Source organism: Osmerus eperlanus, chromosome 25 (genome assembly GCF_963692335.1).
Source record: "Osmerus eperlanus chromosome 25, fOsmEpe2.1, whole genome shotgun sequence".
Taxonomy (NCBI): Eukaryota; Metazoa; Chordata; class Actinopteri; order Osmeriformes; family Osmeridae; genus Osmerus; species Osmerus eperlanus.
In genome coordinates, this window is record NC_085042.1 from 4,198,638 (window position 1) to 4,266,741 (window position 68,104).

Below are 68,104 nucleotides of genomic sequence, written 5' to 3' on the forward strand. Positions count from 1 at the left end.
TCTTCCCGCGGAGGGCACAGTCGGTATGTGGAGGTAAGGCCGTCTTACAGTAAAACGCGACTTTGATCTCCAATTAAGCTATAATTTTCATTTGTCAAACGTAACTCCGCTGCTCGTTCTGTTTAAGTTGAAATATATTTTTGGCTACAAACTATGTCTGAATTTGACACTGTTAGTTTATCCGTTTTATCTTTCATTAACCAGCACGACAGCGACGCTTCAGACAGAATACTCTCTCTTCTTAGTTTGGAGAAGAAACGAGAAACGGAGGATTTTATGTTCCGGCGACCTTTACGTGAGTAGAAGCACTGGAATCGATAGAACAAATATAACATCTGAGAAGTTCTTGTCTGTATTAATCAAATCACTGTGTGCTTGCGCAGTGTGGCATCAATTAAATAAGAATAAAATCAGATGAGGACAAGTGTACTTCATGTGGTGGGAATCAATTGCCAGGCTCTTAATAGTTTCTCTGAGTGTGCTATTGGTTAGGCTACCCCTAAAGATGTGGGTCTCTTGTGCACGTGTGTCGTGTGTGTGTGTGCGCGTGTGTGTTTGTGCGCAGGATGCCTGGACATGGTGGCCGGCGAGGGGCAGTTCAGGTTCGTGGCGTCCCGGCCCCAGCTGGCCTGCGCCGTCTTCCTCATCGCAGAGCCCTCGGAGCTCATCAGCGTGGAGCTCTCCCACACCAGCATCGACTGCAGCGCCGGAGACTTCATCAAGGTGAACGCACACTCACACGCTCATGTACACCACCCCCCCACCCCCACACACACACACACCGAGACGCACAGAATTGCAGACCATCGCTGAACACTTACTGTACAACGCAGCCATCAAAGTCAGCCCCCGGCATCCATGTTTAAGAGGCAGAGGAGATGAGACACCGACATGATCCGATTAGATCTCTGGACGCACTGCTGCTTGCGAAGTCGTCGATTTGATACAAGCTCAATTCAACTTCAATGCATCAGTTCTGCTGAGTTGGTCTGGGGCATGGTTTCTCTGTATCCATGGACATGCAGGTGTTTACAGTTGGGTTCCACCTGTGTTGGTGTGCAGGTGTTTACAGTTGGGTTCCACCTGTGTTGGTGTGCAGGTGTTTACAGTTGGGTTCCACCTGTGTTGGTGTGCAGGTGTTTACAGTTGGGTTCCACCTGTGTTGGTGTGCAGGTGTTTACAGTTGGGTTCCACCTGTGTTGGTGTGCAGGTGTTTACAGTTGGGTTCCACCTGTGTTGGTGTGCAGGTGTTTACAGTTGGGTTCCACCTGTGTTGGTGTGCAGGTGTTTGACGGCTGGGTTCTGAAGGGAGAGAAGTTCCCCAGCAGCCAGGACCACCCTCTGCCCGTCCAGCAGCGCTACTCTGATTACTGCAGCTCCGGACCTGGGGGGGGCGCCACCCTCTCCTCCCAGAACGTGGCCATGCTCTTCTTCCGCGTCCACAGTCCTGACAGCGGCTTCACGCTCAACGTCCGGAAGCTACACAACCCCTTCCGTGAGTGTCTGTGGGGGTGTGGAGGGGAGAGTGAGAGAGAGTGTGGTTCGAGAAGATTGAAGTGGTGTGTGTGTGTGTGTGTGTGTGGTCTTGTTTCACTACCCTTGCGGGGACCAAATGTGCTCACAGGTACCGTGAAACGTGAACAACTAGACCTAGAGGGACTCTTTTGCTGTGCTGCATAACTTCAAATGCCTTTTTGGGGCATTTTAAGGGATTTAGAGTACGATTAAAATCAGTGTTGGGGTTAGAATTAAAGGAAGGTTTAAGGTTAGGGTTAGAGGTTAGAACCAACTTGTGTGTGTGTGTTTCCAGCCTGCAACGTCATGTCTCAGAGTCCCGAGGGCAGCTTCACCATGGTCCTGCCCCACCTGAACAGGAACTGCAGCTTCTCCATCATCTATCCTGTGGAGGTGCAGCTCACTGAGCTGAGCCTGGGACAGGCTGCCAGCAACCAGCTCAGCCCGCTGGTTAGACACACACACACACTTTCTCTCTCTTTCCAACACACACACACAGCGCAGACAAATGCACAGACACTCTCACACACACATAAACATCACACAGACACACATATATCTGGTGTCCCAGCAGTGTGTGTGTGCCCCAGCAGTGCAAATGTGTCCTAGTGGTGTGTGTGTGTGTTCCAGAAGTGTTTGTGTGTGTATGTGTGTGTAGAAGCAGTGTGTGTGTACATGTCCTTGCAGTTTGTATGTGTGTGCCAGCAGTGTGTGTGTGTACATGTCCTTGCAGTGTGCGTGTAGCAGCTGTGTGTGTGTGTTGTGGCAGGTGCGGGGGAGGACGGGGTGTGTTGCTACGGGAGACTATGTGGAGCTGCTGGGGGGGAACGGAGTGGACACCTCTAAGATGTTCCCCCTGGCTGACCTCTGCTACTCTGTCTCTGGACTGGGTGAGTGTCTTTGACCACACACACACACACACATACACAGTAACCTACCATCTACAACACGCTGTGTGCGAAACTTTGTTGCCAACTTTGTAATTCTGGTGCGTCTCTCCTGCTTTGTTCTTCTTTGTCTGCCTGTTTCTCCGACTGTTATCCCTCCCTCCCTCCCTCCCTCCCTCCCTCCCTCCCTCCCTCTCTCTCTCTCTCTCTCTCTCTCTCTCTCTCTCCCCACCCCTCTCTCTCTCTCTCTCTCTCTCTCTCCCCACCCCTCTCTCTCTCTCTCCCCCTCCCCCCCCCCCCCCCTCCCCCCCCCCCCCTCGTCCTCAGCCCAGATGAAGATAGGCTGTGACAACTCTGTGGTGCGGCTGGTGTCCAGTGGCAGCTATGTGAACCGCGTGTCGTTCCGGTACCGGCTGCTGGAGCGGCAGGAGATGCCTCCGCCACGGGAGAACAGCGTCGAGGAGTACTGCAGCGTCGAGTAAAGATGGCCGCCCTCCTGGATCATCTGGCTGCTCCATCCTTGATGAAGGCTCCACCTATAAACCTGTATAGATTAACCACTAGTCCCTTGTAATTTGTGTTTACCTCATTACTATTGTTGGTTACGGTCTAACTACTGTTTTCCTGGTAATTATTTACTTTATGCCTGTTGTTGTTTACTTTATACCTGTTGTTTTTACCAGAGTCAACCTGTGGCCTGTTCTGTCTTTGTCAAATTTCATATTTGTGTAACAAGACTGACTTTCACTTGTGTTTCTTTAACAGGACTGGTTCATTATGTTTCTGTGACAGGATTGACTTTTAATGGTGTTTCTGTGACAATACTGGCTATTAATAGTGTTTCTGTAACAGGACTGACTATTACTGTACTGATATTTATACGTTTCTATGAAGACCACAGCCCTTGAGAATTGTAGTTTGAGTAGACATACCTGTGTTTTAAATCCCTTGCTTCTTGGATTTTTGAAAATGAATTTGATCTGCATTGCAAAATGTGTCCTCTTATCTTCAGACATACAGCCTACTTGGCTGTATATTCATTTATACACACACCATCCTCACAAACAAACAAGATGAAATGCACCATAAGTTTGAAGAAGGAAGCAGAGGTGGGTTTGGTTCGTACCACACAGCAGGAAGCAGAGGTGGTTTGGTTCGTACCACACAGCAGGAAGCAGAGGTGGTTTGGTTCGTACCACACAGCAGGAAGCAGAGGTGGGTTTGGTTCGTACCACACAGCAGGAAGCAGAGGTGGTTTGGTTCGTACCACACAGCAGGAAGCAGAGGTGGTTTGGTTCGTACCACACAGCAGGAAGCAGAGGTGGGTTTGGTTCGTACCACACAGCAGGAAGCAAATGTCTCTGTTTAGATGACATCAGTGTAGCCAGTGGTCACATCGCTGTATATTCTCATGACACACAATTAATCCAATTTGCGTGTGTGCATGTGTGGGTATGTGTGGGATGCACATGGGTGGATGTTCTCCTGTCAAGAATTACATCTGTTTGAGATCAAACCAAACCATCTGACAATGCTTGCCATAGGAGAAACATCTTATTTTTCATGCAACAACTGAACACAACTAGGATTATCTGTTTAGCGAGACTGTAAGACAATGCAAAGCAAGCAGTACACTTAGCTTGGCTACCTATAGTCATAATGTTTCACTCTGAGGTAAATAATACACAAAAGCGCTCTGGTGTTTTGCAGATAAGATTATGCTACATCTAACCAGCGTATTGGATTTCTTGCCTCGTGTTGACAAGTTGTATTTTGATCGATATTGTGAGACTACGTTGGACATTAAGTCCCATTCACGTCAGTCACTTAGTGCACTCAGACAAACATGCTGTCCAACATGACAGTGCCCCTGGCTCAGTTTGTTAGTGAGTGTAGCATCTGTAACCCTGGGGTTGGTGTTTCGACATGCACAGATTTAGAATTTTGCAGGTTGAAATGTGCTTTTACGGTTCCTTTGGCAGCAGTTAAGTCTAACCCTCTAACATGTCAATTTGACAAAATGTTGCCATTGTGAGGAGGAATCCGCCATTGCTGCTTGCAGCTATATTTTCCCTTTCCTTTCCTGTCCCATGTTCATCGGACGGGATAATCCCCAGAACGGCCTTCTCTCCTACCCTCCTTCTCTCCTCAAGCATTTGATCTTCTCTTTAGCAGAAATTAATCTCAAACCAGCTCAGCCATGATGATTCTATTAAACTAGCGGATGTTTTTCCATGTCTCCTCACCCGTCCGGATGGGACTCTGTTCTGTCTTCATTAGCCACAGCAGTGGCAGCAAAGCTAACCTCTAATAGGATAACGTCTGCTAATTAGGATTAGAGAAAACTCTAACCCTGTAACCCACACAGACTTTGGAGCCTCGTGGTTATTCAAAGCGTCTCCTAATGGAAATCAAATCTGAGGTTGAGCAGGTCTTTCACAGGCAGGGAGTCTATAGGAGCAAAACTGACAAATGCTTGGTTATTCCTTTGGTTTCTATTTACTTTCATGGGTCTCCTCTCTAAAATCAAAAGCTACTTTTGGATTTGGGGGCTATGGAAGAATTATACCAGTCGACAGAAGGAATGCAAATGTAAGGGTCATTCTTGTGCACTCTAGCTTTAAGAACGAAAGCCAACTTTTACTTATTTTTTTCTTCTCTCTATCCTTTGTCTGGACACAGACCTACATTGAATGGGATCCAGTATTATAGAATCAAAATCCTTGCCCTCAAAAAACATATGAATGTGTAATATGAAATAGCTAATTATTTAGCTGATCCTTGGGCTCCATCTGGTGCCCATCCTGGAAAGAAAAGTAGTATCCTTTTTTTAAACACACACACGTGTGCACACACAAGTGAGGCTGCCGTTTTGCTATCTCCTTTGCAACTGTCTTCTCTACTCTGGTTTAATTTGACACATGAATACACAAACAACGGAAAACCAATCCACACATCTTTCCAGATGTTCAGTTCAGTCCAGAATTTGCCAGCATTTTCACATAAACCTACTCTCTGGCCACTCATCTCTGTTCTCGGTTCATGATTCGGTACAGGTCTTCGTCAACAGAACAAGCTACATTTACGTTTATTCATTTATTAGACACTTTTATCCAAAGCGACTTACAAGAAAAAGCTTTACAAAAAGTGCATAGGTCAATGATCATAAACAACGAGCCCCAAAAACATTGCGGGTAGCCAAAACATGAAGCATACATTGTGAAAAGCAAATAAGTGCCAATGGGTAGAACCAGAATAGCATGTAGTTAAAAAAAAGTAGTTAAATTACAATTTAACAACATGATCCTCAAAAGTGCAACAAGTCCCTCAATAAGTGTCATTGTGTTCCTGAAGGAAATAAACTAACATGTGATCCAACAAATCTTTCTTATGTACCGTTGTACTCCCTGAACAAGTGCGTCTTTAGCCTTTTCTTGAAGGTGGAGAGACAGTCAGTGTCTCTGATGGAGGTGGGGAGGTGATTCAACCATTGGTGGCAATACACCAAGTTCATGTTCATGTTCATACACCAAACTAACAGACAAAGGACTGAGAAGAACATGCCCTTCACTTCTCTGTGGTCAACACACACACACACCACTCACCACTGTCTAAAGGCAGTCATAACTGTGTTGAATAATTGAAAGCTAGTGAAATTGCTGGTGTCTTGGGTTTCCAGCATGGTATTGTTCCTGTTGTGGGTCGCTGGATTAGAGGGAAAAGGGAACTTGGTGGCTGTTCGTGTCCTCCCATCTCCCTCTCTCTCTCTCTCTCTCTCTCTCTCTCTCTCTCTCTCTCTCTCTCTCTCTCTCTCTCTCTCTCTCTCTCTCTCTCTCTCTCTCTCTCTCTCTCTCTCTCCCTCACACACACAGACGTGCACGCAAACGCTCACACACAAGCATGCACGCAGGCGCACAGATACTGAAACACACACGCAAACACCCATACAAGCACACAAACGCGCATACACATACACACACACACACCCGCAGACAAACTCACACGCACTCACTGGTGCAGGTACGCCCTCTCAAAGACGAGCTGGATGAGGGTGAGGTTGCCATTGACCTCATCCTGACTTGAGGCAGAAGAGGAGCGGCTCTTTGGAGCGGCGAGGGAGGACAGAGGAAGATGCTCCAGCCCACTGGGATCACCTCTGAGAGCGACGGTAAAATCCACCTCGGGGTCTCTCTGTGGTTGTAATGATGTGGGGTGTCTGTTAGGAGTCTGTGCAGGTTTCTGGTTGAGGATGGATAATAAGTTGCTGGTTGAGGATGGATGATCGGTTTCTGGTTAAGGATGGGTGATAGGTTTCTGGTTTAGGATGGATGATAGGTTATTGGTTGAGGATGGATGATAAGTTACCGGTTTAGGATGGATGATAGGCTTCTGTAGGTGAGGTGTGAGGCTCATGTAGCTTAGACATGCGTTCAATGATCACGACAGTTTAACTGAGTTCACAAAATCCTTATTTTCATTGGTCCTTTCTCCTGATCTCCTCTTTGAGACATTGTTATTGATGTTGGCCGTTAGATCACCCTTGTGGGGATTGGTGATATCACTGATCCGAAAGAAGCTTTATGTGTTGTCTTTAGCTACAGGGGCATCCTCACTCGCCAGACACAAATACATACACACACACACAACCACCACACACACACACACACCCACCATCCCCACTCCCCAGACATAGACACACACCCACACACAACCACCCCCAATAACACACACACCCGCGCACACAACCACCACGCACACAACCACTAAACACACAATCGCACACAATCGCACACGCTCACACCACACACACCCACCCACCCACAGGGCTGTAGGTACCTCATTAGGACCCGTCTTTGTCCTCTTTGTGTCTGGCGGGCGCGTCAGTAATGACCCGTGTGTCTCGCCGTCTCGGGTTACGCCAGCGCCCCGCACGCCCCGCACGCCACCCAGCCAGCAGCCCAGCAGCACCTGCTGAAGCTGTCACTGGTCTGCTTTGTCCTGTCAGGGTACAATGAGGTCTGGGGGGACAACAGGGGACAGGTCAGATGGAGGGAAGTGTGTGTGTGTGTGTGTGTGTGTGTGTGTGTGTGTGTGTGTGTGTGTGTGCGTGGGGGGGGTCAGTCAAATCACATCAGAGAGTCACATTTTCTTTTGCACATCTTAAAACAATCAATGTTGTTGTAACCTAAATGATGTACAATAAGTACAATTATATTATTTTATATTATGTATCCATTAAAGGGGGAAATCTACAGTTCATACATAGATATTTGATATCTGTATAGATATATCCCAGTGTGTGATCTCGTTATGATATGTGATGTTTGAGGGTTTAGATTGGTTATAAGTGCTGATCTGTGGTCATCTTGCAAGCCCTGTGTGACATTTCTTGTAAAAAGGGCCAAAGGGCTATTTGATTTGAAATACCGTGCGCAGTAAAATGCAGGGAACTGTTTTTAATCTGCTTCTTTATCTCCTAACAGTAAGCATTGGGTTGGATGATGCAGGTATGTAAAAACAGTCTGTCGAGGCTATCTGGAGGACTGGAGGGATCGACAGGTGGAGGTGGCATTGCTCCTCCTCTGTTTCTCCTCCCTCCACAGTCCCTCCTCCATCCCTCCCCCACTCCTCCCCATCAGTCCGCTTCTCCTCCCCTGTTCCTGGATCCGAGCTCAGGATGCGTCTGTGTTTCTGCTCCAGGTGACCTGGAAGAGGTCTTGGAATCTGCGGAGCGACATGAGGAGGAAGACAGGGGGAAGGGAAAGGATCGAGGGAGACGGCGAGACAAAAAGAGGAAGCGAAACGCCCCAAGAACAGCCTCCAAACGGGGAGAAGCGACGTCGGAGGAGACGGCAGAATCGGAGGCGAGAAGGGGAAGGAGAAAGAGGGGGAGGGAGGGGGGAGGGCGAGGCAGAGAAGGAGAAAGGCTGGAGGGGGGGGAGGAGGAGGAGGAGGGGCAGAGCGGCGAGGTGGCCAAAACCAAGAAGAACGTCAACAACGAACGGCGGAGAGAACGGACGCAAGGGGTAGAAGGGGGAGGAGGAGACGCGCCGAGGAGAAAGACACGCGGGCGCGGCCAATCGGACGAGAGAAAGGCGGAGCCAAAGAAAGGAAAGAAACAGCCGACCTGTCCTGCAGAGAAGAAAAAGCGCAAGAAGGACGTCGAGAGCAGGTAACATCCCGCAAGTATCGACCCTCTCCCTCTTCTCTCGACCTGAGAGGTTTTCCATCCACTCCCAATGTCACACACCCAAACAGCCGTGGCCCGAAACGACGACAAATGAACCTTCCCTTCATTTCAAAGCTCACAGCAGGAGTCGAGCGAGGAGGAGGCGGAGGAGGAGGAGGAGGAGGAGGGAGGAGGAGAGGAGGAGGAGGTGAAGCCGGAGACGTTGTCACCTGAGGAGTTGGAGAAGCTGAAGGAGGCCGTGGATGACAGGAAAAAACTCATCCACACCTTGAGAGGGATACCATGGTCCATGAAGAAGAAGCTGACTAGTCTGGGGTACTGACACGCTGTCTGTGTGTGTGTGTGGGGGTGTGTGGGTGTGTGTTTGTGAGTCTAATAATAACAATGTGTGTCTTTGATCTAACAGAATTCCTCCCACTCTCGCAGGGAGTCTCAGAAGTTTGTGGAGAAGTTCGAGGGAGCTTTGGGGAAAGGCAAGGGGAGGAAGCTGTACGCCTACAAAGTCCTGATGAACAAGGTGAGAGAGAGAGAGAGAGAGAGAGAGAGAGAGAGAGAGAGAGAGAGAGAGAGAGAGAGAGAGAGAGAGAGAGAGAGAGAGAGAGAGAGAGAGAGAGAGAGAGAGATTTTATGGAGACTATTTCTGGACTGTTTTTTCTCCTGTCAGAAATGGATGAAGTTCCGGCGAGACTTTGAAAACTTCAAAACCGCTTGCATTCCGTGGGAGATGAAAATCAAAGAGATTGAGAGTGAGTACAGAACGCCTATGTACGCCTATCTAAACACCTTTCTCATCCTGAACTTTGACCTTCGCGGCCTTTTCCTTCTGAACTATGACCTTCATGGCCCTGTCCTCATCAACTTTGACCTTCAATGGTTCTGTCCCACCACCTTCATCCACATCCTCCATGATTTAAGGGTTGGTTCGATAGTCGATTTGTTCCTTGTGTCCCCCAGGTCATTTCGGCTCATCGGTGGCCTCTTATTTCATCTTCCTGAGGTGGATGTACGGCATCAACCTGATCCTGTTTGGACTGACCTTTGGCCTGGTCATGGTTCCTGAGGTAACCCAACCATCTCCTCCCAGACCATCGTACTATCCACATTTACAGAACGTTTTATTTATTTATTTATCCAGAGCGACATATAATCAGTTCCTATGGAAAGTACAGATAATCAAGGATGAGAGTAGTTGGGCAGAACACGTCTGTATTTTACCAGGCACTGTGCAGAACTAACATCTCAACTACAGTGCAACACCGTCATCTCAACCACAGCACTCCATAGCACAGTACTAACATTTTCCCCTGTCAGGGTTCCAAAGCATAATGTTCTCCCCTGTCAGGGTTCCATAGCACAGTACTAACGTTCTCCCCTGTCAGGGTTCTGTGTGTGCAGTAAGGACCAGCGACTGCTGCCTCTCTCTGTCTCTCTCGCCATTCTAGGCGCTGATGGGAAGACCTTATGGCAGCATGCCTAGAAAGACAGTACCGAGATCTGAGGAAGCCAGTGCCATGGACTTTGCAATCTTGTGGGACTTTGGGGTAAGGATCTCTGTTCTATGGCTGTTTGGTAATAAAGGATGGGCATAGCTCATTGGGTAGAGCATTCAACCGCAGATCAAGGAGTCTCGCTTTCCAATCCACCCCTGTACGTTGCGGAGTGGGCGCGGCTTCTTTACAAAACGCAACCACCATTGTCTATGTGAGGCGATGAGTCTGACAGGAATAAAAACGTATCTTCGAGGTTCTTTCCCAAGTGTTGCTTTGGAGAAAACGTTCCCGCTGAGTGAATTCACCGTGACATTTGGATATTACATTCTCATTATTCCACTCAGATAACAGTCCGTTAACACGTAGGCTCTCTGCCCGACTCAGAGCTCTAATATGTGTGATTGTGTGCGTGTGTTCGCGTGTGCGTGCGTGCATGTGTCTATGTGTCCCAGGGCTATGCACAGTACTCTGTGCTCTTCTATGGATTCTATAACAGCCAGCGTACCATTGGCTGGCTCAAGTTCCGCATGCCCCTCTCCTACTTCCTGGTTGGTGTGGGAACCGTCGCCTACAGCTACATGGTGGTCATACGGACGTGAGTAGCACGCCTGCGATTGGCTGCCGTTGAAGCCTGAGTTGTTGGGAAGCGTTTGCTCTGAGGGAATGGGTTCAGCTCAGTGGGTTCAGCTCAGTGGGTACAGCTCAGTGGGTTCAGCTCAGGGGGTTCAGCTCAGTGGGTTCAGCTCAGGGGGTTCAGCTCAGTGGGTTCAGCTCAGGGGGTTCAGCTCAGGGGGTTCAGCTCAGTGGGTACAGCAAAGTCATCACTTCTGTTCTCTGACTGTTTGGTAACAAAGGAGGGGCATAGCTTATGTTAGAGCATTCGACCGCTGATGAAGACATTTACATTTTACATTTACATTTAGTCATTTAGCAAACGCTCTTATCCAGAGCGACTTACAGTAAGTACAGGGACATTCCCCCGAGGCAAGTAGGGTGAAGTGCCTTTCCCAAGGACACAACGTCATTTGACACGGCCGGGAATCGAACTGGCAACCTTCAGATTACTAGCCCGATTCCCTAACCGCTCAGCCACCTGACTCCGAAGAGTCAGGTGTCAGCCACCTGACTCCGAACCTGACTCCGAAGAGTCAGGTGGCTGAGCGGTGGCTCAACCTCTAATCCTACCTCCCCGTACGTTGCTGTCAATGTCCGTCACCAGTCTCTCTGAAGGTGATTGACACATGGATCCCCTTGTTCTAGAATGGCCCGGAATGCCAACGAGGAGGGGGGAGGAGACGACAACAACTTCAACTTCAGCTGGAAGGTGTTCACCAGCTGGGATTACCTCATCGGGAACACGGAGACAGCCGACAACAAGTTTGCCTCCATCACCACCAGCTTTAAGGTGAAACCATGAACAGGAAGCGTGGGCCGTTCTTGGCGAGTGTGTTTGTGTGACTGTGTGTGTGTGACTGTGTGCACGTGTGTTTGTGTAGGGGATTCTTGGTGTGTGACTGCGTGTGTCTGTGATTGTGTGTGTGTGTGTGTGTGTTGTCTCTCCTTCCCAGGAAGCCATCTTGGAGGAACAGGAGAGCAGGAAGGATGACAACATCCACCTGACCCGCTTCCTGCGTGTGCTGGCCAACTTCCTGGTTCTGTGCTGCCTGGCAGGAAGTGGCTACCTCATCTACTACGTGGTGCGTCGCTCCCAGAAGTTTGCCCTGGACGGACTGGAGAGCCACAGCTGGTGGGAGAGGAACGAGGTAGGAGGGGGCGTGGGTGTGTTGTGGGGGGAGGAGGGGGTGGGGGGGGAGGGGGGGGGGTGTTGTGGGGGGAGGAGGGGGCGGGGGAGGAGGCGTGGGTGTGTTGTGGGGGAGGAGGGGGCGGGGGAGGAGGCGTGGGTGTGTTGTGGGGGGAGGAGGGGGCGGGGGAGGAGGCGTGGGTGTGTTGTGGGGGGAGGAGGGGGCGGGGGAGGAGGCGTGGGTGTGTTGTGGGGGGAAGAGGGGGTGGGGGAGGAGGCGTGGGTGTGTTGTGGGGGGAGGAGGGGGCGGGGGAGGGGGGGGGTGTTGTGGGGGGAGGAGGGGGCGGGGGAGGAGGCGTGGGTGTGTTGTGGGGGGAGGAGGGGGCGGGGGAGGAGGCGTGGGTGTGTTGTGGGGGGAGGAGGGGGCGGGGGAGGAGGCGTGGGTGTGTTGTGGGGGGAGGAGGGGGCGGGGGAGGAGGCGTGGGTGTGTTGTGGGGGGAGGAGGGGGCGGGGGAGGAGGCGTGGGTGTGTTGTGGGGGGAGGAGGGGGCGGGGGAGGAGGCGTGGGTGTGTTGTGGGGGGAGGAGGGGGCGGGGGAGGAGGCGTGGGTGTGTTGTGGGGGGAGGAGGGGGCGGGGGAGGGGGGGGGTGTTGTGGGGGGAGGAGGGGGTGGGGGAGGGGGGGGGTGAGAAAACAGAGAGAGAGAGAGATGAAGGGGATGCATTGCGTAACCTCTGATGGAGGTGAGATAACCCTCTGAATGCGTGTGTGTGTGCGCGCGAATGCCGAGAGATTTACGTTCATGCGTGTAGCTTGCTAATACTTGCACCTCACCTCGTGGATATTAAACTCATGACATTTTACATTTAGTCATTTAGCAGACGCTCTTATCCAGAGCGACTTACAGTAAGTACAGGGACATTCCCCCCAAGGCAAGTAGGGTGAAGTGCCTTGCCCAAGGACACAACGTCATCTGACACGGCCGGGAATCGAACCAGCGACCTTCTGATTACCAGCCCGATTCTCTAACCGCTCAGCCACCTGACTCCCTGCCGACTCAATGTCCTTCCAGTCAGTCGTTGCTGACTGTCCCGCAGTCGGATATGAAAGGCACCTCCAGCATTAAGTTGAAACTGTGAGCGTGGACCATGTCTGGTGTGCGTGTTGTGTCGGTGTAAGACCCCTGTCCCCGCCTGCCAGGTGAACATGGTGATGTCTCTGCTGGGCATGTTCTGCCCCATGCTGTTCGATGTCATCAGCGCCCTGGAGGACTATCACCCTCGCATCGCCCTGCAGTGGCAGCTGGGGAGGATCTTCGCTCTCTTCCTGGGGAACCTGTACACCTTCATCATCGCCCTCATGGACGAGATCAACCTCAAGGTGAGCGGACGTCCGGCGGTGTGGACGGCCGGGCGCCTTGATGTCCGGGCGTCTGCAGGTCTGCACTTTTCAAAATAAAGGTGCCGACTTAAATCATGTCAGCATCATGTTCTTCAGCTCGTCCCCACAGGTGAACTCCTTTTGATTTAACCCGAGACCCTTCCAGAGGGTTCTACTTCCAGCCCAAAATGAAGGGCTGTGTCTAGAACTGTCTTCGAAAGGTTCCACGTAGACCTCTCCTAATGAGATGTTCTACAGAGAACCCTTCTATGGTCTGATGGTTTCAAGGATCAAAAGTACACAGTTCTGACAGTTTTTGGTTGGTCAGAGTGTAGGAACAGACTGTATTTACTACACGCATCCCACGTCACGACAGCGAGTTCCGTATCCGAGCAACGTGTGTGTGTGTGTGTGTCAGAGGGAGGAGGAGGAGGTGGTGAAGCAGAACATGACCCTCTGGGAGGCGGGGCTGCTGAACGAGAGTCGGCCGGAGAACAGCACGGCTCCGCCCTTCAGCGTCCACCCCGCCGACATCCCCCGAGGACCCTGCTGGGAGACCATGGTGGGACAGGCGAGTACAGTGTGTGTGTGTGTGTGTGTGGGGGGGGGGGGTGAGAGAGAGGGAGAGGGAGAGAGAGAAAAGAAGAAGAGAAAAAGGGAGCGATGGAGAGAGAGAGAAGAAGAAGAGAGAGAGGGAGGAAGAGGTAAAGAGAGAGAGAGAGAGAGAGAGAGAGAGAGAGAGAGAGAGAGAGAGAGAGAGAGAGAGAGAGAGAGAGAGAGAGAGAGAGAGAGAGAGAGAGAGAGGGAGACTAAGTGACAGAAAGTGTATGTATGTATATCTACACAGTAAATATGCCCTCCGCCACATCTCTCACCTGCTTCTCGTCCCGTGCAGGAGTTTGTCCGCCTCATCATATCTGACACGATGACCACATACATCACTCTCCTGATCGGAGACTTCCTGAGAGCTGTGCTCGTTCGCTTCCTCAACCACTGTTGGTGCTGGGACCTGGAGGCCGGGTTTGTGAGTGCCTCTTTCAGTTTAAACTGTCTGTTCATCCACACAAGCGATAATCTGATCCCTGAAAGGGGAACTGTGTAGGGCCATGTTTGGATTTGAACTTGATGAAGGTCTGTCATCTTTCCTGCAAGCCGTCCTACTCGGAGTTCGACGTCAGCGGGAATGTTCTGGGCCTCATCTTCAACCAGGGATGATATGGTAGGGTGTGTGTGTGTGTGTCTCTACAAGTGGAGAGATGTCGTTCATGACTCCTTCAATTGTCTGCACTCGGAGGTCTGTTTGTATCCTCTGTCGACTTCTCCACCTTCCTCGAATCTTCCCCCTCTCACCTGTTCCTGTTCCCCTGTTTTCATTCCTGCCTCTCACTTTCTTTTCCTCTCATCCCCCCCTTTCTCTGTCTTAACCAATCCCTCCCTCCCCCCGTCCCCCTCTCCTGTCCTCGCCCCATCTCCCCCTACCCTGTAAAGGTGGAAATTCAAGTGGCACTGTGTAGATCTGAGTAGTCAAGAGATGTGGGTTTATTACAATTTATTTAGATTATACAATTACGTAATATTAAACAAAGCTGTGCTGATCAGTCATAACGAAGGACGTGCTAACCACAGTTCGTTCGCCAGAGTGATAAAGAACAATCATAAAGCTTGTGCTTTTATACACTTAAAACAGATCCCCTAATAAATGTTCAATTCATCAATGCAGTGGTCTCTGTGATTGGCTAACACTGGTCAGTGACAGTTAAGACAATATAACCCCCCAGGTCAAGTGACCAAAGTCTTTTGATGTCACGGCTCTTTCTCTAAATGAGGACAGTAAGGATACCCTTAATGAAACACAAACAGGACACAGGACACAATGGACACAATCTCCTCGGCCAAAAGGTCAGAGCTGCTAGATCAACTGATCCATCTACCCATCTCCCTTTAGGCCACAGAACTCAAACATCCCCCAACCTCCGTGCCCCTAGCTTCTCAATCAGGCATCATAAACCAACACCATAAATACCTTAAGACCAACTGCAACATCCATTTGTTTAAACACAACCTCAGTCTATTAAAAATACATTCTTAGTAACTATATAAAAAAATGCCATCACACCCCCCCCCCCTCCCCTCTCTCAGGATGGGGCGTTCTACGCCCCCTGCCTCCCGGCGCTCAACGTGCTGCGCCTGCACGTTGTCCATGTACCTGCAGTGCTGGGCTGTGATGTGCTGCAACGCCCCCCAGGAGCGCGTCTTCAAGGCCTCCCGCTCCAACAACTTCTACATGGCCATGCTGCTGGTCATTCTCTTCCTGTCCACCCTGCCGGCCATCTACACCGTCGTGTCCATCCCCCCCTCCTTCGACTGCGGGCCCTTCAGGTGAGGCAGGGTCTTTTCTTGTATGTTGAAGTTGTTTCGGGGGTTTTATTTGACCAACTGCCAAGTCATTCAAAGTATCACTTCTTTCATGGCATACACTATGTTGTCCTCCCCTTTACCCTTCTCGCCCTCTCTCTTTCTCCTCCTCCTCTCCTTCTCTCTCTCTCTCCCTCCTTCTCTCTTTCTCTTTCACCAGCGGGAAGAATCGCATGTACGATGTGATCCAGGAGACCCTGGACTCGGACTTCCCTCCCTGGTTCAGTAAAGGGTTCAGCTATGTCTCCAACCCTGGTTTGGTGCTGCCCTTCATCCTCCTCATGGTGTGAGTCTTCCTCCCCAGCGACGGGGAACATTAGGGTGCCCGGTGCAGAAGCACCAGCACAGATCAAAGGGCCAGTTGCATAAAAAAAGACCCAGCCTTCGACTTTAATGTACCTTTAAGTCCGACTTACACTTCAGTTTACCTGTTGCATAAAGCTTCCCTATGAGTACTTATTTGTATAATCTCAGTATATGAATATTCTCACAGTTTGGCAATCTATTACCTGCAATCGACATCCAAAACGTACAAGCAAGCCAACCTGGAACTGAAGAAAAAACTTCAAACTGTAAGGAACGCGTTGTTTCAGAATTTCTAGTTTCTCTGTGTTTGATTTCTTGTTTCAAGCAACAAGTAGGCCACTTTCACCATCTGTCCACCAGATGGCAGTATGCAACCATAGTCTCAATGTGACCCACTTCAATCCATATTAGGACTTTGTAACAAAATTCGGAACTGTCAGGTCAACTGTGTGGTTCCTGTGGCTATTGGGATCGTGTGCAAGCACAGCGCAGCGCTGACCAGACTCTTGCTCAACTTCAGCAAAACGGAAGAGAACAAGAAGAGAACAAGAAGGCGGCGCTGAAGGCGGCCATGGAGCTGGAGGAGGCGCGGAAGGGCCCGACGCCGCACCAGCCCGACATCCCCGCCTCGCAGCAGCCACGCAGGGGTAGGAACACTGGAACGCCCGGGGGAACTGGGATGCACCTGAGGGACTCAGGGAAGATGTATTTGAAGGACGTTTCTGTTTTCATTCACTCATCTACCTACCCTGTCTCTCTCTTCATCCACTGTTCTTTCCTGCTCCCTCTTTCATCTCTCTCTCTCTCTCCCTCTCCCTCTCCCTCTCCCTCTCCCTCTCTTTCTCTCTCTCTCCCTCTCCCTCTCTCTCTCTCTCTCTCTCTCTCTCTCTCTGTCTCTCTCTCTCTGTCTGTCTTTTCTCCCTCTCTCTCTCCCTCTCTCTCTCCTCTCTCTCATCTCTCTCTCTCTCTCTCTCTGCCCTGTTGTCTTTCCTCTCCTCCTTAGGAGACAAGGGGGAGGATCATGGCCGGAGTCAGAGGGCCAATCAGGGGAAGGGTGGACAACAAGCCCCGCCTCTCAGAGACTCTGGGGGGCGTGTCCCTGCCATCAGTCCCCCCGTCCCCAGGAGCCACACCCACCAGACTCCAGGGCACTTGCCTGGCAACCCACGGCAACCAGCTCCCAGAGTGCACAGAGAGTCCAGCTCACAAGGACACAGAGGAATAACCTCTGGTTTTACCACGCATGAACCAGGGACTGGAGTAGGACACACACACCAACACACACATATTAGTAGACTGGAGCACAATTTTATGTATTTCAACAAACTGCAGAGTGTATGAAAAAAGTATGGAATCCTGCCCAGCTTTGACTGAAACACCAAATACCACACACATCAACATTTCCAGTACTGACCCAATATAAAGAGTTTTCTTTTAAGTTGTAACCAGTGCTTGTATGACTGAATGATAGCATGTTACATTTGTCTCTATGCTGTACATTTGGTGCTAAACACTTGAAGTCTCACAGGGCAGGCATTTGACCACAATCACTCAGTCAAAGTCCAGGACATAGCTTTCTTGACCTTTCCTAGAAATGTGTTTATCAGCCAGTATTTTTTTATTCTCAAATCACTTTGTTCAACCAGCTTTGTCTAAATGTCATGAGACCTACCACCAGAGTGTACTAAAACGTAACACCAAAGTCATGATTATATTCATGATCATGACCATCAAGTATGGTTACTGCTCAAAGAAAATGAATTGCACTTAAACAGTATTAATGAGACCATGCTAAGTGGTTAACCCAACTAGCTGACCTTGGTGCCCCAGGGCTCATCAACGTATGCCCGCATGGGGATATGCCAGGCCTGGGCTCTGATAGCTGGATATCCAATGTCCCGACATCTGATTGTGGTTCTCTATGCACTGATTGATTGCCGAGCTCGCCTTGATTGTGGTTCTCTATGCACTGATTGATTGCCGAGCTCGCCTGTCAATCATCTGCCATTCTACTTTCTGCTCCGGAGATCAACAATGAGATACCGCCATTGATTGGCTTGGGCTAATTTAACAAACAGGCTTGTTTAATTCATGGCCAATATGCATTAAAAATTCACCAGAGTCCTCTGAGTATCATGAATCAGTGAGCCTCTTCTGTTTATTTTTTTCATCCGGCTCTCCGTGGGACGTTAGCCAGCGATTAAACATTAACGCGGGTTTGACAAAGACAGAGCCCAAACGTGATCTGGACATCCTCTCCAGACCTTTATCTGAGCCTCAGTCCAGCCAGGAGGAAGTGTCCGGTACAAGGGGGATAGTCGTATCTCCGTGCCCGCTGTCTCAACCCGGAGCTTGGCCCTCTGCCAGTCCGCCTGCCCGTTTCCTGCCAAGGACCGCGGCGGGCACTGTGTGAGACGTGAGCTGTGACCGGCTCCATCATCGATATCTGGGAGTTGAGCACTACAGACATGACTTATTCACGGCTGGTAATGACAGTCAGGAGACACATTGATTTATCAGCTTGATGAAGAAAGAGACGAACGTGACGTTCTGGAACGGACCTGTTCTCTCGGGTCGTGTCTGTCCTCTCTCTCTGTGTTCTCTGGTCACATGAAAAGAGTAGAAAAAGACCCCAAATAGGGTTTTTCTTATGCGCCCCCCTTTCTCAACGTGGCCCAACGGGCGCTGACGACACCTCAGACGAGAGAGACGAGGAGGAGGATGCGGAGGAAGTCTGGAGGAGGAGAAGGGAATGAGAGAAGGAGGTGGGAGCAGGCATGGGGCACAGGAGGACGAGGAGTAGAAGGAGGGGGGGGGGGGGGGGGGGGGGGGGGGGGCGAGGTGTGAGGCAGGAAGTTAGCGTCAGGGTTGCGTTGTATTACAGTACGGTACTGAGAAAAGTCGTTTTCACCTGTGCTCTTGACGAAATGTCCAAATTAGTGTTGCAACAGTATATCTGCAGAGGTTGGCTGAACTCTCTGTCCAGCTCTCTCAATGTTGCCCCATGGTTCACGACCATGGTCAACCAATGTTGTTCGAATTTCATTAGATACTGTAAATTTGGCCCTATTCTTCCACGGCCTCCAGGTCTACCTCTCCCTCTCCCTACCTTCCTCCACGGGCTCCCCCTCTCATCCTACCTCTCCCTCTTCCTGCAACATTGCCTTCCCATTTTTGATGAGAACAGGACCTGTTGCCTTTTTATAGTGCTTACACCTGATTGGTATGTTTACAATTATAAGCACTTTAGTGCGTGTACACCTGATGCTCGTGCTTGATCATTCGTTCATGTGTGTGGCATTTTACACGGCAGTGTCTTGAAAAAGCAATTAAGTGACATCATCTTATATCTATGTCTAATGTAGCAAAGTGTGTTCAGTGATTTGCAAAACACTGAGTCGTATTTTGCACATAGTGCTAGGCTGAGAATGTGATTAAAGTTGTCCAGATCTGGGCTGCTGTTTTGCTCCTTGAGTGTCAAGTTTCACTACTGTGTTATTTGAAAATGTTGAGTCTAAGCAATCGGAAAAAAACTGTAGCTACGAAGCTACTGCCTGACTCCTGTTCACATACATTATTTACCTGCTTGCCCTAACCACACGTGGTCACATGGTTACGACAGCCCTATAACAGTCCTACAACCTTACTCTACAACCTTACACCAAAACACACCCTGAAAACCAGATATCTTCTGTTTACGTATTGTTGTTGGGCTCTGTAGTCCTTGGATCTTTTCCTTTCAGTGTCCTCCAAACCTGTTTTCACTACCGTCACACACTTCTTTTGTGACTGTGTAAAAATAGCTACTTCACGCCCATACTGACTTCTCGACGTTTCACTTTTCCCTCAGCTTACTTAACACTTCATTGAATTTAATGGGACCTGACCTCTTTCTTTCATGTGTGCATTGGTTCAAATGTCCGGCTTACAACTCGATGGAACGTTCCAATGAGCCGACACTTTATAGGGGTTATGTGTGTTTAGAGGATTCTTTGTTTCTACACAAGTGTGTGTATGTGCGTGTGAATGTGTGTGTGTGCGTGTGAATGTGTGTGCGTGTGGTCCGAGATGGTCTGTCTTTGTGATTGGCAGTGCCTTTGCCTTTCTTTACTGAGCTGATATATTTGATATGTCTCCTGCAGGTCCGGCAGATGATCACATCTGGACAATGTCAAGCTGGTGGTTGTCAAGGAGACACTTTAAAGCAGGCCAAACATTGGTGGCGCACCTGTCAGAGTGTGTGAGCTGAGCTGTACAGGTGTGTGTGTGCGTGTGTGTGTGTGGATGTAACCCTTGCTTGAGAGCTGCATGGAGAAAGGGCCGGGGGTGAGAGACTGAGAGAGAGAGAGAGAGAAAGGGGTCGTAGAGAGAGAGAGAGAGAGAGAGAGAGAGAGAGAGAGAGAGAGAGAGAGAGAGGAGAGAGAGAGAGAGAGAGAGAGAGAGAGAGAGAGAGAGAGAGAGAGAGAGAGAGAGAGAGAGGGGAAACAAAGAGAGGAGGAGGAAGACAAAGGGGGAAACACCAGACAGAGAAGGAGCTGAGAGCAGAGAGCTGTGCCTGACCTGAGCAGGGGATCCTGCACCACCACAGAGCAGAGATGCCTCCAAAGAAGAAGAAGAGTGACGTCCGCCATTGACATCGACGATGGTGAGTCTCATCTTAGTTTCTTTATGTAGAACAGTCTGGAAGTTGACATCCCCTTCAACCAACATGTATAATGATATAATGACACAATGAGCTCAGGGGTGGACAATTTGACCGCAGATCTGAAGGTGCAGGTTCAAACCCCTCCTTGAAAGTTGTTTTGGATAAAAAAAGCGTCTGCCAACATGATTCCATAATGGTTGTGAGCGACATTAGGTTATTTCCCTCAGCTGTTACAGTGTGGTCGAGCCTGAGCACATGACAAGCGTGTATCGTGGTGAACCGTGGGGCTGGTGTTTTTGGCTCCTTTCAGTGGGGATGGACGTTGACGCAGAGATAGACAGCGGTGAGCGAGGGTGAGTTCCTCATCAGCTTGCGCCTCTGCCGTCGCGGCCTTCTCAAAGTACAGTACGTACCGTCGACAGAGTTTACCGGTGAGCGTGCGTGTGCGTGCGTGTGGGTCAGCATCTACCTCTGTGTGTCTCAGACGAGGCCAGGCGGAGGGCCAAGAGGAGAAGCCAAGGCCCCGCAGCGGAAGCCCAAGCGCGTCGCAAGCGACGACGACGAGGACGACGAGGACGAGGCCCCGAGGAAGAGAGGCCCGAAGAAGAGAGCCAAGAAGGACAGCGAGGACGAGGAGGAGGAGGAGGAGCGGAGCGCCAAGAGGAAAGGGGGGGCCAAGGGCGCCGGGCGGAAGAAGAAGAAGGCGGCCAGGGAGGAGGAGAGCGAGGAGGAGAGCGAGGAGGAGGAGGAGAAAGGGAGGAAGAAGAAAGGCGGGAAGGGGGCGGGCAAGAAGGGCAAGGAGGAGCAGAAGGAGCAGAAGGGAGACTCCAAGGGGAAAGGAGGGAAGGACAAAGGGAAGGACAAAGGGAAGGACAAAGGGAAGGACAAAGGGAAGGACAAAGGGAACGAGAAGGACAAGAAGAAGAAGACGAAAGCACAGCAGGTGCAGTATTCTCTGAGAGGGTTCTCGCTCTCTCGCTCGCTCACGTGCACGCTCCACGCACCCTCATGCACGAGGGAGGGCCCCTGACCTCACAGATTTAGGGCCACGTTCAGGGAGGTCAAACGGTCACAATCTCACAGATAGCAACATCTACACAAATTATATAGTAGGAAAAACAAACCCTGTTGACAATGCTGAATACTGGACATTTATGTCTGAATGTTCTAGAAAATGGTGTGTTTTACAAAACACACGTACAGCAGTATCATCTTACAGTCCTACGACTGTATAATGCAACATGCTCTCACTATGCGGTTGAATAGTTGACTGATTGAACCTAAACGCCAATTATTTCCAGTAAAATGACTGCTACGGTGGTATGTTGGTTGAAATGTTAAGCTATTTTGAATTTCGAGGTCGTAGAATAAGCTATCCAGTTACTCCGTTTGAGAACCGAGGGTTTTACAACTTCTATAAGTCTTCCAGAAATACAGACATGCCTTTTCACAAGGAATATCGAGTCGAGCAGGCCCCTAGACAGAGGTTTAGCGGCAATCAGTGGAAAAACGAGCAGTTGGCTGCCTTCGCCACTGGTCCACAGCGTAGCGCGTTGTCCCTCTCTCTCCTCGCAGCTCGGACTCGGACTCAGACGAGGATGACTCCTCGATGTCCGAGGGGGAGATGGAGGCGCTGAAGGAGGAGGTGGAGGAGAAGAAGAAGCTCCTGGTCACGCTGAGGAACAAACCGTGGCGTATGAAGAGGAGACTAGAGCACCTCAAGTAAACCAAGATGGCGTCCGCTCCGGAATTTTGTGCCCGCTCGCTTGTTGTGCCTTTCTCTCTCGCTTTCTCTTTCCCTCGTCCCTCTTTCTCTCTCTGTCTTTCAATGGTACCATCGCTCATGCAAAGCGACATGTGATGTCATCGTGGTTGATTTGATTAAAGCATAACTGTTTTCAGTGCTCGCTTCATTTCCCTCTGTTGATTCTGCCTCACCTTCGAGTGTAAACTACTTTGCTAAACAACAAAGTAGGTATTGTAAACTACTTTGTTCAACGACAAAGTAGGTATATTGACGCTTGAAATAGTTTTCAGCGATCTGTTGCTTTGGCCTTTCTGATGCATTACGAGAAGGGATTTGAGAGATAAGCATCTGGATGACATTTTGTGTTTTGATGCTTTGACTGATGAGGATCTCAACTGAGAACTCATCCCTCCCCATCCCAGCTAACAGATATGCCCATTTATAAGCTCCCCACATTTGAAGCTTAAAATGAAATTCAACTTTAAAATTATTCAATTTAAATTAAATTGTTAAAGACTATTTCTTTTTTTACTGAGTAAATCCATCATCAAACAAGCAACATCGGCCAATCAATTCCCCCAAAATGGAGCTTCCCTCCTTCAAAATAAAAGTCCTGAAAAAGTCTTAATCACACCGGTACAGACCGGAACAGCTGGTATTGGGTTCCACACTGGAGCGTATCCATCTGAGCCAGTGTGGAACCATGTAAACACAGCACAGCAGTGTCAAGGTCAGGGGGTAGCAGGGAGGCCACTGCCCCACACACACACAGTAAGTACGTTTGAGATCAGGACCCGGTAGCGCTTCAGGACAGATGAGATGTCTTGACTTTTTAATGAGGAGATCACTGTTTAATGCATGGCAAGTCACTGCCTGCTGAGCAACAGGTCCAATAGGTCTTTCCGTGAGGTGTTAATCAGCGTAATGGTAGTACAGCAATACTGTGTTAGTGTACAGTCCCCTCAGTCAGTTGATCAATTACGTGATGAATCCATAAGCGTCACACCAGTTTGATCTGGTGCCGTTCAGTGTTGGATTCCACTCAGTCCTGTAGAAGAGGAGACTCTTTTACAGTAATGGGTTCGGTTCAGTGGTTTGGTTATTGCATGCTGGCGTGGATGGTTGCGTTTGGACGTGTCGACGATCCGTTGTGGATTTCGCAGAGATGCTCAGGCGTTTGTGGAGAAGTTCGAGGGAGCCCTGGGGAAAGGCAAGGGGAGGAAGATGTACGCCTACAAAGTCATGATGGCTAAGGTGATGCACCCGCACAAGACACACGACCAGGGATGGGGGGGGGGGGGGCAGATATTCACAAAGTATAATGAAACCTACACGCCCGCACACAACCATACTGTAATGATCTCATCTTACGTTTCGGTTGTTGTACCCTCGACCGTTCCCCGCATAACAGGATAGAGTTTTTTTTATACTTCGATGCATCTATGGTTGTTTTCTCGCGTTCGTTTCAGAAACTCGTCAAGTTCAAACGTGACTTTGAAAACTTCAAGACAGCCTGCATTCCCTGGGAGAGGAAAATCAAAGAGGTGGAGAGTGAGTACGATCTCGTCTTCCTGTCGCCGGGTGTGACACGCTGTTATCGTCAGGAAAGGAAATGGCTTCGCAGATTGCGCATATTGCGACTCTGAGTCCGACCCGCTTCTCGACAGGTCATTTTGGATCGTCTGTGGCCTCCTACTTCATCTTCCTGCGGTGGATGTACGGTTTGAACCTGGTCCTGTTCGGCTTCATGTTCGGGCTCGTGGTCCTACCAGAGGTGCGTGCCGGATCAGACACCTTGTGTAAATGATCCCCTTCCGGTCCATCGACCTGGCTGTCCTGTGTTCATTACGCTTCCTAGCTCTATGCGCTACCACTGCCGTAAACTGACACGCGCCAACTCGCAGCACTGATTTGGAATATCTGTGTTTCAACATCCCATTTTGATCTCTACTCTTGATGCGTGACTATGTTTACAAGACCTCCGATCGCATTTCTTTCGTGTTTGAATCTCTCAAGAAATCTTTTAGGCCACGGTTTAAAACGACTCAAGTATACATCGATCCCAACACGTCACAATGTGCACGTTAACGTTTTTGAACCGTCTTCCTTTCCCTTGGTGTAGGTGATGATGGGCCTTCCGTACGGGACCATCCCCAGGAAGACCGTCCCAAGAGCGGAGCAGGCTCGAGCCATGGACTACTCTGTCCTCTTAGATTTTGGTGTGAGGATGACATCGCCCCGTCTCCCTCGATCGACACATTTGACAGATTCGGCGTTTACCGATCGCATCCATTTTTCACACTCCCCGTCTTGTATGATTTTTTTCAAACAGGGCTACTGCAAGTACTCTATCCTGTTCTACGGTTTCTATAACGACGATCGCACCATCGGCCTGCTGCAGTTCAGGCTGCCCCTGTCCTATCTGCTAGTGGGCGTCGGCATCTTTGGATACAGCCTGATGGTGGTCATAAGAACGTAGGTCATCTGGAAGGAGACCGCTAGGAGTTCTAGCATGCTAGAACTCCTGGAGTTCCATTTTGTGTTCCATTTTGTTTAGTTTGGTTCTTTTCTATTAGGGCTTGTACGCAAGTCATTCCATGTGCTGTTTTCGTTTTTTTTCCTTCGTCTGTGCATCTGAACCCTGCGTCGGCGATAAAGTTTTGTATTGAATTGAATCTTCCTTCCCAGTATGGCTCGGAACTCGAATGAAGGAGGGGATGGGGCGGAGGAGGGGGAGTTTACCTTCACCTGGAAGATGTTCACCAGCTGGGATTACCTCATCGGCAACTCGGAGACAGCCGACAACAAGTATGCTTCCATCACCACCAGCTTTAAGGTACATCATTGGTCTTAGATCACTTGCCATGGCTGGCACACATTGTTGGCAACGTTTCCATGGTTTATTTGGGTCTTACTGTATGTCTGCATCATCTGTAGGGAAGTATTGGATGAATGCGTTAGATGAGACTGCATGTTCTAGACTGTGCCTTCTGCGTCTCTACGGTTTCCCGGGTTTTCTCGTAGGAGTCCATCGTGGACGAGCAGGAGAACCAAAAGGATGAGAACATTCACCTGCGCCGGTTCCTGCGGGTTCTAGCCAACTTCATGGTCCTGTGCAGTTTAGCGGGCAGCGGGTTTCTCATCTACTTCGTGGTGAAGAGGTCCCAGGACTTTGGCAACAAGGACCCCGATGAGCTCACCTGGCTGGAGAATAACGAGGTAGGTTGGGTTTCCATGGAGGCGTTCCCAGGGAAACGATTGTTACGGTTAGACTAACCCAGGTTAGACTAACCGTAACAATCCCCTTAACTAACCTTCCCCCCCCCCCCCCGTCACCCACCCCACCAGGTGGAGCTTGTGATGTCACTCTTGGGTTTGGTGTGCCCCCCCCTGTTTGAAGTCATCGGCGAGCTGGAGGAATATCACCCCCGCGTCGCCCTCAAGTGGCAGCTGGGGCGGATCTTCGCCCTCTTCCTCGGCAACCTCTACACCTTCCTGTTCGCCTTGTTCGACGAGGTCAACGCCAAGGTAGAGAGGAGGGAGGGAGGGCGGGCCGGGTGTCTCTCTGGCCTCCCGTCGCATCCAATCGTGTTCGTACAGCCCTTTTTCCAAGCCCTCGAGGATGACGTGTATTGGATGTGATGTCTGTATGTCTGGTTCAGCTGGAGAGAGAGAAGGTCATCAGGAACGAGACCATCTGGGCATTCGAGGAGTACAAAGCCAACTACAGCTCCTTCCACAACACCAGCGACATCCCCCCGTACAACATCCCCCCTGCCGACGTCATCAGGGGGCCCTGCTGGGAGACCGCCGTGGGCATCGTGAGACTGCTGCCTCTGTGCTAGTGATGCTAGTGATGCTAGTGATGCTAGTGATGCTATTGATGCTACTGATGCTACTGATGCTAGTGATGCTAGTGATGCTAGTTATGCTGTTGGAGACCTTAATGCTAGTGATGCTAGTGATGGTATTGGAGACCTCAGTCTCTCTCTCTCTCCCTCTCTCTCTCTCTCTTTCTCTCTCTCTCTCTCTCTCTCTCTCTCTCTCTCTCTCTCTCTCTCTCTCTCTCTCTCTCTCTCTCTCTCTCTCTCTTTCTCTCTCTCTCTCTCTCTCTCTTTCCCTCTCCAGGAGTTTGTCAAGCTGACTGTGTCAGACATCCAGGTGACGTATCTGACCATCCTGATCGGAGACTTCCTGAGAGCCGTGATCGTGCGCTTCCTCAACTACTGCTGGTGCTGGGACCTGGAGGCCGGATTTGTAGGTTGATTGCTTGTGTACATGTGTGTATCTGTGTGTGTGTGTTCATGAACATGCGTGTGTGCATGTGTGTGTACATGTGGGTGTTTGGTAATCTGTGCACCTTTTTGTGTCCCCGTGTGAACGTGTGTACCTGTGTGTACCTGCATGTTTATGTATACATGTGTGTGTGTGTGTGTGTGTACGTGGGTGTATGTTCTCATGTGTGCATGTCTGTTATTGACACCACTGCCTTTACGACTTGGGTATTTGAGTTTAAGTGGTTTTTAATTCTGCATGCTAAACCCGATACTACTCAGGGACATCTGGTAGGACAGCATATCCCTCCCTTCTCAATGACTCAGAATACTTACTCTAGGAAACTAATTACTGAGGATTAGAGAGAGGGGGGTGAGAGGGTGGGGAAGGGGGAAGAGAGGAGGACGAGGGAGGGAGAGAGGGAGCTAGAGAGAGCGACCGTACGTCGGGCGTAAAAGCTGCTGTCGTGTGCCCCTCGTCCAGCCGTCGTACGGCGAGTTCGACATCAGCGGGAACGTGCTCGGACTCATCTTCAACCAAGGAATGATTTGGTGAGAGGACGTCATCCCCGACACACACACACACACACGAACACACACACGCGCACACACACACACCTCTTCACGCAGATGTTCCGGGTATACAAAGCTTATCGTACCCTTGTGTGTGTCTGCGTGTGTCTATGTGTGCGTGTGTCTATGTGTGTGTCTATGTGTGTGTGTGTATATGTGTGCGTGTGTCTATGTGTGCGTGTGTCTATGCGTGCGTGTGTGGCAGGATGGGCGCGTTCTACGCTCCGGGCCTGGTGGGGCTCAACGTGCTGCGCCTCCTGAGCTCCATGTACTACCAGTGCTGGGCGGTGATGAGCTGCAACGTGCCCCACGCCCGCGTCTTCAAGGCCTCCAAGTCCAACAACTTCTACATGGGCCTGCTGCTGCTGGTGCTGTTCCTCAGCCTGCTGCCCGTGGTCTACACCATCATGACCCTGTCGCCCTCTTTCGACTGCGGGCCCTTCAGGTGACAACCTCCCCCCCCCCACGCGCCCGTTCGTATACAGATGAGCACGTAAACACCGACATGAATGCGCGCCCAGACGCGCACACTGAGGTCGAAGGAGACATTTCACCGTTTCCTCATCTTGTCCCGCAGTGGGAGGGAGAGGATGTATGATGTCATCATGGAGACCATAGAGAAAGATCTCCCAGCATTCATAGGGAACATCTTTACCTATGCTACCAACCCTGGACTCATCATACCAGCTGTGCTACTGATGGTGTATGTCTACACACACACACACACACACACACACACACACACACACACACACCCACAGACAAACTCTCTCTCTCTCCCTCTCTCTCTCTCTCTCTCTCTCTCTCTCTCTCTCTCTCTCTCTCTCTCTCTCTCTCTCTCTCTCGCACACACACACTCATTTACTCTCTTGCACTTACACACACACATAATATTCTCTGTCTATCACACCCACAGACAAACTCTCTCTCTCTCTCTCTCTCTCTCTCTCTCTCTCTCTCTCTCTCTCACACACACACACACACACACACACTCACTCATACTCACATCATGGATCATGTTCCTTCTGTGCCAGGCTGGCCATATACTACCTGAACGCCGTGTCGGAGGGCTACCTGCAAGCCAACAACGACCTGAAGAGGAAGATGCAGATGGTCAGTCTGAGCTGCAGTCCACCAACCTTCCTGACCTGACAGCTTCAAAGCTTAACATGGAAACGTGTGTGTTTGTGCGCGAGGGTGAGCATGTCTGCATGTGTGTGTGCGCGTGTGTGTTTTTGTGTGTGTGCGTGTGTGCGCGTGTGGTGCGTTGCCGGGGCAGGCGCGGGATGAGGAGAAGAACAGGAGGAACAACAAGGACAGCACCAACCAGGTGATGAAGGACCTGGAGGACCTGCTGCCCAACAAGTCCCTGATCCCCCCCCCCAGCAAGGAGGAGCCCCCCCCACCTGGTAACCCCCCCCTCCCTGCCCCCCTGCTGCTAGACCACTGCACTATACTGTAGTATACTGGACTATACTGTAGTATACTGGACTATACTGTAGTATACTGCACTATACTGTAGTATACTGCACTATACTGTAGTATACTGGACTATACTGTAGTATACTGCACTATACTGTAGTATACTGGACTATACTGTAGTATACTGGACTATACTGTAGTATACTGGACTATCCTACTTTATTGTACTGTAATCTCACTACTAAACTCTAATTATGTAATACTCTGTTGCAGACCCAGTGGTAGAGAAGAGCAGCAAGTCTCCCAAGGTGTCTGGACGGCCCGGAGCTGCAGCCAATGGCAAAGGTGTGAATCTACAGAGGGACGTTTCATTGGCTGCCCCCAACCCCGGAGCAGCTGTGACCCGCCCCCCCGGACCCAGGGGCGCGTCCCCAGGGCCAGGGCCAAGTCCAGGGCCAGGGCGGGGCAGGGGGAGGGGCAGGGGTGGGCCTGCTCCCCGACGCTAGGAGGTACCACACACGGGAGAGAGGTCCCCGAGTCTGAGAACTCTGCATGTTGTTACCAACGTCAAGACTGTGGGACAGAGCTATCAGACTTCAAACTCTGACCAGAACTTGGAGTTTCCCGCAACTTTTCCAGTTCCATTTTGGTTGTCTACATGAATGCATTCTGTTGGTCAGTTTGAACAGAAGTCAAGCCGTGGCTCGTTGTCAGGTATTGAGTATTCTTGTATTAGCGCACTGACACTCCATGTGTCACTGTAGTAACTAAGTAAGTGCTGGGATGTAGAGCAAAATAGCTAAAATCTTAAAAAGTGTCATGTCAGCAAAGGCCCGCACATTGATGTCTGACCAAAAGGAATTGTGGGAAAGGGGAGGAAGTGAAGAAGATGGCCAAGATCCTTCTGCGCTAGTTCAGTGTTTAAAGATGACATTTCTTAATTTAATGAATACAATCGTATTATGTCTGGTTCATCAACGAGATGTTTATTTCCTCAAGAGATAAGAAAGGAAGCACTTAGAGGAGTCCAGAGAGAAACACATTTGTGGGTTTTGGTTGGAAAACAATCTGTAAATAGTTTTTAAGACGTCCATTTGTATTTCAAATTTTTGTATTGCAACAAGTAAAAGGATGAGTGATGATTAAATATCTAAATGTTTGTATCTCATGTTGTAGCTTTAAAGATTTACATAAACACACACACACACACATTTAAACATTGCAATACAAACATTTACACACACTCAACACGCACACACACACTAACAACGTCCAATAGCCTTTGACAATAATATTAGATATCATTTCTACATATACGGTAGACAGCAAACACACACTACCAGAATATCAATCCATTACATAAAATATTGCCTTTATATCAAAAGGAGAAATGGTTCAGTTGTCCAAAAAAGATTCTCAAAAAGAACAAAGATAACGATCACTCAGGACATGAAGGTGTTCTGAACTTCAAGGAGACTAACATTTCTGAATAAGAACATCGTTCTCTGAGGCAATCTGGACGAGAGAAGACAACAAGAGGTTAAAGTATGTCTGGACACCTGCCAGCTCCACCGCAGAAACAGTCATATTTACAAAACATGTTGCAGGAAGAAAGTCGTCCGTGCTTTTTTTTGTCTTCTGATTTCAGACATGAAGATGGAGGATAAGTCTCTACGTCTCAGAGTAGTTGTGGTTGAGTCTTTTTCCGGAGCCGGAGAGGTCATTCATCCAGACCCCACGGACAGGAAGTGCAGCCCACATGGGAATGCCATTTTAGGAGTTCTTCTGGGATATTTTGATGGTCACCGCTTTGACCTCAGTGTACTCATGCAAGGCGTACTCCCCTCTGAAACACACACCCCACAAGATCCATCATTATCTACAGCAACGGTAAACACCAAAGAGTATATAGATATAGTATACGAATCATTTGACAAAAGCCCTTTCGTTTAGCCGACGCTTTTATCTTGTGATCTCTTGATCTGCAGGGAAATGCTCTAACCGCCGAGCTCTACCCATCCCTCATAAACACGGCAGGATTGGAACTCACAGCTCTCGGCCGTTCCCAGACATTTTGAAGCCTCCGAAAGGACACTGGGTGCTCATGGCATTGTAGCAGTTGACCCTGCAAGACCACAGACACAGAGTGAAAAGGCTTTATGAAAAAGGAAAAGTGAACGATTACTGATCAAATATCATATCCAGTATTGAGAAAGGGATGAGGGGGAGTGGACTGAGCCTGGTATTTGTGTACGGAGGTGTGTATGTGTGTGTGTGTGTGTGAGGTGAAAATCCCCCGTGCTTGGTACAGTACGTGTGTGCGTGGCTGATCCCAGCGAGCCGTACCAGACCATGCCGGCCTGCAGAGCAGAGGACACCGTCAGGGCCTTGTCCATGTCGCTGGTGAACACCCCCGCCGCCAGGCCGTACTGGGTGGAGTTGGCCCTCTGGACGACCTCGTGGACGCCACGGAAACGCATGATCTGCTGCACTGGGCCGAAGATCTGACAGAGAGGGAGAAGGAGAGGGGGAGAGGGAGAGGGAGAGGGAGAGAGAGAGAGAGAGAGAGAGAGAGAGAGAGAGAGAGAGAGAGAGAGAGAGAGAGAGAGAGAGAGAGAGAGAGAGAGAGAGAGAGAGAGAGAGAGAGATGAAGAGAGACAGAGACAGAGAGAGAGAGAGAGAGAGAGAGAGAGAGAGAGAGAGAGAGAGAGAGAGAGAGAGAGAGAGAGAGAGAGAGAGAGAGAGAGAGAGAGAGAACACAGACAAACAGAGAGAGACCGAGAGGCAGACAGAGTGCAGACAGACAGCGTCAAAAATGTCGTCCGTAAAAAGAAAGACGCGACGTGTCTCGATGCGGGCGTGCATGCGAGCGCGCGCGTTGCGCACACCTCCTCCTGAGCGATGCGCATGCCGTCGGTGACGTCGGAGAAGACGGTGGGCTGGATGAACAGGCCTCTCTGGCCCCAGGGGGCTCCGCCGCACTCCAGCGTGGCGCCCTCCCTCCTCCCGCTCTCAATCAGCTCCAGGATCTTATCAAACTGCTGCTGGTCAATCTGGACATGATCAACAGAAACTCCTTCAGATCCCACTCTGCCCTACCCCATGCCAGTCTGGATGTCTGACACTATAACAAGGCATTATTTGAGCAGCTTTATTTGTTTTGGTATACCGAGGCATACCAGAACAATAACATTGATAAGTTGGACGGTGAAAACGATTCTTAAGGGTTTTATACCCAACCACATTTCGCTGAGCGGTTGTTTTAGCTTCCCTGTGGTAGTTTCAATCTACCGATGTCATTTTCCCTTCACAACACAAGTCTGTTTACGAGGATAAGTGGTGTTGTGGCTGTACCTGTGGCCCCTGGTCCACCCCTGGCACCAGCGGGTTCCCCAGGATCTTGGCCCGGGCCTTCTCCACACTGCGGCGGACAAACTCCTCATATATGGGCTCCTCCACGAACACCCTGGAGCCGGCCAGACAGCACTGGCCCTGGTTGAAGAACAGACCGCTGTGGGCCTGCTGCACAGCGTACTCCACTGGGGAGAGGACACACACACACACACCCATACACAAACATGCACACACACACAAATAGGCACACAGTCAAAAGCACACACAGTTACATCTCGACATATTATTTCTATACTGTATATATACGTACCTTTCTGTACAGTATAAACCCTGTGCTATAACTGCATATCCAGACTAACAGCAATTCAAAAACAAAAGCATTAAAACACACACACACACACACAGGAGAGACTTACGGTTGCAGTCTGCAAAGACGATGATGGGGTTCTTCCCCCCCAGCTCCAGAGTGACTCGCTTCAGGTTGGAGTCCCCTGCAGCTTTCTGGATGAGCTTCCCAACCTGGCAACCACAATCACAGTACATTCAACCTGATGACAAATTGTGACTGGCAATAAAGCTGATATCACCCAACCTATCAACCACAATCACAGTACATTCAACCTGATGATGAACTGTGACTGGCGGTAAAACTGGTATCACCCAACCTGGCAACCACAAGTCGTCAGAGGGCGACAAGTACAGCCCAGTACATACAGCTGTGGATCCTGTGAAAGCCACTTTGTCTATGTCCATGTGCTGGGCTATGGCATTGCCAACTGTGGGGCCATAGCCTGGCACCACATTGACCACGCCTGGGGGGAAACCAGCCTAGATGAGAGGAGGGAGAGAGAGAGAGAGAGAGAGAGAGAGAGAGAGAGAGAGAGAGAGAGAGAGAGAGAGAGAGAGAGAGAGAGAGAGAGAGAGAGAGAGAGAGAGAGAGAGAGAGAGAGAGAGGGGGAGAGAGAGACCGTCCAATAACAGGACCTTAATAATGGAGGGGGTTGTGTGTTTGTAGTGTGTTAGGTGTGTGTGTGTACGTGTATATTGTGTGATGTGTGTGTGATGTGTGTAGTTCTTGTATATCACGTGTAGCATATGGGTTGTGTGTGTTGTGTGTGTGTGTGTGTGTACCTCCTTGATGAGAGCAGCCATGTGCAGGGCTGTGAGGGGAGTCTGCTGAGCTGGTTTGATGACCACAGTGTTTCCACAGCACAGAGCAGGAGCTATCTTCCAGGCAAACATCATCACTGGGAAGTTCCACTAGACAATCAACACGCACACACACAACCAGAGGTTAGGGCAGGAGCACACACACACACTCACTCACACACATAGGTTAGGGCAGGAGCACACACACACTCGCTCACACACACAGGTTAGGGCAGGAGCACACACACACACACACACACACACACATAGGTTAGGGCAGAAACACACATTCACACTCACAGAAATATAGGCACAGATGTTTGTCTCTTTTTCTTTCCTTCTTTCTTTCTTTCTTTCTTTCTTTTTCTTCCTTACTTTGAATCTTTCTTTCTGTCTTTAGTTCTCTATATGTTCGTTCTTTCTTTCTTCATGTCTCTCTGTTTTCTACTCACCGGAATGATCTGACCACACACCCCTAGAGGTTCATGTCGAGTGTAGGTGAAATAATCTCCATCTGACAACACAGTAGAACAGGTTTTACACAGGCCAGAACTTTCAAAACCTCCTACTGTAAGAGCACAAGTGCATTATGTCGATTTTTAGGTCATATATAATGTTATGCTTCCTTAATAAAAGTCACGCGTTGTTATTCAGTTTTATACTTCCTTATAAAAATGCGATACTTTCTCAGTCGGTGTTGAACAGCACTCACCCACAGGAATGGTTCTGCCCTGGATCTTGTCAGCCCAGCCCCCAAAGTAGCGTAGCGTCTTGATGGTGGCCACCAGGTCCACAAAGTAGGCCATGAGGAACAGCTTCCCAGAATCCAGAGCCTCCAGAGTCTGACGGAGTTCACGGGTCAGAACGCACAGCAGAGTGTGTGCGGTTGTGTGTGTGTGTGCGTGAACGTCGGTGCCTCGGCGTTGGTGTATCTGTGTTTTTACATGGGTGCGAGCGTGTCGTGCGAGCGTGCCTGTGCATGTGCGTGCATCCGTGTATGTGAGTGTGCATGCATGCATGCATGTGTGTGTGAGGGTGTACGTGTGTGTGTGTGTGTTCCTCACCGCCAGCAGGAGGCGGTCTCTCTCCACCAGGTCGGCCAGTCTGCTGAGCAGCTCCCCCCGGTCGGATGCGTCCATCCGTCGCCATGGCGACCCCAGCTGGAACGCTGCCCTGGCGCTCCTGACGGCCTTGTCCACATCCTCCTGAGAGGGGGGAAGTCACAGAGCTGGTCACACACACACACACACACACAGCAAGACACATTCAGAACCACACACACACACACACACACACTGGCAAGCACACACACAGACAAATGACACACACAACATTACTGAATCAGATAAGAACATTGGCGAAGACAATGACCCACACATGCACAAACATAAACGCACACACACAGACACACAGACACACAGACACACACACACACACACAGGAACTACAAGTGTCAGTAGGAGCTCCAGGGCCACTCACCGGTCTCCCCTCCTCCACCTCACACAGGAGGTCACCAGAGGCTGGGTTGAGCACTGGCATCTTGTCTCCGCTGCTAGACTCATGCCACTCGTTATTGATGAATATCTGTATACACACACACCACACACACATGGAAAGAAACATTCCTTCACAATATATTTGATTTGTTTATAAGGAAAAAAAGGTTCTAAAACGTTTTACTTTAAATAAGTGTTTGGGTTAGTAATATTCCGAAGGAAACAAATGTCAAAAAATAGTTTTCCTGTTTGTTACTGTAGTGCATTTTAGTGTGCACGCCGAGACAAATGATTCCCAGTTTGGTCCACATACACTTGTGTTTTGATGACTGTGTGACAAGTTTTGACAATGTGACTTCTGTTTTGACCAATGAACGTTAGCGATTTAAAACAAAGATATAACGAAATGAACAAACTAGAATGACTTTTTCTGAGGTAATTCACAACGGACACCATTAGAAAGCCCAGAGTGAATCAAATAAATATGTAGAAAGCATGTTTTGTGTGTTCCTACCTTGGTGTACTGGACCTCCAGGTCGGGGATGGGCATGGGCAGGACCTGTTTGGGTGCTTCATCAGTGAGCTCTGCTCCCTGGGTCTGGGTCTGGGTCTCAAGACTGTTCCCTGTCTGGGTGCTAATGTTACCCTGCTTCCCTTCTGAAAAAGCAATCAGAGGTGTCATCCGACTGGACACACACGCCTTCGTTCATGTCATGAGATCGAAACACTGGCTCTACTGACTTGTTAACCGCCCAACCTAAATATGATATGTAAATATGTTGTCTAAAATATGACAAAATATGCAGGATAAACATCAGACCACAGTATGCGTCCATGCACGCGTGTTGGTTTGACTGGTGGTCTTTGAGGAGCGGGTACGTGTGTCCATGCAGACGACGGACAAAAAGATGGTGCGTGTTCAGAAAGGTTACGAACAGTTCTGACGAGTTTCAAAGGGGTTAGACGTGTCATTATGAGTTCACAGTAAGCCGGGTTCTAAGTTAATATCCGTTCAGGGGGGTTTAGAAATGCGTTTAGAAGGGTTTAGGAGAGCTGTTGAACGTTTCGAAATGTTTCGATGAGTTATTATGAGTTCAGGAGGGTTTGGGAGAGTCATTAAAAGGGTTTCCAGAGTAATTATGAGCCCCTACGGCTGCTGTGGAGAGCGATGGACATGACTCGGGCCAGTCTGAGAGGCCGGGAGGTGGGGGACGAGGGGAAATAGAGATGTTGGCACGGGCCACCGTCTCTCGCGCCGGGGTCGAAGGTGACAGCTGGCACTGTGAAGTCGGGACTGGCAGGGGTCCCTTGCTCATTAGGTACCAGAGGGGAGAAGGGGACAGCCAGACACCAGAGATCACGCACCTAACATGCCCACCTAACATACGCTAGGATTATACTTTATGTTTCAATTCAAATTGTGTTGTGTAAATTGTGTATTTCAATCAAATACTTTAGCATTTGATTTTGATAAGCAGCGTGTTTTAAAAAAAGTTATTTTTAGAAAGGAATCAGTAAAAAAATAAAATAACTATAACTATAACTATAACTGAAACTTGATTTTATGCCACTCTTTTAACTGTAAGTAATATTCTTATTTAATGTAGGGATATTTAATTACCACAAACACTGTCGTTTTAAAGACAGTCTCCAGCTTGGCTTTGATAGAATGTTCCTAAATAACGTTGTGTGTGAAGTATTACGTGTATAAAAAATATCAATGTAAATTCTTAAAGAGCCCACCAACAGATAGACGGTCAAATGTAAGTCTTACCTGTGCAAGCAGATGACACGGCTTGAAGGTTCTCAACTCCGATTACAGGCATGACTGCGGTGCTCTGACGGCCTACCTCACTCAGTCTCTATCGCTCTCTTCCACTCAACTCTCCAGTCAAAATATCAAGAAGTGTAGAGTAACGGAGACGGCCCTCCGCCCCCCTTATATAGCTTTAGTGAGTGGTAAAAAGTCCCCCTTGTTTGACGAGGCCATGAGAGAATCGCACAGATCTATTTGTCGCACCCACCGTTGGGGACCCACGCCCTCGAGCCCTCGCGCTAATCACCGTTCAAACAGAACCAATTCCTATTTTCCTATTGCCCCAGAGGTACGCGCGCACTGCTCAGCCACCCTGACCGTGAAACGCGGAATGTCATTTTTGACGTGTGGGCCACTTCTCGTCTTTCCCTGCCACCTCTGCATTGATCCAACCCACTTATTTCTGCCGAAAGGGAAACTTAAAAAGAAGGGAAGGTCTTTACACCACTTCGGATACGACACGCTGTGGTAAACCTAATAATTGGGAAGATGTTTGCTTTGATAAGGGGCCTCCTGCTGTTCCGCTGTCTCCCGGGAACAATACGATCGCATAATTGAGTCTGGTGCGCTCATATTTTGATCTAGGCTGTTTGAAAGGACGGAAAGTCTTTTGAGAATTACCCGTGGGCTTGAACAACATAACCTTCGTAATTAACCCTCGTTAAACACTGAAAAGAACCGCGGAGAAGGGTTCTGTTTCCGCTTGGGCCTAGAAAGCTTAGGCTAGCAGTAATAGCCAATGCCAATTTCCCCAACAATCTGCGTTCCATATCATATAGGCCTACTTCAAGTCATTTTTACCTAATTTTAACACGGGTTGGCTTCATTTAAATTATGTGGATCTCTTGCTAAAGTTTGTCAAATAAATGTGGCTTTGATAGGCTATTCAGATCATGAGCTTCCATGCGCAAACTTGTTCGTCCTGCTTTGAGGAAAACGTCAATAAATTGCACACCAAACGACATCTGCCATTCTAAGAATGATTTGAGTTCGTTTTTATTTGATGAAGTTTAAATGTCGCTTAAATAAGCTTACTTTTGTGCCAGAGGGATCACATTCAGCGGCCTGATGCCCTTTTAAAATATACTCCAACAAACAGAAACCTAAACCTACAAACACCCAAAAAGCTGCTGTCTACGTGTGAGAAGAGAAAAAGAGATGGACCGACACAAAAAAAGGAAGGAAAATGTCTGTGAGCGTATGCATGAGTGACTGAGTGTGTGCGTGTCGAAGTGTGTGTGTGTGTGTCTCTGCTCCTGATGTCTCCACAGAGTCTGGTCCAGGGTGGTTGTCGCCAGGGTTGTGTGACACGCTCGGGAGCGCTGCGCGCCCTGACAGCAGGAGGGCCAGCGAGGAGCAGCACCGCCCTGGCAGCCCTGGGACAGAGCCCAGGACCGGTGGGTCAAAGGCGGCGTCGCTGCCTGACAGAGCCGGGTGTGCCAAGACTGAGGCTGAACAGAAACGGCAGAGCGATGGAAAGAGTGAGAGAATGAAAAAAGGGGGGGGAGAGAGAGAGAGAGAGAGAGAGAGAGGGTGGAAGGTGGGGGGAAGTGGGTTAGAGCCAGAAGCAAAGGAGAGGGAGAAGAGGGCCTACGAACAGACGAAAATGTTAGACTGCACACAACGCTTTGAAAGTAAATGAAATGTTTGACGTTAGACCGATTCTCAAGTCTAACAAAGGTAAAAATCCTTTTAACTATACTGCCAGGTAAATGTATTTAAATGTATTATTTGGCAGACGCTTTTATCCAGTGCGACATATAAATAGCGCAGTCAGTTGAGAGCAGACATTTCAGAGAGGATGGAAGGATGGAAACAGGGAAGTTATTGAAGTTCACAGGTGGCGGGGGCGGGAGGGGGGGGGTGGGGGGTGGACAGAAGATGACAGGATGAGTGTGTGAAGATACCTGAGCCACTGGACATGACCTTTCCTGTCTTCACAACACCACCACAGCGACAGGACAGTGTCTAGGTTGCTGTGAAGGCCTTTGTGACATTGCAAAAAAGATATACAATATTAATGACATTTGTTTGGCTGGATATGTCCTGGTGACACGATTAGACCCTCTGGGAGTCCCTGTTAGACTGTCTACAGATGTGGAAGCTCATGCTAAGGGTTAGTAAGGTTAGTGATATCAATAGGAAACACACACTGGCAATGGGACAGCGATCCTTCCAGACAGGCCTCGGGTCGGCTCCAAGGTCCTCTGGGCGGCTGTAGTCTCACTGACAGAGGGCGCCACCTTGTGTCACATGTAAATATTGCCGTTTCTTTCAGTGAAACCAACAAAAAATTCCAATTTGGCTGTCCATTAGATCGAGAAACGTCCCTTTTCCGAACTACATCCCTATCGCACGACAGTGACATTGTACGTGTACAGTGTACATTATTCTGTAGGGTCGTGTAGGTCGCACAGATTATTTTGCTATGTCAAAATTGTAGTTTGTAAAAGAGGTAGGTCAGTGCATAGAGTGGAAGGGCATTCACGACAGGGCACTGGAGGACTCTTCGATTCTGGGCGTCGACTGTCTCGGTGTCTACGTCTACCGTTGTATTTGATGAACGATCTGTTGACGATGTCCAGTCATTCGACCCCTCGGCGGATCTTTGCTGGGGGCCAAACGCGCTCACGACAGCCCACTGCTCTCAACAACATTTCAGAAAACGTTCACTGCAGAAAACCTTTCTCGTTGGAGTATACGGTGAGTAGGCAACTTCGTTTTTTTGTGATTTTTTTGTAGATTTTATTTGCCTAGAAATATTCTTTGTGTAAAATTCACATTTAAACCATTTTCGAGTTTGTGAAATACTAGGCAAAACTTCGAACGTAAGAAATGCAAAGAAGAAGCCAGAACAGGCCTATTTGTCAAGTTTCATGTATTTTGTAATCAAGCATGCGTATTGTTATTTATGAATTGCAACCTACATTTTAAATTTGAGAAATTCCTATCAAATCAAGTTAGACCCATTGGTCGTTTCTCTATGCAAAAATTGTAAATATACTACTTTTGTAAACTGATTTTAGTTTGTTTTTGTCTGGTGATGATGGGCTGTTAACGTGTATCTTTATCAAGGTCCTATCTAACAGTGTGTGTCTCTCCTTCAGATTCTAGCTAGTGTGTTGTCACTAAGCTGTTCATTCTTTCCCGGTCCTAGCTTGTGTATGTGTGCTGTTGTCCAGCCCAGGGCACCCACAGACCACCATGAGGCTATCACTGGCATGTATGTTCCCCAAGGAGAGCGCCTACGTTAGCATACCCCTCTCTGGAGTCACCGTGGTCCTGTGTGCCCTCACCCTGCTCTTGGTGGCCCTCAAGGGCCGGAGTCGACGCTACCACCTCCTCCCCCAGCACCACCACCCTGGGGTCCCCCTCCCCCCGGGCCCCACGCCGTGGCCCCTGGTGGGCAACCTGCTCCAGATGGGCGACCAGATCCACCTGTCGCTGACCCGCATGCGGGCGCAGTACGGCGACGTCTTCCGGCTGCGCCTGGGCTCGCTGACCGTGGTGGTGCTGAGCGGCCACGCCACCCTCCGCCGGGCGCTGCTGAGGCAGGGCGAGGCGTTCGCCGGGCGGCCCGACCTCTTCGCCTTCTCAGCGGTGGCCGACGGCGCCAGCATGACCTTCAGCGAGGAGTACGGCCCCGCCTGGACACTCCACAAGAAGCTGTGCGGGAGCGCCCTGCGCTCCTTCTCCCAGGCCCGGCCCAGGGGCTCCGGCGCCACCTGCCTCCTGGAGGAGCACGTCTGCGCCGAGGCCAGCCGCATGGTGGACGCCATCCGGGCGCGTTCCGAGGTCGAGCGGGAGGGGGACGGCGCGGCGCTTTCTGGAAGCCTGGACCCGGTGGATGCCCTGGTGACGTCGGTGGCCAACGTGGTGTGCGCCCTGTGCTTCGGGAAGAGGTACGACCACGGCGACGAGGACTTCCTCGCCGTGGTGCGCGTCAACAACGAGGTGCTGCGCATCTTCGCAGCGGGGAACCTGGCGGACTTCTTCCCCGTGTTCCGCTACCTGCCCAGCCCCTCGCTGAGGAAGATGGTCCAGCACATCCGCCGGATGAACGGCTTCATGGAGAAGAACATCGAGGAACATCTGGGCACCTTCGACAAGGTAGAAGGAGCAACACCTCTTCCAAGGTTCAGTTATCTACAGGGTGGTCTCCAGATATTATTATTAGTATATTAGTATATATTATTAGTATTTTACCAAATGCTTTCATCCAAAGCGACAGACAAGGGAGGCGGGGGGGATTCAAACCTGAAACTTCTTGATCTTGATTCTTGCAGTCAGATGATCTAACCACTGAGCTATACCCTCTCCCCCTAGCACAATACAATACAACCCAATGAGACCAAATTGTATTGTGCGATGCCAATTTCTGTCCCTACATAGACAAGAGATTTTTTATATCTTGCACTTTTATGCAACATCCTGCCTGTAGGACTAGGATCAAAACTGCCAAAATCAAGATTTGTCATGATTCTGAGAAGCATTAATCTGTGGTGATAATTGGATTTTATTGATTTGCAGATACACTCAAATCCTTTATCATCCTTTAAAAGATTTGCAGCAGTTCTGGAGCGAGGGACTGAGGTGTGCAGGGAATATCCTACTCCAGGACTGATACAAAATACAGAACTCACATGAAAAGATTTTCAGCGTTCCTAGGATTAGAGAGGATGCTTGTTACTTCAATAATCTATTTAACAAATATATGTCTATCAACCCATCGTTTTTTTCATGTTTTATTATTCGCATGGATGTGACCTCATTGCCAATCCAATATTCCATTGGAGAGTGAAAACACGTTATTAAGTTGTGTGTGCAGGTTTGTAATTGATATGTACACATTAAGTGAATTGTATATTAGCAAATTACCAAGCAAACTTGAGTTTGCATTTTTGTAGGTGAATAAGCAGTATGTTGGAGACAGACACTAATAGCTGACAAATCTGGTACTCAGAGCCAGTCTGTTGTTAAATCTACCAAGCTGGCCTAAAGTGGACCATTGTTCTTGTTCAGAGTAGCTCAAATGCTCGCACGCACACTTTAATTAGGAATTAGCAATCCGCCGGAAGAGACGTGCTTGTGTTTCCCAGAAGATCCTCTGTTGTCAGTCTGGACTTCCCTTGATAACACACGGAGTCCAAGAACCCAGGAACCCAGCCTTTCTGAGAGTCTGGCGACCGGGATGGCATGTTCACCTCACTGCTTCCCCCTTCTGCCTCCTTCGATACTGCGCACGGTCACTTCCTGTATATGTGTGTGGGCGTGAGCCTGCGTCTGTGTGTGTGTGTGATTGCAGGGCTCCATCCGTGACATCACAGACGCCCTGATTGCTCTGTGCGAAGACAGACAGGAGGAGAAGGGAACGGCCACTCTCTCCAACTCCCAGATCGTACACACTGTCGTCGACATCTTCGGAGCGGGTAAGACACACACACACACACAGGCTGACGGTGAGGGCGACGATGATGACGATAAGGATGGTATGAGGATGAAGATGACAGGGATGATGTCAATGCTAATAGGGATGATGACGGTAGCTATGGTGATGAAGAGGATGAGGTTGTTGAGTAGGAGTAGAACGAAAATGAGGATGAGGATGAATGCTGTGTTTGAGTGAAACCTGCGTCACTTCATCCTGTGTGATATGCAGATGTTCTGTGACCCCAGTCTGTTACAAACCTAGCGTGTTTACAGAGACTAAAGCCCCCTAACGTCAGATGCCGTCCCTGGAGTGCTTCCAGGGTTAACAACAAGATGGATCCCACTACCAATGACTCTTTAATAAACACTATTATTTACATCACACACACGTGTACTTTGGAACTTTTCCTGAAAAAATATTTTTTTGCCATGGCAGGGTTCGACACCATCATAGCGGGTTTGCAGTGGAGCCTCTTGTACCTTATCAAGTTCCCTGAGATCCAGGCCAAGATACACCAGGAGATTGGTACGGCACCACCCGGGACTAGCTAACACCTGGGACTCATGACATCACCAGCCTCCGTGGACATAACATCTCATGTTATTGTACTGTCACTTAGTCAAGAGTTTTCTTCCAAACCTGTAGTCACTGTTTGTCTGGCCTCTCTCCTTCTCTACGTGATCACAGTGGGAGACAGTGGCAGACAGTAGGAGATAGTAGAAGACAAGTACAATACAGTAGAATCCCATCTTTCGGTGTCCAGCGCCAGCTCTGTATTGATGAACAGCACATTCTAACGAGCTGTCTTGTGTAGAGAGCAAGTCATGATCTACGTTCCGCATAATGATCTAATTTCTCCAGAAATGAGCCCTCCCCTTCCCCCACCACCGCCCACCACTTTGTCCACAATGCCTTCCCATTGGTTTGAAACCGGTTGCCAGTCAGGGTAACGGACAAAAGGTCCGTCTGATTCGCCGATGCTGGAGCCACATCTGAAGTGGACGCAGTCCGCGCCGTTGGCCCGGTGCATTTTCACACAGAAAGAAAGAAAGAAAGAAAGAAAGAGAGAGGGGGGAGAGAGAGAAAGAGAGAGCGAGCGAGAGAGCCAAAGGGGGACAGAGAGAGTTCTACGAATTAAGGAGGGCAGGAGGGAGGACGGGAGAGAGCGAGTGGGAGAATGAGAGAAAGAGAGAGGAGAGGGTTGGTCGGAGGGCCGGTCAACAACAGCAGCACAAAGAGGGTTTTTCACGGACACGGAAGGAAGCCCAAACACACGGTCTGACATCACTTCCTCAACGCACACACGGTTCTTCTTTTTTTGCGTTCGCTTGAGTTTAAACACCTGCTTATCCTTTTATTTCTATTGTTTGATTAGGAAAAACATGGTTGTGACATTTTTTATTAACTTTAAGAATTGAAACGTAGGAGACTATGATACTCAGGGTTTTCGTTACTCTGCATATGTGTCTGTGTGTTTGTTTTTAGATGAGCATATTGGCTCTGACAGGCTGCCTAGGTTTGCCGACAAACCCAAGATGGCGTTTACAGAGTCGTTCATCTACGAAGTGTTCCGCCACGCGTCCTACGTTCCCTTCACCATACCTCACTGGTGAGAGATACCCTAACACGTCAACAAACTTTCAAAATCCAAATCTTGAACATCTGGTTATTGTTTTGTGAGCAACATTTTGTACACACTGTGTAGAGCCTACAAGTATCTGAGAATCAAAGTATGTGACCTGATGTATCTTGGCAATAACTGACGTGTTTTTAACCACAAATTCCTTCAGCACCACAGTTGACATAACTCTCAATGGATACTTCATCCCTAAAGACACCTGTGTTTTCATTAACCAGTATCAAGTCAACCATGACACGTGAGTTTTATTCGTTTATTTTTCCCATTAATAATGTTTCTTGTTGTGTGTGTGTTCAAAGAAAGGTGGCAAACCTTTTTTTTTATTAAGTAATTTGCTTTTTAAATACTTATTTCTGTTGTTACAGAAAAATAAGTGATGGTTGTATTTGCCTGGTCACACCGAATTGTCTTATTGGTTGATTGACATGTCCCTCGGCCTATCCCCAGAGAGCTGTGGGGTGACCCGGATGTGTTCCGCCCCGAACGCTTCCTGGACAGGGCGGGGCTTCTCAACAAGGACCTGACAGAGAAGGTCATGATCTTTGGCATGGGGAAGAGGCGTTGCCTGGGCGACGGCTTTGCCCGGCTGGAGATGTTTGTGTTCCTGACCACGCTGCTCCACCGCCTGAGGCTCCACAAGGTCCCGGGCCAGGAGCTGGACCTCAGCACCGACTTTGGCCTCACCATGAAGCCCCGCCCCTACCGGATCGGCATCTCGTCCCGTGTTTAGGTCCGCTCCCCCCGTTCCCTCAACCCCCGCCACTCTCGGACAGTTGATCCCATATGCAATATTAAGTGTGCAATAGAAGGATGAAGCAGCCATAACCAATCATTGCTCCAAACACCATCTACTACCTACATCTGTTATCAAAGGGAACGTCAGTATCAAGAATTTTTTTATAGAAAATGATATAGAATGTGAAGAGAATAGGGTTTGTTTGTAGATAAGATATTTGTATCGAAGATGCTTGAGAATAATGTCTTCGTGTGAAGTACATTACATGTTTTGTTGTCATTTTGTGTTCGTTTTTCTGGGGGGGCATGTATGCTTTATTGGGATAGAGACAGTGTAAGGTCACCAGACCCCAGGTCAACGTGGGGAAGGACACGCAGGAGATGGCCCGGGGGAGAATCGAGCCCAGGCCCCTGCATTAGGGCCTCAGCCTGCGGGGTACGCGCTCTCGGCCGATGAGCTAACGGGGCGCCCCCCCCCCCCCCTTTTGTGATATTAGTGAGTTAACAAAAAAGTTTAGGTAGAACTTTACCCATAGAGTTCATTCCCAGTGTTATTGTGAGGATTACTGCTCAGTCACTCCATCTTCTGTTCAGTGGAACCAGTTGAAATTAATCTGAAATTAATCTGAAGTCCAATTATTAATGACGGTGTAACGCTCCAGTAGGGAGAGAGGCTGCGTCGTCACAGATAAGTGACCAGGAGCCTCAGGCGCCTTTGCAGCGTTCACTCAAAGTTCAGCCACACCCAACTCCCTCTTTCCCTCCCTCCTTCCATCCTTCCCTCCCTCTCTCTCTCCCTCCCTCCCTCTCTCTCCCTCCCTCCCTCCCTCCCTCCCTCCCTCCCTCCCTCCCTCCCTCCCTCCCTCCCTCCCTCCCTCCCTCCCTCCCTCCCTCCCTCCCTCCCTCCCTCTCTCTCTCTACATCCCTAGGGAAGAAAGAGATAACAGCTTATTCATTCTCCTCTCCAGCTCAAAGTCGTTTTCCGCCATCTTTGGTTTTCTCTGTCTGACTCTCTGTCTCTCCCTCCCTCCTTCCCTCTCTCTCACCCCGTCTCCCTCTCTACTCCGCGTCCTCCAGTGCACCCTGATTGGTCACAGTCTCACAGGACATATAAGGAGGCCACACCCACACAGTAACTGGTCCCGTATCTTCCATATACAAAACAAAGGAGACAGGATAGCACATGATCATAATACACAGTCTACTAGACATGAGTATGCTAGACACGCAATACACTACCTGTGTGTGCAGTGTGTGTTCGGTGAGGTATGTCGCTAAGGCCTTTAGAAGAAACAATAAGTACCTGTTTAACGCCAGTCTCAAATTGTAACCAATACTATAATCTGTACATTATATTATTCAAACTTAATATTTTATTTAGTCTGCGATGTTCAGCTACTGATAATGTATAGAGCATTAATCATGTTTTACCTATGATTTGAGTGAGAATAAAAACAATGCTTCCATGTTTGTTTGTTGTCTGGTCTGTGTTGTAAAGCCCTCACGTTCCCTTCTATAGCCTCTCGTCCCCCCCACCCTGCTGTTCAAATTGTCATCTATTGTAAGGGGAGGGGGGGCGACCCTCAACCCCCCCACACGCATCTGATATGACTGTTATTACCATGACGTCACTGGTCCATTAAGTAAAAAAGTATTTATGTCATCTCTTCAGCTCAGGACCAATAATTACATTTCCATCCCATAATGATCTCATTCTCCATGTGCCAGGCCGGCCATGTGAGGACCACATGTCAGGAGCATGCAAAAGGGTAACTATCAAAAACTCCAAACAAAACAAGCAGCAGCTATTCCATGCCCAGTACCTAACCTGCCCCCCCCGCCACCCCCTCTTAGACACCACCCACCCAACCTACCCCCCCCCCCCCCCCTTAGACACCACCCCACCTACCTCCTCCCTGCCCGCCCGCCCGCCCTCTCTGTGCTGCCCTGTCCCCGGCGCTCTAAATTGAGTGGGGCCCCCCCGTCGCCCTCAAAACCAACACGACAGGGCCTTTGCGTGTTTGAGTGTGACCCTGTCTGTTCCATGCTATGGGATCCCACTGCGTGACTGCGGTTTGCCCTCCTCGTGTTCGGGGGAGACATGCCGAGCGAGCCTTAATGTGCTCCACACTGATTGCTTTCCCCACAATGGGAGCACAAACTGGCCAAGTGACTCCGTAATTGCCTCGCCTGTTCTTCCGGGGGGCCCCGTGGGCCCCATTCTGCCGGCCCGGGGCGCTCCCATTAACAACCTGCACGCAATGCCCCAAACTCCTGCCTGCTGGAAGCACACACACACACACAACCCAACACACGCAAACACACACACGGGGTTGGATTGCTGCCAAAGTCCAACCCGGATAACAGCAATGTGCTTCAGCATCGGAAAGCTGATTCTAGGGGTTTTTATTTGATCATGGACACGGCCCAAATGCGTGTGGATTCGCTGCTGCGTGCGCCAATGAAAGCCTCCCGTCCCAGCCCCCGGTGAGGCCTGCAGGCGGGCAGCGCTCGTCCCAGTGTGAGGCCTTCCAGCCGAGCAGAGCTCAGCCCCCGGTGACCTCAGACGTCCTCCTCCTCCACGGTCTCCCCCGAGCGCAGCTTCACTATCACCTGAGGAGGAGGAGCAGACTTCAGTCAGCGTCCCCCCGACAGCCCCCCCCACCAGAACCCCCCCCCACCAGAACCCCCCCCCCCCCTCACACACACGACTCCCCCTCATACAGTCCACCTCCGGCGCCCCCGTACATCACCCCTTTCGTACCTCTCCCGACACAACCCCTCCATACACCTCCCCCATAAAGCCCCCCTATGATAAACCCCACCATTCAACTCCCCCCTCCTCTCGCCCTCCCCCCCCCCCCACCCCTCCCAAGCAGTGAGCGGCTGCTGGTCGACGAAGCGGGCTGGTGTCAGAAGGGAGACGGGCAGAGCAGAAGGAAGACCAGGCACCTCTTTCAGCTGGGCTATCTCCTTGCTGTCCAGGTTCCTCTGGGCGTTGTTGGTGATGGCCTTCACTCGCGTCGCATAGCTGCAATGGAGACCAGAGACACATTAGCCGCTGGGGGGTTCTGCGGTGTTTTGGGGACGGCGAAAAGACAAGGAGTCCTTTTGAAAGGATTGTCCTTTGCTCCGATACAGTTAATGTCAGGGGGGACGTGAGCGTGTCCCCTCGCTCACATGAGGGAGGTGAGGGTCTCGTCCACGTTGCACTCGGAGGGCGAGGCGTTGGCGATCATGAGGGTCTTGGCGTTGCCCCCCAGGGAGTCCTGCATGATCTGGGTCAGCTTGCTGTTCCTGTAGGGCACGTGGGGCAGCTCCAGGGACAGAGCCGAGATCACGTCGCCCAGGGCACTCAGGGACTTGTTGATGGAGTTGGCCTCCTGGGGGGGGGGGGGGTGCGGGGGGCGGAGCGGGAGGGGGGGAGGCAACGGGGGGAGGGTGTGGATGAGATGGGATGGGAGGCAAAAGTTGGTTGAGAGCGAGGGTGTGTTCACACCTGCGCTGAGCCAAAAGGAGGAGGAAAGCCTCGCCTGCTGCAGCCGTCCAGGATCAACATTCTGAGCGCAAAAGTGAGTGAAACATACAGCCAGGCTCCTGCATGCACTCGTACTGTACACGACTAAAGAAAGCAAACACACCGATAAGATTTAACAAACATCTGCCAGTAACTCTACAGAGCTCCTCACCTTCAGGTCCATGTCTGTACCGTAACTCTACAGAGCGCTCACCTTCAGGTCCATGTCTGTACGGTAACTCTACAGAGCGCTCACCTTCAGGTCCATGTCTGTACGGTAACGCTACAGAGCGCTCACCTTCAGGTCCATGTCTGTACGGTAACTCTACAGAGCTCCTCACCTTCAGGTCCATGTCTGTACGGTAACTCTACAGAGCTCCTCACCTTCAGGTCCATGTCTGTACGGTAACTCTACAGAGCGCTCACCTTCAGGTCCATGTCTGTACGGTAACTCTACAGAGCGCTCACCTTCAGGTCCATGTCTGTACGGTAACTCTACAGAGCTCCTCACCTTCAGCTGATGGTCCTTGGCGCCGGTCTTGGCGGCCCTCTCGCTGCCGGCCAGGTCCACCAGACTCAGTTTTCCGCAGCTCACGCTCCCATTGGTCAGGTTCCTGCCCTCCACCACGATGCCCACGATGAGGTGTGAGCGAGAGCTCTCCACGTTCATCTCTGAGGGGGGCAATGAGGGCGGGGTGGGGGGGTATTAAGGGCGTGGCTACACTCTGACGCCACATGACAGCCGCGGAGGGACTTCCTCCAGCAGAAACACGTACATCTACTCCTGGAACATTATGTTTTGACATGACTACGTATCACCCAGGACATGGCGTGCCCTCACCACCCAGCTCCATAATGACACTCCACCTCCCCCCCCCCCTCATTCTGACTGAGACTCAAACGACCAATCCGAGCCATTTCGCCGGGGCCTAGGTCTCTACTGGGGCGTGGGCGGCACAGGGCGTACTGGTGGAGGAGATGTGGCGGTTGGCGCAGGCCTGCTGGAACAGAGCGAACAGTTCGGTGGCGCTGGAGGCGTCTCTGGTGTCGGCTCCCTGGGCAAACACAAGCCCCTTTCTGTTCCTCTTGATCTCCAGCCGCCTGCCTCGGCCCTCAGGGCCGCTCGCTAGCAGGTCCTGCAGCTGGTCGTTGTACAGCTCCAGCATGTAGGCCGAGACCTGGGCGGCACGGAGAACAGAGGAGAGGAGGGGGGAGGTGAGGTGAGGAGGGGAGGGGAGGGGAGGGGAGGGGAGGGGAAGAGAGGAGAGGAGAGGAGAGGAGAGGAGAGGAGGAGTGAGGTGAGGTGAGGAGGGGAAGAGAGGAGAAGAGGAGTGAGGTGAGGAGGGGAGGGGAGGGGAGGGGAGGGGAGGGGAGGGGAAGAGAAGAGAAGAGAAGAGAAGAGAGGAGAGGAGAGGAGAGGAGAAGAGGAGTGAGGTGAGGTGAGGTGAGGAGGGGAAGAGAGGAGAAGCGAGGTGAGGTGAGGAGGGGTGGGGTGAGGAGGGGAGAGGGCCATTGAACGAGGGAGAGATTCAAAGAAAAATCAAGAGAAAATCCAGAACAGAGGGAGAGATAATAAAGGAGAGGTGGATATAAGATGTTCTCACATCTACACAAGTGATCAGGTTGTATGCATCACCCTTTTCTCTCTTTCTCTCTCTCTCTCTTTCTCTCTATCCATCCTCAGGGATACCTCGACTCTCACCTTGAAATCAAACTTGCCGGCGTTCTCCTGGACGATGTCAAATATGGCGTTGAAGGCACGGGGCATGATTCCAGGGCTCCTCTGCTCCTTGTCCCCCACCATGGTGAAGGTCTTCCCTGATCCCGTCTGACCGAAGGCAAAGATACACACGTTGTAGCCGTCTATGGCTGACTGGATCAGCCTGGAAGAAAATCAGTCTGTAAGGAAGACTGGCTCACCACTGATTTACTTATAAGTGCTGATATTCAATGTTAGCTGTGTCTTGATGGCGAATCCATGACACGTCCACTAGTCAGTTAGCATGGAATGTACCAGAAAACCTATCTGATAGGTCAATTTTCCCTGCTGACCAATAAGATTGCTCCAATGTGCCTGCTGACCAATCTGAGCGTGTCACCTGTTGGTGTCCTGGAATATGTCCTCCTGTGAGCTCTCCGTGCTGAACACCCGGTCGAACTGGAACTCCCGAGGCCCGCGGGCCGTTTCCACGGTCACGGAGTAGTCGTCGAGACGCTGCACGACCACGGCCCCGCCCTGGGCCGCCTCGGCGCGGCTCGCCGGGCGGATACGACAGAACACGCGGATTTTACCTGCAACACGGAAGCGCACGCGTACGGATGTGCGTGTGAGAGAAACGGAGACGGCGGAGACAGACGCAGGCAGATACGGTCAACAAACAGGCGGACGTCTACCTTTCATGTCCTCCACCATGTTGTAGTACTTCTTCCTCATGGTCCTCTCCGAGGTGTAGTTCTCCACGATCTTCTTATTCTCCTCCCTCAGGTGCTTCAGCTGGAGACAGCGCACAGGGAAGACAGGGCGTCACCACACACGCGCGCGCACACGTACGCGCTAGCACACACACACGCACACACACGGACACACACACACACCTCCTGCAGGGGTGTGGTCGAGAGCAGCTCACCTGGTCCTGCAGTACGAGGAGCTGCTGTCCGATGCTGTCCCCTCCCTCCCCGCCGTGAGCTTCCCCTCCCACCAGCACCTCCTCCAGCTCTGCACCTGGCTCACACCCTGGGGGAAGCAACAGAGCTCCCTCCCGCCCCCCCGACCCCCAGGAACCCCACAGGAAAGAGCCTTCATCAAAATCCTCCTCTGTTCTAGAATGTTCCATAATTCCTCTCAGGAGACAGGCTGCAGTGAGTTGGTAGACTGGAGGAGGGGTTAGTATTCCATGTCCCCCTTTCCACTTGTGTGGCTCTGACCCAATTTTAAGATTTAGTTACATGACATGACATTTTATAGTCGGTAGCCTAATACTGAATGGAAACAGGGTTTTGGAATTCAGCTATAGTGTCCGACAAACGTCCTAGATCTCTCAGAGCGTGCAGGCAGGGTTAGGATGAGCGTTTACCGCTGGCAGCGGGGATGACCCCGGATCTGATGCAGTCCAACGCCACCCGGGAAACCTCACACTCTCTAACGGTCTCCTGGAGCAGGGTTAGTCTGGGATATAGACACAGAGTCACAGTCAGAGGCACTGAGACAGAGTCAGAGTCAGACATACAGTCCGAGGCACTGAGACAGAGTCAGAGTCAGACGCACAGTCAGAGGCACTGAGACAGAGTCAGAGTCAGACGCACAGTCAGAGGCACTGAGACAGAGTCAGAGTCAGACACACAGTCAGAGGCACTGAGACAGAGTCAGACAGAGTCAGAGGCACTGAGACAGAGTCAGACACACAGTCTGACTCAGTGCTATGAACACAGAATCAAAGTCCCAGAGTCATAGACACAGAGTCAGAGACACATTACTCTCATCGGATCCCATCTGACCTCAGTTTATAACTCTTACTCAACTCTGTGTTTCTTAACTAAGGGTGAGGGATGAAGACTTTATGCTACGATATCGCCAGCACTGACTCACCGATGAACCCAAGTTTGCCAAACACAGTCTCAAACAATACATCTCTAGAAAGTCCACATCAAATGACGTCTGTGAATGTTGCAATATTGAATGTTCCAGACCGCGTTGAATGTGGGTTCTCCTCGTCGCTGGAATTGCGGTCATCTACGGTCATCTGGTCCATTTGCTCCCTGGCCTGGAACAGGGCTGTGTGGTTAACCTGGACCATGCGGTCCAGCATTAACCTAGCCTCCGTCACCTCACCACAGATATAATGGGCCTGGAAGTAAGAATGTTATTGTATTTGTTCAGCAGACACTTTTCATCCAAAGGTACAGGTCCTGACAGGAGTATGATGTTGTTTAACAGTTTAACATTACTTAATATCGTGCTCTGTCGAGGAGAACGACACTACTTAGTTTGAATTTGTTGTTCTAATAACGCCTATTGTCCTTGTCAGACTTCCTGGGGAGGCGTCGTGAGCGTACACATTGTCAAGAGCATATGTAGCAGGAAGGTGAGTGTGACCTTCTGTATGACGGAGCGCAGCAGGGTGGTGCAGGGGGGGAGGGACTCGGCAGGAAGCGGGCTGGGCTCCGACTCCAACAGCTCAGTGATCTCCCTCTCCCTCTGAGACAGGCTCTCCTTCAACTCCTCCAGGAGGACTTTGGCTCCCTCCAGTGGCAGGTCTGCGTTGCTGCGACCCTGGGGTGAGAGATGGATGGGACACGGTGGACCGAGGATTGGCTCGTTTCGCTTTTATCACCAATCACGTACAGGGACGGATTTGAACCTCTTGGAACCTCTTGGTTTGCAGCCCCGATGCTCGGACCACTGAGCTATGCCCTGCAAATGTGCTTGATCCAATCGCAATCAAGCCATATCAGAGATGACCTCATGCTAACATGGAAGGTTGAAGGGTTCAAAGACTACCGAAAAATCCCCATGGCAACCAACTACCTGATCCACGTGACGGCACCGCTCACCTCGGTCTGCTCGGTGCCATGGTGACCGCTCCCAGAGGGATCGGCAACCTCGAGGGGGAGCTCCGCCTCTTCCTCTGCGTTCTGCTGTGATGTCATCAGCATCTCCTGGACTTTCCCCACTTCCTGTCTGGCCATTTGTAGTTCCTGTAGCGCTAATCGGCATCACGGCAGATGTTGACCAAACGTGATACACAAACACACAGACACACACACAGTCAGAAGCATGAAAAAACCTGAGACTTTATGACGTTATGTTACTACGGGAACACACACACACACACTTACACTTAAACATCGCAACACACACATGCACACACATTGATACAAACAAAACACACACTTACACACCAAAACACTCAAACACACCCACAAACTCACACACAGACACACTAACACGCACTCACTAGATGCCTGGTGACTGTGGAGCAGGTCTAGTTTGGAGGAGAACAGCTCCAGCATTTTGCTCTGGGGAGAAGAAAAAAAACATAATTCATTCTCAAAGAGTAGCAGCTAAAAGTTCCTGTCACCTCCTGAAAAGGTCCTCTCTTTCAAAACAGTCAATGTGACCACTTCAGCCCTGCTCTGCTGCAGCCTGCCCAGTAGGGGGCTCCACAGGCCTGGACGCGACACAGCCCTCCAGGGTACGCCTGCGATCATCTGACCTTCTCTCTCTGAAACTGGAGAGCCTCGTCCCTGGTCCTCCTCCTGTCTGCTGCGCTCTCCTCCTCCAGCCTCTCCTTCTCTCGCCTCAGGGCCTAGGCAGAGCCAGACACACACACCCAGAACACTCAACCACCACCCAGGAACACAGTCTGTCGGATATAGATCTGTTTTTATCATAATTGGAGGGGTGGAGGGTTGGTGGTCTGGAAGGGTGGAGGGATGGAGGTCTGGGGTGGAGGGATGGAGGAGTGGAGGTCTGGGGTGGAGGTCTGGAGGGGTGGAGGTCTGGAGGGGTGGAGGTCTGGAGGGGTGGAGGTCTGGAGGTCTGGAGGGGTGGAGGTCTGCTCACAGTGACTCTCTCCTCCCACTGAGTATTCTTGTTCTCCACCTTCTCCTTGTAGAGATCCAGGATTCTTTTCAGAGCGTTCAGTTTGCTCTGGTAGTGGGATCTGATCTTCTGGACTGTTCTGTCCTGAGGGTAGACACGTGGAGGTCAGGAGAGGTACACACACACACACACACATACATACGTACACACATCTGCCTGCACAGACACGCACACACACAGGGACAGGCACACAAGCACAAACACACCCACACACACCCACACACACCTGGTTTTCTTTTGAGGCGATGAGGAAATTCTCCTCCAGTTCCTGCACCATCTCCTCGTGTCTGGTCTTCATGGCCTGCATGTCCTCTGCTATCTATTGCCGGGAGGGACGGTCAAGCATCCATCACTGGAAGTCATAGTGACTAGATAATGATGCAACACCAACAGTTACAATGACCTGCTCTGTTAGGTGTGAGTCAAGTGATGTAAGGATTGAGGGGGGTGTGACGTGTTCAAACACGAGCACAGAATAAACATCTCCCACGCAATTCACTCGGACAGAATTGATATAATGTACACACACACGCAGTAGCATTCTGCCACCTCTCTAAGCTTGAGGGCAACTCAACATGTGAGTACCGGGAAGAACACAAGATGACAATGACCTGCTTGTATCCACCCTCCACAAACAAACTTTGCTTCTGTGTACAACAGAATTAGCTCTACTGCAGTTTACCAATGGGATGCTAAGCTAACTCTACTGCAGTTTACCAATGGGATGCTAAGCTAACTCTACTGCAGTCTATAGTACCTGCGTTATGCTAAGCTAAATCGAGGCTACTGCAATCTACCTGTGTCATGCAGAGTTCAGCCGACTCATAGGGGATGTAAATCTTCGCGTCCATCCTTCCTTCAGCTTCCTGGTCCTTCTCTCTCTCATTGGACGAAAAAGTGTCTGACAGGAGCAAGATTGGAGCAAACCACCAGGAGACCTACTTGGCTAAATGTTTTTGCACACACTCGCGACATCATTGTTTGACCTGCCTCTGCCTTATTCTCTCTGTAACACCAAATTGTCCTCAGTCCAAAACTAACATTCCAACATTCTGACTCCATCCCTTCCTCCTTCACTCCCTCCCTCCCTTCCTTCCTCTTACATTCACTTACTAACTTCATCTTTCCCTCCTTCATGCTCTCCTTCTTATCCTTCTCCCTCCTCCTTCTCCTCTCCTCTCCCACTGCCCTTCTCTCCCTCCCAACCTCCTTACTTCTCCCTCCCTCCTCCTCCACCTCTTCCACCTTCCCCCCCATCTCTCTCCTTCCCTCTCTCCTCCCTCCCACCTGGGTCCTTCTTGCCGTCAGGTCCGATCCAGCGCCGAAACGCCTCCCACCTCCTCAACCACTGGGCCTTGGGCTCGACCACAGCTTCAATCACAAAGGTCACGGTGCGGATTAGAGGCTTGTCATTTCACATTGGAGGTCAGAGGAACAGCTTCAATGATTTGGGTTGACACAAAGTTATTGTTACTCCTAAAACGTGAACAATGTATATGAATGATATCAAAAGTGTAATTATAGAAGAGCAAAAAGGACTGTATTGAATGAGAAGATTCTTAACTGTAGGATCATTTCCCACCATGCTACAAATCTAGAAGAATTTCAACTGTCAACTTTCATATTTCATCCTACACATTACCCCCAAAAAGGACGTATATTAAAAGACGTATACTAAAAGACTTATGAAGTAAACATACAGTACAGCATATTTGTTTTGAAAGCATCTTCTTTTTATTCAGTTTTAAAACATGGTTTACATTGCTCTGTCTATGGATTTTATTATGAGTGGGTTAACACGATTTATTGTCGTTATTCAAAACACACTTTAATTGTCTGAGGAAACTGGTCCACAGAAAGCTTCCGTTTGAACTCAAGTTTCAATTAACATTTACACTTCAGATGGAATTAATAATGAATAGACATGCAGGATTTAGTTCCTGTTTATAAATGTTCAGACAGTAAAATATCTCTCTCTCGCTCCCTCCCTTTTTGTCTCTTTTCTGTTTCTTTCTGTCAGCGAGTGGAATGTGGTGTGTCATGTCGCGACTCTCCTCCCAGAAACACCTTGTTATGGAGACACAGATTGTATATAATCATTAGGAGACATCACAAGCAGGGAGTTCACTCGAGGGGTGAATAGTGTTTACGTACTGCACATCCTCTTGTCTACACTCGTTTAAGGATGACAGCAAATAATCTCAGCCATCTTTAGGGTTAGCCTAACCCTTTTTTTAAAGTATGTACAGTATGGGTTTAGGGTAGTGTTAGGTCTTCAGGACTGAGCAAACTCTCGTGATAGCATCACCTGAGTTAAGGTTCAGGGTGATGAGTGAGGATGTGTGTGCTGTCTGTTAGTCTGACCTCGGTCCTGGTCCAAGTGTGTGTTGTGGACCGTGCACGGTTGCTGGTGCACCACCTCCTCTCGGAGGTCCGGCACGCTGCCCGGTAACTCCTCCACCAGCGACACGGTCACGGGGGCAGGGCGACCCCGCAGGGACCCCACCGTGTCCTCGGGGCATGGAGACAGGGTGGTGGTTTCCCAGGCGCCTGGGCAAAAATAAAGTTCAGGGGGAAACCGAGAGAGTGGAAGAGGAAGGAGTTGAGAGAGAGAGAGAGAGAGAGAGAGAGAGAGAGGTTGAGAGAGAGAGAGAGAGATAGAGAGAGAGAGGTTGAGAGAGAGAGAGAGAGAGAGAGAGAGAGAGAGGTTGAGAGAGAGAGAGAGAGAGAGAGAGAGAGAGAGAGAGAGGTTGAGAGAGAGAGAAAGAGAGGTTGAGAGAGAGAGAGAGAGAGAGAGAGAGAGAGAGAGAGAGAGAGAGAGAGAGAGAGAGAGAGAGAGAGAGAGAGAGAGAGAGAGAGAGAGAGAGAGAGAGAGAGAGAGCTTCGGACAATGAAAAAGAGAGAGGTGGAGACGGAGAGAATCAGGATGATATAGTGATCAGGCTGCCAGACACACAGTAGGTAGTTGATATCAGGAGGACATCTGGTTAGAAGGTGTTGGAGGAGGCAGCTAACAGGGAACACTAGCCTGGCCTCCATGACAGTCCGTATGTTTCCTGAGGCTGGAACACAAACACACACTCACAGACATAGAAAGTACACACACACACACACAGACTGTCCACACACAGTCACATACATACAAACTGTACACACACTCACACATATGTATACTCTACACACACATGAACACATTCACACGCTTGCAGACACGCATGCATAAATGTACACAAACGTCCTACTGGAAATCCAACTCAATCAAATAGAATAAACATCCTTGTGACATGGTAAAAGGACCCAACTTTGTCACCATAGTGACGATGGATACACAGGGATTAGAGTGTGTGTGCGTGTGTGTCAGCTTACGTTGTTTTGATGCCGGGGCAACAGCGCAGCGCCTTCCTACTTTCTTCCCCAGGAAGGTGAGGGACAAGGAAACGTTCTCTGTTCCTGAGGAGTTCACGTACATGGTGCGTGTCTCCAAGAGGGGCTTTATGTGTGTGTGCGAGTGTGTGTGTGTGTGCAGTCGTATGTGTCCACGTTGGTGTGTGTGTCTATGTGCAGCAGTGTGTCATAGCATGTATGGTTTGAATAATGGCACCTTTTCCCCAAAAACTGTAAGGCAAAATCTATAAGGCAAGCAAAAAAGTTTCATGTGCAACAAAAACACAAATCTTGTAATTACCTGAGAAATGCACTGTGAAACAGTTATTTATGGCACTAAATAAGTCACGGGGAGAACACATTCACGGATGAATTCAAGAGAACGCCGTGCCCAACTATGTCTGGCTTTCTGTGTGTGTGTGTGTCTAATTTGGTCTACGCAGCAGAAAATGACACAAACGACACATCTCGATCAGACCAGTCTACAGCAGTCAGGAGGCTGGACAGCACCATCAACAACTGGCCTCCACATGTTGTTCTGCCCTGTCAGCTAGCCCTCTCTACATTCAGGCAGGAGTAGACGATGCCAGAGTTTTATATAAGCTCCCACACCGAGTAAACAGGAAGACCCTGATATGGTCAAAGACTGAGTCCTTCGGTCACCAATGCTTCTGGGTCATCAATGCATACATTTAAATTGAAAAACGATTGCAAATATATTATCAGTGTAGCCCTAGGCAATATGGTGGAATCAATGTACAACTCATCTGCTCAGTGTTGCCTTGGAGTATCTATACATATTCACCTAATCAATGGCTAGCAAAATGAAAATCTTGAATCAAATCAGTTCCAGAAGGCTGGATTTAATGTAATTTACCTGAGATCAGATCTGAGGCCCTCAGGGTAGCTGTGGTGTGGCAGACCTGCTGTCCTGTACAGGTATAGACGGACAGCTGGGAAGCTATGAACTGACTCAGCCTTTTGGGGAGGGAACGAAGCTCTCAACACTGTTTAAATATTAAACCTTCAGAGATGGGGTTTCAGCTGGTATTAGCTTGCCCGCGCTAGCCAGCGCAGGGGCCTCCAAACTGTCCTCGGGTTTCCAGTGTGGGAGATAGAGATTGTAACTGGACGCTGCCTCTTTCTCTATCTGTCGGTCCAGGAGACCCCCCCCCCACCACCACCTCCACCATGTTTGTGTCAGGGTCATACTTCAAGTACGTACTTGTTCATCCTTGGAGAGGAGGGGGGGGGGGGGGGGGGTTGGGGGTCTATGGAGCCCGGCAGCAGGTAGTGATGGGGGAGAAAGCATTTAAGACAACAGAACTTAGTTCTTGTCCTCAACAACTAGTAATTGTACATGTATACCACATACAGTAGGTTGTAGAAAGATCAGGAAAAGAAATCTGTATGCATTTATCTGTATGCAGACACAGGCCCATAGACTGTGGTTTGTTGTAGTACCCAATCATGCTAACTGACGTCAGTGGGAAGGGTCAAAGCCTGGCATTCAGTTGGTAAATGGTGTCCGGTTATATAATACCATAACTCCCCATTTGGGAATCGTGGTATCTGTTCGCCAAGCCCACAAACCCACCAAGGCTGATTTGGTTTCGCTTGGCGGTGTCACACAGGGCTTCTCCAGCAAGACAGCGAGGTTCCAAACTGCTTCTGTCGTTTGCGGAAGTGAAAGCATGAGTCCGGGCACAAACTAACATCATCTGCTGAACACAAGTGGGCCTAAATCTCTCCTGGCTGCTTCTAATGAACATCCAGACTTCCTCTACAGGAAATAACCTAGGCTACCCTCCCTTCCCTTGGCCACTAGCCGGAATACCTTGCACCAAGGAGATTCCTAACTTGGCAAAAGCAACATTTCCTGTCACCGTTTTTGCTCTTAAGCCCCTTTAAGCTCCATCTATTGTTTAGGATGGACAGGTTGGAGGTAAATAGATAAGTGTCAGCTCTAAGTTCTCAATCATGCAATCAACAACATCATACACACCCTACCCTGAGGGAAGCATCACTAGCTACACCTTCTAGGAATATCTCTTCAGGTACTGATGAGATCATCAGGTTCAAGAGTTTGTAATCTTTTGCTCGAGTCAAGCACGCCCGTTTACTCACGCGTTTTGTTGCCTAACCACGTTTCGTTGCGTAGTCATTTAGCAGATGCTCTTATCCAGAGCGTAACCAGTACACAAGTTATATTTCATTTTATATTGAACAGTTACAAACAAGTCTTAGCTTAGACTTCCATTTTAAATCTGCCTGTATTGGAAAGATGCACAGTTGTCCTTTCACTAAAAAGGCACGAGTCGCACGACTAAGGGGATAACAGATTTGCATCAAAAAGCATTTTCTAAACAGATCTGAAATCAGCCTGCTTCTCTCACGTGAAAATTTTTTTTTATTCACTTCCAGTTACATTTTAATTAGATCCATTGCTCTACGCCCAGTCGCCCACTGTATGGAAACTTTTCGGCGTCAGTTCAGCGCTTGAGAAAAGTCCTCCGTCTCGCAACCAGCTGTTCCCGTCCAATAGCAAAGAAGAGAGAGTGTGGGCTGAACCGGTTGTTAGGTGTGGTTTATCCGTGTGTATAAATATACGAGCGTTGCTCTTAATATTCCCCTCTGCATCACAGAGAAACCCAATCTGGACAGACTGGTAAGATTCTCAACTTTATCGTACATTGGTCTATGAATAACATTAATCGTTTTTGTAGTCGTTAATGCTTTGTGTGGTTCACATACATGTAATTGCGCTCAGGTGGAGTATAGTGGGTGTGGCGCGTGAAGGAATATGTGGGTACGCCCGAAGCGCTTCACGTTCGAAGTTGCGTAAAGTAGTCTACCTACAGATAAAACATGTCCAGAACCAAGAACAAATTATGACAGTTGTCTATCTCATTTGCCACAGTGTGGTGTCGGATAATATTTACTTTCTGAACGTTCAGTTGGGCGTGGTCACCAGATTTATTTTGGCAGGAAACAGAACTTGGTCTGATTTGTTCTATTCATCCAACCAGAATTTTTCCATCCTGGCTATGAATGCTTTTGCTTGCATGTTAAGTGTACAGTGTCTGTGTTTTATGTACTGTGTTGTTTTTGTGTTCTTTGGAGGTTAAAAGAAAAGGAGATTACCGGTAGAGAACAAAGTCTGCCATTACTAACTTAAGCTAGCCTCAAACACCATACATTAAACCTAGTATTTATAACCTAGTTTTGTCGATTTGGCATGTTATCCTTCTTTATCTTGATGCCTGGTTTTGTGGTGTTTGTCCCTCTGCAGACCCCAGCTCCAGAATGTCCTTCATACAAGAGTTCCTCAAGCAGACCGTCTATCTGGGCATGCCCGATGACTCAGTACGACCACACTCCGGTTACTGCGCCAACCGCTCACTTCTGCTCTTTTTTCTCTTCCTGTGGTATGCTTGTGTGGAAAAACTTAGCTGTGTGTTTACACGGAGGGAGGGAGGGACGGATGAAGAGAGAAAGAGGGAGAGGGAGAAGAAGGAGGGATATTGATAGAGAATGACTGAGGAGAGGGAGAGGGGGAGAGAGGGGGAGAGAGAGAGAGCAAGCAGAGGTTGAAGAACTAGGAGTAGAAAGTAAGAGGCACATCAGAAAGATGCAGGGTGAAAGTAGAGCCACGAAGTGAAGAGTTAAGAGAGAGATACGACCATGTGAGGGCTGTGACTCATGGGAGAAGGAATGTGAGCCCCTCCCTTCAGAAACACAACTAAAAAAACTTCAGCTTTCTCTCCCTTTTTTTCCCTGAAAAACTTATGGCCATGTTTTACAGGTCTCTGTCTATCTACTTTGCCTCATTTCTGTCTTGTACTCCTTAAGCCTGTGCTATTGCCAGTTACTTATGTGTCCACGTTACAAAATCCTAAATGGTATGTCTCATTTTCTCTCTCTCCCAGACCTTTCCCAATGAGGGAACTGTAAAGCCAGACCCCCACTTCAGTGCCAGCGGTGATGCAGGCATATTGGATAAGGCCATCAAAGCTAAAGGTGACACACACACACACACACACACACACCCACCCACTGTGTATCACTGCAGAACCGAGAACCATGGCTTGTCAAACACAAAGAGAATGTGAGCGTGTGTACATGCTACTGTTCTGTGAGTGTGGCTGGTAGATCTCGCAAAAGGAGCCGGCCTAGGACCAGGGTCTTGTCTGGACTGTGGACAGAATGGTGCCGCTGTAGTTCCACGTTACTTCCTGTGTATAGGAAGGACAGTGGTGTTACAGTATTTGAAATGTACTTCCTGTGTATAGGAAGGACAGTGGTGTGACAGTATTTGAAATGTACTTCCTGTGTATAGGAAGGACAGTGGTGTGACAGTATTTGAAATGTACTTCCTGTGTATAGGAAGGACAGTGGTGTGACAGTATTTGAAATGTACTTCCTGTGTGTAGGTGTGGATGAACACACCATCATCGATGTCCTGGTGAAGAAGAGCAATGCTCAAAGGCAGGAGATCAAAGCGGCTTACCAAAAGGCCAGCGGGAAGGTAAGGCAAACCCACACACGCGCTCACCAACCCGTGTGGGACCGTCCTCGTCACACACACACTCTCTCGTGTGTGGTGATGGTGGTGTGTGTGTGACTGCCCTGACCGTGCGGTGGGTTTCCCCCAGCCGTTGGAGGGGGCTCTGAAGGCAGCCCTGAAGGGGGAACTGGAGGAGGTCGTTCTGGCTCTGCTGAGGACACCAGCACAGTACGACGCCCAGCAGCTCAAACTGGCCATGAAGGTATGCAGTGCACACACACGCACGCACACACGCACGCACACACACACGGACACTGTAGATGGTGGCAGAGAGTGAAGAAGCTACATTGAAAGAGTTGTGAAATATATACATATATATTGAGATATTGTCATTGTTTTATTCCTGCTGGGTAGTTAAATCCACTCCTAAATGCAATCCTAAACTAATGTGTCTCTGCCCTGTCTTTCTGCATTTGTCACACTTGACGGCAGCTATTGAGCTGAGCAGAAGTTGTGCTTTTGATTGATAGTCACCAGACAAGTTGTATCGCTTTCTCTCCCCCCCCCCCCCCCCCCCCCTCTCTCAGGGTTTGGGAACAGACGAGGACACTCTGATTGAGATCTTGGCTTCCAGAACCAACAAGGAGATCGTCAAGATAAGGAGCGCTTACAAAGAAGGTGTGCCACTGCGTAGATATACAGTGTTAGACAAGGAACGCTAAATCTGGTCCCAAGTTTGTATACGCTCTGCGTGTGAAAGGCGACCGCACAGTCCCCGCTCAATCCTCATCATCTATTCACTTGTTGTCGCTAGAATTTAAGAAGGAACTGGAGGCTGACATCAAGTCGGATACAGGCGGAGACTTCCGGAATGCCCTTCTCTCACTTTGCAAGGTGTGTATCAGGGAGGGTGAGGTCTGTGTGTCTGGACGTGTGTGTGTGCCTGCCTGAACGTGTGTGTGTGTCTCGAACGGCAAAGGAGTGCTGATTCTGGTCCTCCTGAATGCTCGGGATTCCAAACGGACTGGACTGATCTTCTTTCTTTTTGTCTTTTTTCCCTCTGCACCTGCGTCCACCAGGGGGCCAGGAGCGAGAGCCTGACGGTGAACGACGAGCAGGCGGACAGCGACGCCAGGGCCATCTACGAGGCCGGAGAGAAGAAGAAAGGCACCGACTGCTCCGTCTTCATCGACATCCTCACCACCAGGAGCGCCCCGCAGCTGCGGAAAGGTGAGACCCCCCTGCAGGCAGCCATCACGTCCCAACTGGAAGCTGTTCGTTGATAGGGCAACGTTTGATGGCACATTCAGATGAATGCTTTGAGGTAGGGTGTGTAGCTCTGTGGTTAGAGCATTTGACTGCAGATTAAGAGGTGGTTCGATGATGACGCCTTATTGTAAATTCCCTTTCGTTCTCTTGCTGTTTATTGGTATTCCAGTCTGATCACGGTTTTGTGAAACTCGAAAGGATGAACTCTCTCTGTGTCTCCCGTAGTGTTTGAAAGGTACTCCAAGTACAGCAAGGTGGACGTGGCTAAAGCGATTGATCTGGAGCTCAAGGGGGATATTGAGAGCTGCTTGATTGCGACAGGTGAGCGAAAACAAAGACCTATTTCCCGTGACCTTGACCTAATGCTCATCTAGCTTGTCATGGTTGACTTTGTGCTTCTGCCTATGTATGTTTGCAGTGAAGTGTGCTGGAAGCAAGCCTGCCTTCTTTGCTGAAAAACTCAACTTGGCCATGAAGGTAAAGAGATTTTATCATTTTATTTGTCTAGCAGAAAAATCATGAATCGTTATCAAAAGCGATAATGAATGTAGAAAGTAAAGCAGAAGATCAAGGATCTGCAGAAGTGCAGAGTCCTAACAGTATTTCAGTGGTCAGAGCGAAGTAACATGTCTCAGCTACCAGGCATGGTCAACAAGAGGAATTATAAATGTGTTCAATGTTACATGCAGCAGTTATAATACTATATTTACGACACAGTCCATGCACTTATGATTAAGGTGAATCTTCTGGAACTCTGTTCTGTCTGCGTGTTGTTCCTCAGGGTTCTGGAACCCGCACCAAGATTCTGACCCGTATTATGGTGAGCCGTTCAGAGGTGGACTTGACCCGGATCAAGCAGGAGTACAAGAAGACGTTTGGCAAAACCCTGTATCAGGACATTCTGGTGAGCAAACGGCTTGGACAACTTTGAAGATGTTTTTAAAGAGGTTTCAGTTTTGTTGTCAAGGCTGTTCAGTCAGCATAAAAAGACCTGCTCACCTGTTACTAAAGAGATACAAGCAGATGAATCAAACCAGAACTTACTTCCACTAATGATGTGTGTTCTTCCGGTCTCTCCCTGTCAGGACGATACTAAAGGAGACTATGAGAGGATCCTGCTGGCTCTCTGTGGAGAAAACTGACCTGGATGAAGCGCTTCCGCTGTCACCAGGGCAACGTGTAGGAACTGCCCCGGAATTCCTCTCTTCTCAAGTGGCAAACCCTGTATATGTGCTTACCCCCACTGCAAGAGTTAGAAACCCTGACAATCAAGTTTTAGTCAGGGTGTGATGTTGAAAAGTTGCGAGTGTCACTGCAGGTAAACCAATAAACAGCATGTTGGTGTATGATGATGATGATGATGGGCCTGTCCATCGTGTTGGATGGGTAAAGGATGGATGTTAGCATAGCTGTGGTCCCAACATGGCATCATTACCATGAACATCTCCATGTTAGGGGCTTGGGTGGAATGCACATAGTGAGCCAGAGTATCACACTGATAGTGTGGCAGGGCTTGCTTACTGGGGGAAAAAAATACCTTCTGTCAATAAAGCTTTTGTTATGTTGTTTATATTTGTCTTGTCGTCTGTATTTTGCCACGATACCATGTCCATTTCTAGCTTGGTCGTTGCTGGCTAATTATCAACACTCACTCGTTACATTCTTTTACAAACAAGTCATCTCTGGAAAGTATTGGACATGCCAACGGGGCCATCTAGTGGTGAGATCTGAAACTATATCTCAAACCCACAGAGCAGACTGTTGTGTGCAAAGTTTATCTCTAATCTAATCCAAAAATGCTGGTTTGACCACATTTTGATGACACAGAATGCAATCCCTTGGTAACCCAACAAATGTTAAAGTGCAAACAAGGAGAGGTGCAGTAAGTACTACTGGTACTATAAAGTACTCTAGTTACCTCAGCCCACGGACATAAAGGGCAGGCGCAAGGTTATTAGCTACTTCCATTTTAAAACATGGCTCAAACTATGACTATTATTATTAGCGGGTTAACATGGTTTTTATCATAACTATTCAAAACACAACTCAGAAGAAGTTTTCCTATCTGAAGTGATATACACATAGGCCTACTACACACATGCATAATCATTATTTATGTAATAATACACATGCAAAGACTAATCCTATATAAATGTTCAGAAAGGCAATGATTATTGTGAAGAAATGATTGCAGCACTGTCACATTCCATTCTAGTACCATGAATTCTTGTCTCAGTTTGTGGTTCTCTCCCTGCATGCCTCCCTGTTTGTCTAATGTATGTCAGCACATAGAATGGGGCGCATGTGTGATGAATCTCTTCCTAGAAACTCTTTGTCCTTGAAACTAAAGCTTTCAAGCATCCACACAGGTCTCTGCAGGTGTTAACTGATCTGCTGGTATGGATCACTTCAGAACTAGTTTCTCCTGATAAAATTCCTGACCTTTTCAAATGAAATCTGTTCAGTTATCCGAAATGATATAAAAAAAATTAGGTAACTGTCTGCACAGTTACAGATAAAGTAAACAATGAAAGACTCTCACTTTGCAAGTATGTCTGCATTCTTGGGAGGGTGTATTTGTGTGTCTAGACAGGTGCGTTTGAGTGTGCTGGTGTGTTTGTGTGTGTATGTGTGTGAGCCTGGGTTGCATGGTGTATAGTAATCTATAATACTCCCATCCAATAGAGTAGCCACGAGATTTTCAGATTGTTAAAAAAAAATAGAAATTGTATTATTTCAAATAACTTTACAGGCTTCACTACACGTCCGTGGGCCCTGAGCTATACTGAGCCAAAATTCAAATTTATACAATGCCCAGTTTGCGAGATAATTGAGCCACAGACCGACATAACAGAGTTTCCTGACATTATGGCATTGGTTTTAAGTATGGCGTTGGAAGAGCCTCCAGTTTGTTTGTTTTTTAACCAATGAAAGGTGCAGTGGCTGTCATCTTGTGCGGTTGCCAGGTTTAAACATATGCGGGAGATTATGTGGGAAAAAATACACCAAGGCACCCAGAGTTCCTCTAAACAAAATGTATTTTCGTTAGAAATCTATGAATATTACAGATACTTCAGTCACACATTAGTCTAATAGTTTGATGACCATTACATATCACCATAGAGGGATAGATATTTAAAACCTGGCAACTGTAATGTTGTTCTGCAGTGTGGTCACCGAGCGGAGCAGTTTCAGACAACCGGTTCCCCTCATTCAGTATGTTCTTACTAGGAAATATAAGATGTTAGCAATAGCTAACACAGCTCGTTGTAAAACAGCTTTTCATTTATATATGCATAGGAGTTTTATCACACCAATTGTATAATAATCCTTCGCTGCATGCACATGCTACAGTACATAACTCCAGCGCTATTATGTATTAGCTTACTAGCTACTAGCTAACTAGCAACACGCTACAGTAGCTGGTCGCAGCTGTCATTGCAATTTGACAGCGTTATGTGTTTCTCTGTCTCGGTATTGGCTGGAAATATGGCTAGCTAGCAAATAATTACCTTTTTTTAACCTTTAGGGCTAGCTACCTTCATACGCTTGCCTCATATGATATGGTACAAACTCGGAGCCTACAAATGCTCTCCACGCCCCAAGTACAAAATATTTGACAGCTGCTGTCACAGTTCGACTAGACTTCTAGTAGTTGGGTGAACTTAGTAAATTGTAACTGTGCCTAAGTGCTAACTAGTTTGCTATGTGTTGCAGTCCAGTTTATTCGACGTCAGCATGACATTTTTCCTCATATGTCAACAAATGAAATAAACATGCAGAAAACGTAACATACTTTATGAGTTTTGCTGCTTCATATGTTATTGATTTTATTAATGTCAGACCTGGGGGTGAAGTAAAGTACACATTGTCTCTTTAACCATTTCTACCAGGCTGACCGATCTTGTAGATCGGCATCTTGCCAGCCAGCGTCATGACAACCTGAACCCAAGTGATTCAGTGTCTGTGGAGGAAAGCTGTAGAGGTGGACAATGAACGACAAGCTGGTATTCCTGGGCCTCCTGTACTTTGTCCAGGGGATCCCATACGGCCTCCAGTCCTCCCTCCTCCCCGTCTACCTGCGCGGGGCCGGCCACTCCCTCACCCGCATCGGCCTGACCAAGGTTCTGTACTTCCCCTGGGTGCTCAAGGTTCTGTGGGCGCCGCTAGTGGACAGGGTGGGCACCAAGCGGCGCTGGCTGGTAGGGACTGTCTCCGGCCTGGCCCTCACCTGCCTCACCAGCGCCGCCCTGGCTCCCGAGGCGCACATCTGGGGCGTGGTGGGCACGCTCCTGGCCATGAACGCCCTGGCGTCGGTCCAGGACATCGCGGTGGACGGCGCGGCCGTTGGCCTGCTGAAGGGGCGCAGCGAGCTGGGGCTGGGGAACACGGCGCAGGTGGTGGGCTACAAGGCGGGCTCGGTGTTCGCCGGGGGAGGGCTCCTGGCCGTCATCGACGTGGCCGGCTGGGGCTGGATGTTCATGCTGCTGGCGTGCGTGTACTGCGGCGTGGCCCTGTTCGTGTGGGGCGCCCCCGTGCTGGACGACGACTGCGTGAGGAGCCAGGCGGAGGGGAGGAAGGGCGGGGGGGACGCAGTTCATCCGTGGAGGGTGTGGAGGAAGCTGATGGCCGTGCCGGGGACCCCCTGGACAGTGCTGTATGTCCTCACATACAAACTTGGTGAGTCTCGCCTTCAAAAAGAACATTTAACCCTTGTGTTATCTTCGGGTCATTCTGACCCATCAGCCGTGTGACCCACCGTCGTATTGCGACAAATTTACCTCATACAAAAACAAAGTGAAGCATTTTCTTTTAACCGTTGGGCTGTCTCAGACCCCCCACATTGCAAAGGTTAAAAGAAAATTATTTTTATTCGTTTTTGTATTGGGTAAAACTGGGTAAACACAATGATGGTTCGTTATGAACCTTTGGGTCATGTGACCCGAAGGCAGCACAAGGGTTAACATGTCAACGCTCTTTTTTTCAGCCTTCAATGCATTCTTCAGTTGCATACAACGTGTTATAATAGTTGTGTGCAGTTATGGTTCGACTGTTCTAGCGAGGGGGCTGTTGGGAGAGATGTAGTTCCAATGTTCGATCACTAGATGGGCCCGCTGCCATCTCCCATTCTGTCCGGCAGCGAATACGTTTGTTGAAGGAAGTAAGGAGGGTTGGTCGTTGGCAAGCTAGAACGGGCCTGTTTCAAAGTAGGGTCTGGTGCTACTGACTGAAGGTTTCATTGTCAGGACACATTACAGTTTCTTTTTGTTTATTTAACATACCCAGAGAGTCCACCAACTCGTTATTTTGTCCAAATCACGCTGATCAGCCAATAAATACACTAATTTGATTATGACAAAAGACAGTGTGTACTGTTCGTGTGCCTGTGTACTGTTTGTGTTTGTGCCTGTATACTGTGTGTATGTGTGTTGGGGAGAGAGAGTTGATAAGGACAGAGTTTGGTGTTTGGCAACAGACGGGGATTATGTAAGGATTAGAGTTTCTTTGTGTCTGTTTTTTTTTTTATCTCCATGAAAACTGAAACAAGAGATGCTGCATCACACTGGTGTGTGTGTGTGTGTGTGTGTGTGTGTGTGTGTGTGTGTGTGTGTGGGTGGGTGG

General features: G+C 49.4%; 8 protein-coding genes across 9 annotated transcripts in view; 6 read left to right on the top strand and 2 right to left on the bottom strand.

Annotated features, from left to right (window-relative positions):
- The window catches only part of LOC134011780 (corticotropin-releasing factor-binding protein-like), a 3,488-nt gene extending 99 nt beyond the window's left edge, over positions 1–3,389 (top strand). Inside the window, exons 1-7 of the mRNA XM_062451223.1 lie at positions 1–33; positions 205–295; positions 566–723; positions 1,285–1,495; positions 1,811–1,965; positions 2,285–2,405; positions 2,730–3,389. The exon at positions 1–33 is cut by the window's left edge and continues 99 nt beyond it. Of these exons, the coding sequence (XP_062307207.1) occupies positions 1–33; positions 205–295; positions 566–723; positions 1,285–1,495; positions 1,811–1,965; positions 2,285–2,405; positions 2,730–2,884 (924 nt within the window). The 3' untranslated portion in view covers positions 2,885–3,389. The remainder of the gene's footprint in view (positions 34–204; positions 296–565; positions 724–1,284; positions 1,496–1,810; positions 1,966–2,284; positions 2,406–2,729) is intronic.
- Positions 3,390–7,903: 4,514 nt separating this feature from the next.
- On the top strand, positions 7,904–17,147 carry tmc1 (transmembrane channel-like 1). Its single transcript, XM_062452116.1, is given in 21 exon segments — positions 7,904–7,909; positions 8,103–8,241; positions 8,427–8,574; positions 8,707–8,907; positions 9,019–9,109; positions 9,257–9,338; positions 9,547–9,653; positions 10,035–10,133; positions 10,535–10,677; positions 11,343–11,487; positions 11,651–11,845; positions 13,022–13,201; positions 13,620–13,772; positions 14,097–14,225; positions 14,354–14,431; positions 15,341–15,397; positions 15,399–15,580; positions 15,777–15,902; positions 16,110–16,188; positions 16,443–16,640; positions 16,926–17,147. Coding segments are annotated over 21 exon segments (2,760 nt in total).
- Positions 17,148–20,882: 3,735 nt separating this feature from the next.
- Positions 20,883–29,279, top strand: tmc2b (transmembrane channel-like 2b). The gene is made up of 19 exons (XM_062452117.1): positions 20,883–20,920; positions 21,030–21,466; positions 22,136–22,289; positions 23,478–23,568; positions 23,784–23,865; positions 23,982–24,088; positions 24,437–24,535; positions 24,647–24,789; positions 25,003–25,150; positions 25,339–25,533; positions 25,663–25,842; positions 25,977–26,135; positions 26,443–26,571; positions 27,073–27,140; positions 27,367–27,606; positions 27,739–27,864; positions 28,196–28,274; positions 28,441–28,570; positions 28,863–29,279. The coding sequence occupies exons 1-19, from the start codon at positions 20,883–20,885 to the stop codon at positions 29,087–29,089; spliced, it is 2,832 nt and encodes a 943-aa protein (XP_062308101.1). The 3' UTR covers positions 29,090–29,279.
- Positions 29,280–29,550: 271 nt separating this feature from the next.
- LOC134011760 (aldehyde dehydrogenase 1A1-like) lies at positions 29,551–36,790 on the bottom strand. The gene is made up of 14 exons (XM_062451198.1): positions 36,357–36,790; positions 35,097–35,239; positions 34,566–34,670; positions 34,151–34,291; positions 33,799–33,928; positions 33,539–33,600; positions 33,069–33,197; positions 32,652–32,765; positions 32,354–32,456; positions 31,938–32,122; positions 31,472–31,636; positions 30,930–31,087; positions 30,634–30,708; positions 29,551–30,429 (listed from the first exon to the last, which is right to left on the bottom strand). The coding sequence occupies exons 1-14, from the start codon at positions 36,406–36,408 to the stop codon at positions 30,357–30,359; spliced, it is 1,635 nt and encodes a 544-aa protein (XP_062307182.1). The 5' UTR covers positions 36,409–36,790; the 3' UTR covers positions 29,551–30,356.
- A 2,721-nt stretch (positions 36,791–39,511) lies between these two features.
- On the top strand, positions 39,512–45,002 carry LOC134011762 (cytochrome P450 1A1). The gene is made up of 6 exons (XM_062451200.1): positions 39,512–40,508; positions 41,704–41,827; positions 42,265–42,354; positions 43,315–43,438; positions 43,620–43,706; positions 43,916–45,002. The coding sequence occupies exons 1-6, from the start codon at positions 39,603–39,605 to the stop codon at positions 44,196–44,198; spliced, it is 1,614 nt and encodes a 537-aa protein (XP_062307184.1). The 5' UTR covers positions 39,512–39,602; the 3' UTR covers positions 44,199–45,002.
- A 1,603-nt stretch (positions 45,003–46,605) lies between these two features.
- Positions 46,606–57,902, bottom strand: si:dkey-96l17.6 (uncharacterized). Of its 2 annotated transcripts, XM_062451219.1 has the most exons (11): positions 57,584–57,902; positions 56,689–56,937; positions 55,687–55,872; positions 50,109–50,114; positions 49,820–50,012; positions 49,423–49,603; positions 48,688–48,898; positions 48,232–48,392; positions 47,384–47,586; positions 47,156–47,234; positions 46,606–46,816 (listed from the first exon to the last, which is right to left on the bottom strand). In XM_062451219.1, the coding sequence occupies exons 2-11, from the start codon at positions 56,789–56,791 to the stop codon at positions 46,766–46,768; spliced, it is 1,374 nt and encodes a 457-aa protein (XP_062307203.1). In that variant the 5' UTR covers positions 56,792–56,937; positions 57,584–57,902; the 3' UTR covers positions 46,606–46,765. The 2 variants fall into 2 exon arrangements, with proteins under 2 accessions (XP_062307203.1, XP_062307202.1); XM_062451218.1 differs by lacking the exons at positions 50,109–50,114; positions 55,687–55,872; positions 56,689–56,937; positions 57,584–57,902 and adding an exon at positions 50,115–50,191.
- Positions 57,903–59,255: 1,353 nt separating this feature from the next.
- anxa1a (annexin A1a) lies at positions 59,256–64,050 on the top strand. Its single transcript, XM_062451222.1, has 12 exons — positions 59,256–59,374; positions 59,999–60,072; positions 60,636–60,726; positions 61,140–61,234; positions 61,362–61,475; positions 61,801–61,891; positions 62,028–62,107; positions 62,293–62,443; positions 62,708–62,803; positions 62,901–62,959; positions 63,264–63,386; positions 63,568–64,050. Exons 2-12 carry the CDS (start codon positions 60,013–60,015, stop codon positions 63,622–63,624), a joined length of 1,017 nt encoding a protein of 338 aa, XP_062307206.1. The 5' UTR covers positions 59,256–59,374; positions 59,999–60,012; the 3' UTR covers positions 63,625–64,050.
- Positions 64,051–65,631: 1,581 nt separating this feature from the next.
- Positions 65,632–68,104, top strand: part of mfsd3 (major facilitator superfamily domain containing 3) — a 7,467-nt gene continuing 4,994 nt past the window's right edge. Inside the window, exons 1-2 of the mRNA XM_062452118.1 lie at positions 65,632–65,698; positions 66,376–67,162. Coding sequence (XP_062308102.1) covers positions 66,475–67,162 — 688 coding nt within the window. The 5' untranslated portion in view covers positions 65,632–65,698; positions 66,376–66,474. The remainder of the gene's footprint in view (positions 65,699–66,375; positions 67,163–68,104) is intronic.

Bases quoted from the DNA above. Each gene is read 5' to 3' on its own strand.
- tmc2b (XM_062452117.1), top strand. From the start codon at position 20,883: ATGGACGTTGACGCAGAGATAGACAGCGGTGAGCGAGG. The intron at 23,866-23,981 runs GTGAGTACGATC...GCTTCTCGACAG, and splicing joins GAAAATCAAAGAGGTGGAGA to GTCATTTTGGATCGTCTGTG. The intron at 25,534-25,662 runs GTAGGTTGGGTT...CCACCCCACCAG, and splicing joins CCTGGCTGGAGAATAACGAG to GTGGAGCTTGTGATGTCACT.
- LOC134011760 (XM_062451198.1), bottom strand. From the start codon at position 36,408: ATGCCTGTAATCGGAGTTGAGAACCTTCAAGCCGTGTCATCTGCTTGC. The intron at 33,929-34,150 runs GTGAGGAACACA...GAACTCCGTCAG, and splicing joins GAGACCGCCTCCTGCTGGCG to ACTCTGGAGGCTCTGGATTC. The intron at 33,198-33,538 runs GTGAGTAGAAAA...TTGATTGTCTAG, and splicing joins TGTGTGGTCAGATCATTCCG to TGGAACTTCCCAGTGATGAT.
- LOC134011762 (XM_062451200.1), top strand. From the start codon at position 39,603: ATGAGGCTATCACTGGCATGTATGTTCCCCAAGGAGAGCGCCTACGTT. The intron at 43,439-43,619 runs GTGAGAGATACC...AAATTCCTTCAG, and splicing joins CCCTTCACCATACCTCACTG to CACCACAGTTGACATAACTC. The intron at 43,707-43,915 runs GTGAGTTTTATT...GCCTATCCCCAG, and splicing joins TATCAAGTCAACCATGACAC to AGAGCTGTGGGGTGACCCGG.
- si:dkey-96l17.6 (XM_062451219.1), bottom strand. From the start codon at position 56,791: ATGTACGTGAACTCCTCAGGAACAGAGAACGTTTCCTTGTCCCTCACC. The intron at 49,604-49,819 runs GTGACACGCTCA...ATTTTCTTCCAG, and splicing joins ATATTCCAGGACACCAACAG to GCTGATCCAGTCAGCCATAG. The intron at 48,393-48,687 runs GTACGCCCTGTG...TGCCCCCCTCAG, and splicing joins CCGCCACATCTCCTCCACCA to AGATGAACGTGGAGAGCTCT.
- anxa1a (XM_062451222.1), top strand. From the start codon at position 60,013: ATGTCCTTCATACAAGAGTTCCTCAAGCAGACCGTCTATCTGGGCATG. The intron at 62,444-62,707 runs GTGAGACCCCCC...TGTCTCCCGTAG, and splicing joins CGCCCCGCAGCTGCGGAAAG to TGTTTGAAAGGTACTCCAAG. The intron at 62,804-62,900 runs GTGAGCGAAAAC...GTATGTTTGCAG, and splicing joins GAGCTGCTTGATTGCGACAG to TGAAGTGTGCTGGAAGCAAG.